Source organism: Acinonyx jubatus, chromosome C1 (genome assembly GCF_027475565.1).
Source record: "Acinonyx jubatus isolate Ajub_Pintada_27869175 chromosome C1, VMU_Ajub_asm_v1.0, whole genome shotgun sequence".
NCBI classification, from domain to species: domain Eukaryota; kingdom Metazoa; phylum Chordata; class Mammalia; order Carnivora; family Felidae; genus Acinonyx; species Acinonyx jubatus.
In genome coordinates, this window is record NC_069381.1 from 17,369,018 (window position 1) to 17,439,028 (window position 70,011).

Consider the following 70,011-nt stretch of genomic DNA (forward strand, 5'->3'; position numbering starts at 1 on the left):
CATTTGCTCATTCAACAAACATTTTATGAAGTATTTTTCTGTGTGTGTGTGTGTCTCTCTCTCTGCCCCTCCCCCACTCTGTCTCTGTTAAAAATAAGTAAATATTAAAAAAATTTTTTTAAAAGGGGTGGGCACCTGGGTGGCTAAGTCGGTTAAGCTCCGACTTCGGCTCAGGTCATGATCTCATGGTTTGTGGGTTCAAGCCCCACGTCAGGCTCTGTGCTGACAGCTCAGAGCCTAGAGTCTGCTTTGGATTCTGTGTCTCCCTCCCTCTCTCTCTCTCTCTCTGCCCACCCCCAACTTGTGAGCAGGCGCTCTCTCTCTCTCAAAAATAAGCAAACATTAAAAAAAAAAAAAAAAGCTCATCTCTGGAGAGAGACAGAGATGAAAAAAAAAATAACTGAAATACACATTTGCCCTAAGGGTCAAAGTATTGGTGAGGATGTGGTCACTGGAGAGTCTCATGCATTATCAGTGGGAGGTATAAGTTGGCACAACCTTTCTGGAAGATTTGTCCTTTTGCTCCTGAATCTTCAGATTAGGAATTTACCCCCCAGGAGATTATCACCCAAAGGCAAAAAGCCACAGGGATACTCGCTGAACTTTTTTTTCTTTCATGATAGTGAAAGATTAGAAACCCCAATGGCCAACCAGAGGAGATTGGTTATGAAAAGTATAATAGATCCACATAACTGATACTAAGGGGCCATTAAACATGATGTTGTGCAAGAATATTTAGTGGAACTTGAAAAGATATTTGCAATATATTATTAAAAATGAAAAACTTTTTAAAAAACCAGATGGCAGAACAATGTGGCAAGTGTAATGAGATTCTTATATTAGACACATTTATATGTGTTGAGATCCAGAAAGATGTTCGGAAATAGGGCCCCAACATGTTTAAAGTGGGGTGGTGGTTTTGATTGCTGAATTGAGGTGATGGGCGTCTGGGTGTTTACTATGCTACTCTTTCAACCTTTCTGTATGTTTGAAAAAAATCTTACTATATAAAGTTGAAAGAAAATGTGGTTATTTTGAGTAGAGTGATTTGGGGAATTTTTCCCCCTCCTTTGTATATCATGTATTTAATTTAATTGCTTATAATGAACCCCTACCACTTTTACAAAAATAATTAAGTGACTTCAAAATAAAATATAGCTCTTTGTACACAAAATGTTTAAGTAAGTTGTTGTTGTTGTAGTAATCTTTCTCCCCAACGTGGGGCTTGCACTCACAATCCTGATGTCAAGAGTGGCACACTCTTTGGACAGAGCCACCCAGGTGTCCCTAAATAACTTAAAAAAAAAAAGAAGAAGAATAGTGGCTCTGATAGATTAAAAAAAAAGGACAAGGAGAGACTGCAGGCACCTGGGAATAGAGAATTGGGCATATTAATTATAGTAGTCATACAAATACTGTGCTGTTTAAAAAGGTGTTATAGAAAAGATGTTTGTAGTACTTTGATAAGTAAAAATAAAATAAAAAACAGGCCATAAAACAGTTTGTACAACATTAGCCCCTTTTTGAAAAAAAAAAAAAACAAAACCAAACAATATATATAATGCCCGCCCATAGGAAAAACTGGAAATATCCACGCCAAAATGTTAGCAGTCGTTTTCTTTGGGAAATGGAATTGCAGGTGTTTCCCCCCTTCCTTTTGCTTATTTGTATGTCATAAATCAGTTTTGTCCAATAGAACATTCTGCAGTGATGGAAATGCTCTGGATCTATACTGTCCAGTATAGTAGCCATGAGCCCCATAAGGCTATTGAGCACTTTAAATGTGGCTAGTGAGGGGCGCCTGGGTGGCTCAGTGTCCGACTTCTTTGGCTCAGGTCTGGTCTCACTGTTCCTGAGTTGGAGCCCCACGTCGGGCTCTGTGCTGATGACTCAGAGCCTGGACCTGGTTCGGATTCTGTGTCTCCCTCGTTCTCTGCCCCTCCCCCACTCCCACTCTGCCTGTGTGTGTGTGTCAAAAATAAATAAACATTAATAAAATTAAAAAAATAAAATCAATGTGGCTAGTGAGCCTGAGGAATCGAATTTTACATTTTACTTGATTGTATTTAATATAGATTTGAATGGCCATATGTACCGAGTGGTTACTTACTGCATTGGGCAGTGCAGTTCTAAATTATTTACAGAGAACACACGCTGGCTTTGCAAAAAGGAAAAAAACAACAACGAGCTTTTCTTTCTCTTTTTCTTGTTTGTTTATTTGTCCTGCTACTTGCACAGCTCCTTTGAGATCTCAGTAAGAAGCAGCGAGTGTGAGGGCTTTTTGCAAGTGCTGTACTCAGGAGGTGCTGCTGTATGTGACTCTTCTTCCTCTTATCCAGGCCCTTTTTCACCCTTCCCTCCTGGGTTCTGAGCTAGAGCTCCGACTGGAGGAAGCATCCCTGGGTGGCCTCTGGAAGTGGGGAGGGTGTCCTGGGGTCTGGCCCCGGTAGCTAAGGAAGCATTCGTTTCTCATTCATTCATTCATTCATTCAAAAGCCATTGCGAGCCCTCCCCCCTCCACTAGCACCGGGGACAGTGGGACAAGGACTCGTGTATCTGCCCTCCTGGAGATGGGGTTGGGACAGGCTGGGGAGTTACTGAGTGGAAATTAACAGGGCTGGAACATGGAGGCCTGGGTTTGAGCCCCAGCTCAGCCTCCTCTGGGCACGCCGTTTAATCTCCCTAAACCTCCACTTTCTCTTCTAAACGCCAGAAGAGAGTGACGCTGCCCTGCGGAAGCGCAGGGTTGACCAGGGCTGGGAAAGCTCACGACACAAAGGCCTGCGGAGATGCTCACGGTCAGAGAATGTGCTCCCCCGGGGGGGAATAATTGGGTAGTGACAGCCAGTTCCGATACGCACTGTAGATATTATTATTAATATTTTATTGCAACGCATCATAGCCTTTTTAAGCGTAGTTAAAATACCAACCTTAGGAAGACCAGAAGAAGGTGTAATCATTCACCCATGTGATGCCAAGGGGGAGTGAGGGGTCTGCCTGGAAATACAGACCTGGATGACCGTCCTCCCCCTCGGGAACCTGACAAGGGAGCAGAGGGGACGCATAAAGAAACAGGCAAACTCCATTCAGCCGTCCCCCTGGTACTTACGGGGCCACTAGGGACGCGATGGAACAAGACAGCCTCTCTCAGGAAGCTTCCAAAGGAAGCGGGGAGGCAGATGTTCATCCAACAGGCACTCAAATATGTAATTATAAACTGTGGTAAGGGTTAAGAGGAGGAAGCAGAGTGCTATGGAGGCATGTCGTGGGAGATCTTGATTTAATGGTGGTGGGAGGGTCAGGGATGATGTCTCTGAGGCGGGCAAGATCTGAAGCGGTTTAATAAGGGGTGATGGGGTGGGGACAGAGGGCCCGAGGAGCGGAGGGGGAAGAGTGCTCCTAAGGCAGTGTGGCTGGAACCCAGTGGGCAGAAGGGTTGGGGTCCCTTACTGGCTGGGGGAGGGGCAGAGCCCTCTGGGTCTGCCTGACGGTGGAAACAGGGACCGGTTGCAGGGAAGGGGCAGTGAGAACGGCTGTTCATTCTGGAATGAATGCCGAAGGGGCAGAGTGGAAGAAGGGTGGGCATAATGTGGCCGATGGAAGGGGCTGGCAGGGAGATGCGGAGATGGGGGGAGATTTGGGAGCTCTTTGGAGACCTGGCGTTGCATTCGCCCAAACTGAGGTGGCTTCAGAAGGGGTTCTTGTGTGATAAGCTCTGTGAGGGAGGAAGGTCTGACCAAAACTGACTTGAGGGGCTTTGGGGCAGTCCTCCCAGAGGGACCCCATCTCTCCGGGGCTGTGGAATGGGTTGCAGCACCCCCTGGTGGAGACGAAGGGGAAAGAGTCTCGGCCGCTGAACTCTGGGAGTTTCTGTGTGCTTGCGGAGCCCTCAGAGAAATGAAACTAAGGTATGTTGAGTCCTGGCCTGTGCCAGGCCCTATTCCAAGTGCTTTACCTTCAGCGCCTCCTTTAATCCCCACAACAACCCTAGGACGTCGGTGCGATTACAACGCCCATTTTACAGAGGAGAAAACTGAGGCTCAAAGAGGCATCGCCCCTGGCCTGTGAACTCCAGCCAGGCTGACTCCAGTCCCACCTTCTCACCACAGTGTCATTACTGCTCTTGTGGTTTGCGGTGACTAGAGCCTGGGAGAGTCAGAGAAGGGGGAGGGATGAGACCGAGGCTAGAGAGTTGGGCTCACCAAACACTGACACGCTTCCCCGTGACAGGTTAGGGGATCTGGACTGTGGCGGAAGGGGTAGCATGTTCTTAGGGAAGAGGTGATGAGGTCAGATGTGCTTTTTGGAGAAATCTCTCTGTGTGACCACATAGGGGGAACTGATGGGGGGGAGGATTCCAGAGGGGGAGACACTTGGAGCAGAAGGGCGCTGGGCAGCAGGAGTGGACTCCAGACAGACAGTTCCAAGATAGAGTCAACAGGGTGGTTGGCAGGTGGGGTGTGAGGGGTGAGCAATCAAACTTGGGTAACAGGATGATGCTGTTTATTTTATTCATGCGCAGAGCAAACTTTTACTGAGCACCTACTAAGTGCCAGGTTCTGAGCAAAGTGCTGAGAACACAGAGAGAAAAAAATGAAACTGGTAACCGAGGAAGCCAAGGAGGGAGGTGGGAAAGGCAGGGAGAGGAAGGGAGAGGAGACACTGATGAGTTTGGTCTGGGATGTATTGAGTGAGTGAGGTGGGGGATAGCTTTGTGGCAATGTCCAAGGGGCATCGGATAAAGGGCCTGGGACTCGGGAGAGAGGCACATTTGAGATATAGGATTTTGAAAATCGAGTCTTGAGCACAACTTCGTAAATTTGCTGAAAATCATTGAACTGTACGCTTAACCTGAGTAAATTTTTATGACATAAATTAGATCTCAATAAAGTTCAAAAATGCAATTAGAAAAAAAAAAGTCTCAAAAAGTCATGAAACAGGGAGGGGGCGAACATCCCAGAGGGAAGGCAGAGGACAGGAGGGAAGGTCTGGTAACAGGACTGGATGGTGGGTGTGGAGGGGGGGTAACATGGTGTGGCTGAATTTGGGCAACTTGTGAGGGAACAGAAGGACATCTGCCTTGCTCACAGGTCAGTTGCACGAATAACCAGGCTATTGAGCACTGACCCCCTGCATCCTAGGTTGAATCAATCCTCCTGACAACCCCAGAAGTGAGATGCCATCCATATTTTCTATTTGGGGAAACTGAGGTTCCGAGAGGTTAAGCAAGTTACCCAAAGAGACATTGCCTTTATTAAAGAAGTAGAATAAGTTGGTCTCAAAATTTTGTTTTTTAATTAACACTCTGGACCAAGTTTGGCCACATACAACAAATGTCCCCATCCAAGAAGAGGCAGGAAGTGGGGCTGGAAAGTGGAACCAATGAAGGGAGACCTGGGGCTGAGACCCTGGCGCTACAATGGCGCCATCTGCTGGCCCAGATGGGCAGGTGCTCATTCCCCAACTTGGCGCGATTGTCTCAACACAGTTTCCTTCCACCAGCCCTGAGAGGCTAGTAGGCAGGGATTATTGTCTGGCCTCAGTTTACCAGTGAGGAGACCAGGGCTTAGAGAGGAGAAAGTGACTGAGTAGCAGAGGACCCAGGATTCAAATCCATCCATGTTCATGAGAAGCTTTCCACATCCTGTCTGCCCCCAGGGTGGACTGAGGGCATCCAGGGACCTCAAGGTCAATCCCCTCCCTTGCGGCCTTACTTATGGGAAAACAGCTTCAGGTCCTGGCCTGACCTACCAAGGTGCGTCTTTGTGTGGGCGGGCATTTCCGCTGACAGAGTTACTCCAGGATCTGCCGGAATGATGCTGGGTTCTCAGGCTGGGCAGAGGAAGTCCCATCCCCTCTCCACTAGGGAACCTAAGCCAGGCAGCGTTTCCCTTTGGAGAAATGACTGCCCTTTCTCCTTCCTGAACCCATCAGATATTGAGTCTCAGGTTCAGAAAGGAGGGAGGGGAAGAAAAGAAAGGAGGTCCAGGTAGCAGGGGGGACAAGGAGCTGGGAGAGAGGCAAGGCACCTGCAGAGGGCAGAGGATGGGGCCAGAGAAAGGCCAAGATGGTGGATAATGACAGCCAAGATCCTAAGCTGAGCTGCCACTATTCAGGGACAGGCACTGAGGTAGGTGCTTTATGGGGAGATGACCCTTAACCCCCTCAATGACCCCGACAGACAGGAAGGATTATTACCCTCATGTACAATTGAGGGACAATATCAGGGAGTTTGAATAATGTGCTCAAGGTCACACGCAAGCAGATATGAAGCTGGAGTCTAAACCCAGGAAGCAAGACTCCCAGGAGAAAGGGAATGACGGAAAGTGGAGAGAAAGGGGCAAAACAAGTTATTGGGACAGAGATCAGGCTGGGTGTGGGGAGGAAGCAAAGGGGTCCTGCTGCTGGGGGGTCTTGTCACCGAGTGTATGGATGTGTATGTGTCACGGGGAGGGAGAGGGTCTGAGAGTCTCTTGCCATGTCTTGGCGACAGCCATGAGGAGCCTGACAGGTTTCTTGTCCCCCACATTTCTGGGTTGACTCCTAGTCACCCTTCTCGACTCAGCTGAGGAGTCACCTGCCCTGGGAAGCTGACCCCGGAGAGGCTGATCGAGGTGGCTTCTCCCCCAGCTGCTCTGGCCCAGCCAGAAATCAGGTAAGTCTGGTTCTCTGGCCCCTTCTCCTGGTTGTCCTGGGAGGTGGGCACTGAGGCCAGGCCTAGGGGACAGGAAGGAAGGAGGACAAGGCTGGAGAAGACAGGCAGCGTGTCCCCTGCCCTCCCCAACCACTGCCCCAGGTGGTTGGGTTCCTCTTTGCCCACACCCTCCTTCTCCAGGAATCAAGGGGGCTAAGTAAACCATCCTGGGGCAGCTGAGCCCGACCACCCCACCAGGCACCTGGCCAGGTACCACCCCCCCCCCCCCGAGACTGTTCCCTCAGCATCCCTGGGAACAGCGGTAACGGTAATGGAAATAGGAAACTCCTCTGCGTTTGCAAGCCTCATCCAGAAGCAGGGCTTGGAATAGTGACAGTGGGGGAAGAGGGCGTGAGAGGGTGTTAGACAGACCCTGCTGTTTACCTCTAAGAGGCACGTGAGCCTCAACCTCCTCATACGGAAAGGGGGTAATAACAGTACCGATTTCAGAGTTTGCTGTGAAGATTACATAAAGTTCTGGAACATCGTTAGGTGTCCAATAAACACTAGATACCGCCCCTACTGACACTAAATAGGGAAGCATCATCCTTCGTATTTCATCCCTCGCTGACATTAACATCTCACATTCACTGAGCACTTACTATAAGCCAGATACCATTGTTAAGCACCTTACCTGTACCCAGTCACCTAATCCTCCCCGTGTCCTTGCATTTGTTTTACAACAAAGACGGGGAGTCTGAGGCACGGCAGGGTGCCCAGCGAGTAAGGGGTGGAGCTGGGATTCGAGCTGGACGTCCCTAACCGCTCTGCCACGAACTTGTATGGTCGAGTTGTAAGCAGTTTCTGTGTCACTCTGTCATTGGGAAGGGTCACCATATTTGCCTCGCTGCAGTTTGTGCCATTCAGCATTTTCTGATCACTCGTTGCTGCCAGGCCCTGTGCTGGGATAGAAAAGGGGGCAACAAAGGGCTCCCAGTCTGGTTGGGGATAGACGCCTTAAGAAAATCCACACTGAAAAAAAAAAAAAGAGAGAGAAGAAATCCACACTAGCAGGCCATAGGTTCCATGGCAGTGCTTCTGCCAGGCACAGAGGAGGGAAAAACAAACCTTGGAATAGATGACCAAAAGCAGAATGTTTGGCTGAAAGAGAATGAATACTTGTCAGCCGAGCAGGGTCTTGAAGGATGAATAGGAGTTTGAGAGTTTGACAGGCAAAGAGGGAGAAAGAAGATTCCAGAGAGAAGGAGCAGCAGGTTCAAAGGCAAGGTGCCACAGTAGGTTCAGGGAAGCGATCATTTGATCAAACTGGAGGGTAAAGACGAGGAGGCGGTGTGGCTGTTTCCGGGAATCAGGGTTTTTTCACGGGGGAGCTAATGGTGGCACTCCAGGGCAATGTTTTTTGGTTTTGCTCCTGTTTCTCTGGTTTGGTGACCTGCACTTTCTTTTTTGCACAGTTCTGTATCCCCCAAATTCTTGTGTTATAATTTCTTTAATCATAAAAATGTAGATAAATGTGGTTTGTACTTTTTTCAAATTACATCTTTATGGACATATAGCCGACACACAATGTTACATAGTTTCAAGTGCACAACAGACACACAATGTTACATAGTTTCAAGTGCACAACACAGTGATTCCACGAGTCTATAGCTTATGCTACGCTCACCACAAATGTAGCTACCGTCTGTCACCATACGACACTATTGCAATTCCGCTGACTATATTCCCCAGGCTGTACCTTTTATCCCCACGACTCCTTCATTCTACAGGGCAATGGTTTAAAAACTGGCTGTGTGGACTTAGGTAAATTCCTTAACCTCTCTGAACCGCTACTTTCTTTTCTGTAAACTGGAGTATAATTAATATAAACTACCTCAGAGGACTCTAGTGAGGGTTAGACGAAATAATTTCTGTTAAGTGGCTGAAGCAAAGTGTTTGCTAAATGCTAGCTGCTGTTACTGTTACTGCTGTCACTATTATGAATATGTATAAAGCGGTTACTTTAATTTTTTTTTAACGTTTATTTATTTTTGAGACAGAGAGAGACAGAGCATGAACGGGGGAGGATCAGAGAGAGAGGGAGACACAGAATCTGAAACAGGCTCCAGGCTCTGAGCGGTCAGCACAGAGCCCGACGCGGGGCTCAAGCTCATGGACTGCAAGATGGTGACCTGAGCCGAAGTCGGCCGCTTAACCGACTGAGCCACCCAGGCACCCCAAGCGGTGACTTTAAAAATAAAAGCAACAAGCCAATTTCCCTCTTTCAGATGGACTCCCAGAAGTGGACAAGGAATTTAATGGATTAGCCAGCACATACTGAATTAATTACGTTGAATTCTTTGTACAGATTCTCCCTCCTTCAGACTTAAAGGCAAAGTTCACAGTTTTATATTAACCCCCAGGAGCATCCAGAAGCAGGAAACATGGGAAGAGACCCAATGTCTCCAATAACCCTGGGTTTTGTTTCAAAGTGTTTCAAAGCACTTATTACAAGCTATCATTATGTATCTGTGCACTTTATCTTTTTAACCTTTTCTCGAGATAGAACACACATAAAAGCACACAAAGCGCCTGGGTGGCTCAGTTGGCGTCGGACTCTTGATTTTGGCTCAGGTCATGATCTCACCGTTGGAGGGGGATTCTCTCTCTCTCCCCCTCTCTCTGCCCCTTCTGTGTGCTCTCTCTCTCTCTCTCTCTCAAAATAATTTTTTTTTTTAATGGGGAAAAACCCGACAAATCCTAAGCGTACAGCTCAATACGTTGTCACAAAGTGAACACGTCTGCATAACCTGATCGAGAAACGAACATGACCAGTCCCCGGAAGCCCCCTTCTCTGGCCTCCCAGTCATCTCTTCCCCCAGAGGTAGCTGCTGTTTGAGAATTCTCTGTTTATCAATGTCCTAGCACCTGTATCCTCTATGTGTTACTTTCTTTGGGCTGCAGTAACAAATTGCTACAAACTTGCTGGCTTTAAAACAACAGAAATGTATATTCTTACAGTTCTGGAGGCCGGAATTCTGAAATCAAAATGCCCGCATGGGTTGGTTCCTTCTGAAGGCTCAAAGGGAGAATCCATTCCATGCCTTTCTCCTTTCTTCTGGTGGCCACGGGCAAAATCCTTGGCGTTCTTGGAGTGTGACAGCCCTCCAGTCTCTTCTGCCTCCACAAGGCTGTTCCCTCGATGTCCCTCTGTGTCCTGTCTCCTATAAGGACATTCTCTTTGGATTTAGGGCCCACCGTCACCCAGTATGATCTCATCTCCATCCTTAATTACAACTGCAAAGACCCAAATAAGGTCATATTCTGAGTGGGTATGAATTTCGGGGAGGACCCTACGCAACCCACCACAGCCTGTATGACCACAAGCCCCAGAAAGGCAAGCAGTGTCACTTATCTGTGGGTCCCTGGAACCTGGCCCAGGGCCTGGCCCAGATGAGCTGCTCACGACACGTTGGCTGAATAGGTGAATGGCAGTCTATCTTTATCAGGGCCACCAACGCTGGGCACCTGACACGCGCTGGGTGTCAGTGATTGCCTGGTGGGTGACCGAGATTCAGACATGGGTTGAGGGTGAATGCAGAGGGTATTCATGGCAATAGGTGCTGTCCCCCGAGCACTTCCTTTGTGCCCCCTGCTTTCTGTGTGTGGTTCCACTTAATCCGACTTTATGGATAAGTCGGGGAGCTGTATGTCCCGATTTACCAGGGACGGTCTCAGTTTGTGCCCACTGTCCCAGTATAATGAGTGTGTATGTCATGCTCACGCTCGCCTTTATTTCTTAGAAGGGTTAATGAAGAATGTGGTCACCCCACAGATAAGGCAGCTGAGGCCTTAAAAAGTCCTGAAGGGAATACATTCAGCACCTGATCTGTACCCACCTGAGGATCTAAAGCCCTTGCCCTCAACTGCTGCTTTGGTGGTTGTGAAATAGGAAAGGTTTCTTGGCAGGGATCAGCTGGTGTCACCCAGCCATCTCCAGAGAGACGGTACAGGCTGGACATCCTCCTGGGACCACCAGAGGCCAGCTCCTCCCTGCTCTGGCCCAGGGATCTTGGAGAAGCGGGGGTTCGTGAGGAAGAATGGAGAGCCTGGAGGACCCTGGATCGGAGGGTAACAGGCCTCAGAGATGGAGGGTGAGAAGAAGGGCCCCTCCTGGTCAGGCAACCCCTCAGGAGAAAGGTCTCTAAGGGAGAAAGCCCCTCGGGGGATGTGGCCCCTTTTCCCTGCTGCCCAAGAAAAAGAGGCCTGTAGAAAAGACCGGAAAGCTTCTGAACGTTGGCACAACAGGGGGCTCGCTCTGAACTCTGCATCTTTCTCTTCAAGCTTCTGCCTTCTCCAGATTCCCCTTCTTGATCCATGAACTCCCAACCACACGGACAGGCTACCTAATTCCCAGGGCCCGGTGCAAAATGGAAATGCAGGGCTCGGAGCTTCTTTAAAAATTATTAATAACTTCAGGACAGTGACAGCAGGGCCTGAAACAAGAACTGGGCCCTTCTGAGTGTGGGATGGTCACACGCCTCTGAAGCCAGCCTTGCAATCACCCAACACCCAAGCTGGAGACCTGGCTGCCATTTTGCACCTCTCCCTCCCCCCAGTCGCCTACATCGAGTCCTGTGAATTCGAACTCGTACACAGCTGCCCTTTCTCTGCCCCTTCTCTGCCCCGAACGCCATGCCTCTGGTTTAGACAGCATTTCTCACCCCTGGACAACAGCAGCCATTCAAACAGCTTCCGGTCTTGCCTGCTCCGGCCCATCCTTCCCTTTGCAGCCAGAGAGAGAGCTCCCTACAGGCCACGTCGACAGTCCCAGTCACCTCCCAATGGCACCTGCAATGGAATGAACTGTGTTCCCCCCCAAATTCGTGTGGTAATGCCCTAAGCCCCGATGTGACTGTATTAGGAAATAGGGCCTCTAAGAGGTAATGCAGATGAAATGAGGTCATAGGGTGGGGCCCTGATCTGATTGGACGGGTGTCCTTATGAGAAGAGACACCAGTGAGTTTGCCCCCACCCCCTGCCCAGCTAGGGCATAGAGGAAATAATGCCACCTGAGGACCCAGGAAGAAGGTGGCCATCCGCAAGCCAGGAAGAGGCCATCACCAGAAACGGAATCTGTTGCCACCTTGATCTTGGTCTTGGGCTGCTGGCCTCCAGAACTATAAGAAAATAGACTTCTGTTGTGTAAGCCGTGGAGCCTGTGGTGCTGCCATGGCAGGCCTGTGCTGACGAACACAGCTCCCCACTGCTGAGGTTCCGTTCATGGGCTTTGTGGCCCTGTGTGGTTGGGACATACCTTCTTCAGCTACTGGAGAACATCTTTCCTGTCCCTCGCTTCCCGTTCCTGGCCGCCCTTCCAGGAGGCTGGAGGCCAAAGAGCAGGGCCAAGGGTGCAAGGAGAGGTTAACTTTGCACTACCTCCTTCCCAGGGAGAATTTCAACGGTGTCTTCTGGGAATGGGTCATTCATTTACTCAGTCAACAAACATCCGTTGCTCTCCCAGTGAGGGTGGGGCCCTAGGCCAGGTGCTAGGACACTCACAGCAGGTGCCTGCGTCCCCACCAGGAGACACACAGACACCAGCCATCACACTGTATTGAAAGAGAGTGTCTCCCTGGCAAGTAGTGGGAAAGGGAGGACTCAGATCAGACGAGCCTGGATGCAAATCCAGCCTCACTCCTCATTAGTGGAAGATCCTGGGCAATCCACACGCCCCACTTTTTTTTTTTTTTATCTTGAAAATGGTCCTGATGTCTGTCTGTTTGGATTAGCAGTTCTCAAACTTTTTGGTCTCAGGAAACCTGTACACTCTTTTTCCCTTCCTTCCTTCCTTCCTTTCAAATTGATTTCGTTATTTTTAGAGACAGAGAGAGAAAAAGCAAGGGAGGGGTAGAGAGAGAGGAAAAGAGAGAATCCCAAGGAGGCTCCGCACCATCACCACAGAGCCCAATGCGGGCCTGAAACTCATGAACCGTGAGATCATGACCTGCGTGGAAATCAAGTCAGATGTTCAACCGACTGAGCCACCCAGGCGCTCCTAGGACCCTGTACGCTCTTTGTCATTCTTGAAGACCCTACGGATCTTTTTTTAATGTGAGTTATTTCTTTCAGTATTTACCGTGTTGGAAACTGAAACTGAGAAATCCTTAACACCCAAGAACACATGTATATTCCATTTCCCATTAGAGTAATGACATAAACCTGCCCCAAGACCCGTGCTCAACCAGAAAAGTGAGAAACAAAATCCCAGCTCCCAGCTCCAACTTTATGAGGAAGCAGAAGCCACCTTTAAACATTTAACCTAAAAACCAATTTTTTAGGTTAACAACTCAGGCAACAACAGATGTTGGCAAGGATGAGGAGAAAGAGGATCTCTTTTGCATTGTTGGTGGGAATGCAAGCTGGTGCAGCCACTCTGGAAAACAGTATGGAGGTTCCTCAAAAAACTAAGAATAGAACTACCCTACGACCCAGCAATTGCACTACTAGGCATTGATCCACGGGATACGGGTGTGCTGTTTCGAAGGGACACGTGCACCCCCATGTTTACAGCAGCACTATCAACAATAGCCGAAGTATGGAAAGAGCCCAAATGTCCGTCAATGGATGAATGGATAAAGAAGATGTGGTATATATAGACAATGGAGTATTACTCGGCAATCAAAAAGAATGAAATCTTGCCATTTGCAACTTCATGGATGGAACTAGAGGGTATTATGCTAAGCGAAATTAGTCAGAGAAAGACAAATGACTTCACTCATATGAGGACTTTAAGAGAAAAAAACAGATGAGCATAAGGGAAGGGGAGCAAAAATAATACAAAAACAGGGAGGGGGACAAAACATAAGAGACTCTCAAATAAAGAGAACAAACAGAGGGCTGCTGGAGGGGTTGTGGGAGGGGAGATGGGCTAAATGGGTAAGGGGCTTAAGGAATCTACTCCTGAAATCATTGTTACAGTATATGCTAACTAATTTGGATGGAAATTATTAAAAAATAATAAATTATTAGATTAAAAAAAACCCACACAATATTTTAGGGGCACCCGGCTGGCTCAGTCTGTAGACCATGTGACTCTTGATCTTGGGGTCATGACCTCAAGCCTCATGGTGGGCACAGAGATTACTTGAATTTTTGTGCATGTGTGTGCTTAAAACCAGCAGTACAGATATGCAGAATGGTGATACCAGCTGCTAATCTGTGGAACTATTTCTCCTTCAGTTGAACAGCAGCAGCTGCCCTAAACCCTGTGAGGGTCCTCAGCACTGTGGCAGCCTCAGCCCACCCCAGAGGCCCTCACTGTCATAAATAATTCTAGAAAGAATGCTCCCAAAATTGTACCTCCTTTTGATAAATCCCTAGAATCAAATCGAGCCAAAAGGATACACATTTCAACGCTTTAGATTCAGACTTCCAAAATGCCCTGGAGAAAGTTTATATTGACTGAAACGCCCACCAACAAAGTATGAAAAGTGCCCATTTTGGGGCACCTGGCTGGCTTAGCTGGGGGAGCACGTGACTCTTGATCTCAGGGCCATGAGTTCATGCCCCACGTTGGGGGTAGAGATTTTAAAATTTTTTAAAATTAAAACATTTTTTTTAAATTTAAAATTTATTAAAATTATTTAAAATATAAAACTTAAAAAAAAAAGAAAGTGCCCATTTTCCCACATCTCCCCAACGTTTTTTATAGTTTTTCCATACTTGAAAACCTCGAAGGTAAAAAACGGTACGTTACTTGGATTTGATTTTCTTTGATTCCTCAAAATGTTTAATATTTTTTCTTGGTTTATTGGCAATTTGCCTATATGCGTGTTGGTAGGGCCTCTTCTTATGGATCTGTAACAAATCTTTGTATATGAATGTGATGGAATTGCAAAGTAAACTCTTAATTCCAGAACGGGTTTGGGGATTGATTCTCCCTCTCCTACCCCCTCTAACGTTTTCCACAGAATTAAGAATAATTTTTACCCAATCTGGAAAGGCTTTTTATAAAAGAAATCTTAACAAGATGGAAAATAAGAGATACTGAGACTACAAGTGCTTTTTGTTTGGGAGGATTTTGCTCTCCGATCTACCCTTCCCTACTTCCAACTGTGGAAAGGTTGCTGTGTTCTTTGTAGCCAGAAAAACTGAGTCATACCTCGTGTGATCTTTCTGGCTTGCTTTACTCTCTGGGCCAAGTGGGTCCCCACCCAGGAAACGTCCTCACTCACAAGCTGTGCTTATGCAGGTAAGACACAACCCACTGTCATTTCGCCAAGCTCTGTTGCTCCGTGTCTCTGCCATTGACCGGCTGTGTGTCCTTGCATGAGTCCCTTAACCTCGCTGTGTCTCAACTCCCTTTGAAATGGGGAAAGTGTTACCTCTCAAGGATTTTTGTGAAGATTAGATAAAGTATATAAGGCGTTGGACACAGCATAGGCGCTCAAGAAACACCTGTCAAACTAACAACTGATGAGTGTTTTCCTTTCAGTTTGTTCTTGGCCTGTGTGTGGGTGTATTTTTGTTTAGCTTTCCCTTTTTTTCAGCTGAAAACTCTTTCAACTTTTCGGAACAATAATATACCAAACCCGTTTGCCTTCAACTCCATGGGATAGGAACCTTTGGTGACAAGCAATAGAAATTAACTGGAGCTTAATTAGCAAAGAAGGAAGTGGGGGAAATTTATGACAAAGACTCAGGAGTGTTTCAAAGATTCTAAGAGCTTGAGGGCGCCTGGGTGGCTCAGTCGGTTGGGCGTCCGGCTTCAGCTCAGGTCATGATCTCGCGGTCTGTGGGTTCGAGCCCCGTGTCGGGCTCTGTGCTGACAGCTCAGAGCCTGGAGTCTGCTTCAGATTCTGTGTCTCCCTCTCTCTCTGCCCCACCCCCACTCATGCTCTGTCTCTCTCTGTCTCAAAAATAAAAATAAAAATAAACATTAAAAAAAAAAAGATTCTAAGAGCTTGAAATGGGGATTCTTCTCCCTGTTTCTCCCTGAAGGTGTGCTGTGTTTCTCTCTCTCATTCTGTCTCCCTGATTCCCTGTCTCTCTCTCTCTCTCTAGACTGGCTTTCTCCACCATTGTAGCCACCACCAACTGCCTCTCCCAGTTACAGTCTTTACCATGTGCAGAGACTCACTAAGTGACCCTAAATCCCCAAGGCAGGATCAGGATAGAGAGATTTTGATTGGCCCAGATTTGGCCACATCCAAGCAGATGCTGTCCCTTCAGAAATACACAGTAAGTAACTGCCAGAGGGCCAATGAGTTCATCAAAGTTCTTCGGTTGCAGGGAAAGACTGGGCCAACTGAGAAGCCTGAGTTCTCAAAGGGATTAGTGTAGAGATGACCAGAAATTGAATCCAGAGCTCCCAGAATTGAGCCCAGAAGGTCAGAGCTTAAAAGACATTCATGCAGGGATACCTGGGGGGCTCAGTCAGTTGAGCATCCAGCTCTTGATTTCGACCAGGTCATGATCCCAGGGTCATGGGATCGAGCCCCATGTCAGGCTCCATGCTGAATGTGGAGCCTGCTTAGGATTCTCTCTCCTTCTCTCTCTCTCTCTCTCTCTCTCTCTCCCCCCGCCCCTATCCCCCACTAGTGTTTTCTCTCTCTCTCTCTCTCTCAAAAAAAAAGACATTCATATATTACTTAGTCTAACCTCTTCCCACATTTTATAGGGAAGGAATGGGGTCCAGAGGTATGTGTTTTTCTGAGAGGCACTCCAGCCAATCAGTGACTGCCCTGGAACCAGAGCTCCTGGCTTCATGGTTCAATCTCAAGGTTTCAGAAGGCCAGACTTGATTTCTCTGAGAGCAGTGCTCTCCGATAGAACTTTTTGTGATGACGGAAATGTTTCACATCCATGCTGTTCAATATGGAGGCTCTTAAGCACTTCACATATGGCCATTATAGTTGAGAAACTGAATTTTAAATTTTACTTAATTTTAATTAATCTAAATTTAAGTCACCACATATGGATAGTGACTACCATATTGAACAGGACAGTCCTACAGCTTGAAGCCTTCTGATCACTCAGGAAAGGAGTAGACAACAAATCCCCACTAGATGAAGAATCAGAAGATAAAAATAGATAATCCATGCCAGCAAATATATAGAGAAGACCGTTACTTTGTAAAAGTATTTGGTAATTATGGAAATGTAAAACAAAATTGCTTTAAGCTCTCTCCTTTTTGCCTATAAAATTGGTGAAAATAATTAACAAATGTAAATTATACCATTTAATCCCCCAATAACCTTGTGAAATAATAACTTCCAGTGTTCTCAGAATGCCTGGGCCAATCATGTCTCCGCCCTTTGTGACTTCATCCCCTGATCCGTTATTAATATTACTACCTACCTCAGAGGGTGTTTTCTAGGGGCAAGTGGAAAAATGCATGTAAAGGGCTCAGCACAGACCTGGATGTGATAGGTGCTCAATATGTGTGAGCTGGGATTATTATCTGCATTTCACACGAGGCTCAGAGAGGCAACCAACTTGCTCCACGTTGCCCACCGAGTAAGGGCTGGAGCCAGGACTCCCGCTCAGGTCTCTCTGGCTCCAAAGCCTTCTTGTAAGTTGTCTCTATATGGCTCAGGGTCCCTTAGAACCCTCCCTTCTCCCCCGACTCATTCCTTCCCTATACCTTTGCCTCTAGAACCCTGGTGACTCTGTGGGCTGTCTGGACCCGACAGTCCTCAGACCTGGCTCCCGAGCGCCCCTCCACGCACTGAGAGCTGCCTGGGCTGTGCGCTGGTGGGGCTGCTGAGGGAGCTGCCGGTCTCCTGGCAAGTCCTGCTGCCGCCCATGGGGAGGAAGCTCCCCTCCGTCCTGCAAGAAGAGAGGGAGAGCAAGGTCGGCCCCGCCCCGGTGAAAATGAAGAGGAGGTGGAGGAAGGGTGAGCAAGCCACCAAGTGGCAGAGCTGAGACTTGCCCGGTCTTTGGATTCCAAAGCCAGTTTCCTTCCCAATGCTCCACAGATCCTCAGAAGCAGGAACTGAGAGTCCCGGAAGGGGTGATACACACAACCATCCCACGGGCTTCACTTTGCCTTTTACGAACTCATGGGACTTACAGCTAGGAAACTGCTAACACACCAAGATGCCACATAACTAGCGGAAAGCCAGGCTTAGATGGAGGCGAAATTAGCTACACGATCCAACCGCTCGCAAATCATTTCTCTACCACCACCTGTATCCAAAGATGAGGGGCCAGTAAGAATACCCTCCAGCTGTCCCCAGGCTCCCAGCTGCCCTGGTTGTAAGAACAGGTTAATCTGTGGCGTGTGGTTACAGCGTCCCCATGTGTTTTTACTTTGTCATAAGTTTTTTTTAAAGGACCAGTCATCAGCATCATCAGGATTTATGAGTGTGGGAGCTGATCTTGAAAGACCACAACACTCAGAGGTAAGTGGACACCCAGGCTCAGAGGGACTCAGGGACCACTGGGGGAGAGGGGCAGAGCCAAGACTCTAATCCTATTAGGTTGGCCTTCTCGGGAGCCTGTTCTTTCCGCCACGTTTCCCTGCATCTAACTGGTCTCCAGGCACAGAGCCTACTCCTCAGGAACTGATGTACGGGTGGCTCCGGAAGTTCTGGAGGATGCCAGCACTGTCCCGGCCTCAGACTACAGTCTGGTAGCTTGATCTTCAATGCTGGGGTCAGCCCTTCTGTGTGGGAGACTGGCCCCTCTCGCTCATCTTCTTCCCATGTCCTACCCTAAATATTCATTCAACGACCCAGTGCTGGGACCACAGAAATGAGCAGGGAGTGATTCAGGCACGAGTTCACTGAGAGGCAGTGCTGGACTCTGGCTGAGATTCTGGGGTCAATTTGAGTTCTGCTACTTTCTCCCAAGGGATCCGGCTCCTGAGCCTCATTTTCCTCATGTCCCAGGTAGAAATAGCAGTAGCATAAGAGTGATGGTGCGTACAGGGCTCAGGGCCTAAAGGTAGTGGCCATTCTGCGTTTGTTCACCACACTCAGGGGTTGCCACAAGTCAGGCTGTGTGCAGGCTGCCGGAGGCAGGGATAAATCCATGTGGTTTGTCCTAAGAGGGGCACCTGGCTGGCTCAGTTGGTCGGACATGTGACTCTTTTTAAAAATGTTTTTAAGTTTATTTATTTGAGAGAGAGAGAGAGAATGTGAAAGTGGGGGGAACGGCAGAGAGAGACAGAGAGGGAGATGGAGAATCCCAAGCAGGCTCCACACCATCAGCGCAGAGCCTGACACGGGGCTCAAACTCACAAACCTTGAGATCATGACCTGAGCCAAAGTCGGATGCTTAACCCACTGAGCCACCCAGGTGCCCTGAACATACGACTCTTAATCTCAGGGTCATGAGTTCAAGCCCCACATTGGGTGCGGAGCCTACTTAAAATTAAAAAAAAAATTTTTTTTTTTTAATCCATGTGGTTCTTGAGGCCCAAGAAGATCCAGGAGGCAGATAGGTAAAACATTAGAGCTCCAGCCACTTGATCCTTCTCTTCCCCACCCTTTCCTATGCACGCTCCCCGGCCCCCCAAACACACAGGCCTGATTACCCAGGGACCACCTCCCACCCCAGGCCTGCCTTTGACCCTTGGCCTACTTTTAGCGTCCTAGAGGTGGTGGGAAGGGGGTATCAATCAACATCTCAAAGCCCAGAGGAGCTTCCTTTGGGTGCGCAGCAGGCTCATCCTCCTCCCAACCTGGAGAGGAAGAGCCCACCCCCTGTGAGATGGGTGTGTGTTTTTCCCACACATCCCGGCCAGCCAATAGGGACACGGGATTTCAGGGGCGGGCCGGAGAAGTCCTCCGTAAAAGGAGGTGGGGCCCAGTGCCCGTTGGTCTGTTCTAGGTGTGAGGAGGTACCAGGGGCTCCTCCAGGCTCTGGAGGTAGGCATGTCCTCCTTGGGGCTGGGGGAGAGACCAGAGCATCCTCAGGTGTGAGGTGTGGGAAAGGCCCCTTCTCTGCCCCCTCGGCGAACTGATTTCCTTTTCTACCTCACCCTCGGCCGGCTGAGCTGGCCCGGTCCCAAGGAAGTTGAGTTTGGGGCAGGAGGCAGTCAGTTCATGCACTGAGCACACCTCTCCTCTCTCTGAGCAGCTCCCAGCATGGGCAAAGAGAAGACCCACATCAACATTGTGGTCATCGGCCACGTGGATTCGGGCAAGTCCACCACAACGGGGCATCTCATCTACAAATGTGGGGGCATCGACAAGAGGACCATCGACAGGTTTGAGAAGGAGGCCGCGGAGGTGAGGCTGCTCTATCTGAGCCTCCCTGCCCTCCTTTCCAGCCTTGGTTTCCCTGGGAGGGATGCCTCTTGTGGGCTGGTAGGCGCTTTCCTGCTCAATCATGCCAGGCAGGTGGTGTGGCTGCCATTTTCCAGGTGAGACAAATGAGGCTCCAAAGGGTGACAGCGCTTGCCTGGGGATGGCACCAACGTTTAAATCTCAGTGTGACACAGATGCCATGCTGTCTCTCAGAAGGTAAAGCTGCCATTTAAGAGGGGAAAGGATTTATTTGCCATGCTTCTGCCATGGACCTTAGGGCCCTGGATACAATGCTGAACTTGGCAAGCACTGCCCCCTAGAAACTCCTGGTCACACACCCTCCTGTTACACGATAAGCTCTGCAACAGTGTGGGTGCTGTAGGAAGCCCAGTCAGGAACAATGAACGAGTCCTGAGAGGCCCTGAAGGCTTCCCCGAGGAAGAAACCTCCTCTGAGCCTTGAGGAAATGGGGCAGGTGTCCGTGAGCCACCAGGAGATTGGAACAGCAGGTGTAGTACACCTCAGGTGGAGAGTCATTGCCTGGTAGGACAGGGGATGCAGGCCTTGAGTGCCCTGGTAAAGAGCCTGGCCACTTTCCCTGCAGCCACTAAAGGGTTTCAAGCACGCGAGTGACAAGAATCAGACAGTATCTTTTCAGAAAAAGCACACTGGCTGCAACACGGGGACAACAGGCCCAAGGGCCCAACGGTGGGGGCTGGGAAGCCAGTTGGGAGGTTGTTGCTCCTGACCCACAGGAGCAAAGATGGTGGCCTGGGCTCAGGCGGCAGCAGTGGCCATGGCATGGAGAGTAATGGATGGAGTCCAGGGACTTGGAGTTGGGGAATCCACAGAACTTAGGAGTTAGCTGTAGGGAAGGGGGTAAGGGAGGAAGAAGAGCTCAGGGTGAGCCCCAAGTTTCTCACTTTGGAAACTGGAAGATCGGTGAATATCAGGAGCAGAGCTGGTCTGGAGTCTGCTCTAGATGTGTGAAATTTGAGGTGTCCACAGGGCTTTCTGTGCTGATGTCCAGGAGGGCAGCTGAGTATTGGAGTCCAGAGCTCAAGACAGAAACCAAGGTTGGAGACCAAACCACGGGAGTGAGCTGGGTACACGCTGTGGGAAAGGATGTGGGACAGAGTCCTGGGATGGGTGGAGAAAGAGCCCATGCAGGGGAATGAGAAGGGAGACCCAGGGAGGTGGGTGGAAAACCTTAGAGTTGAAAAAGCATCAAACAAGATGGGAATAGTTTGTAGAACCAGCTGCTGTAAAGGTATAAACAGATGGAAAAGAGAAAGCAATCTGTCCTAAATCAGTGCCATCAGCTATTTTCCTAATCGTGGCTTCCTTGGGTATAGTTGGAATTGTGGGAGCGCTTATGTGCCAGGGGCTGCTAAGGAAAGTTTTAGAACTTTGAGAAAGAGACTGGTCCACAGTCAATATGACAGAAGCATAACCAGGGTTATAGAAAAAAACAAATGGTCTGATGCAGTGGTTCTCAAACTTTCTGGTCTCAAGAACTCTTGACATTCTTAAAGCCACCCAAAGGAGTTTATGTGAATTATATATTTATGATATTCAAATTTGAAAGTGAGGTTTTAAAAATGCTTAATTCATTGGGGTGCCCGGGGTGGCTCAGTCGGTTGAGTGTCTGACTCTTAATTTCCACTCAGGTTGTGATCCCAGGGTTGTGGGATCGAGTCCTGTGTAGGGCTGCAAGCTGAGTGTGGAGCCTGCTTGGGATTCTCTCTCCCTCTGCTCCTCTCCCCCATTTGTGTGCATGTGCGCTCTCTCAAAAAATGCTTAATTCACTTAAAAATAATAGTAATAAACTCTTAATATGTTAACATATTTTTCATACAGAGTAAGTGTGATACTTAACTATTTTCCAAAACTAAAAAATGTTGGGAGGGTGGCACTGTTTTACATTTTTGCTGATAGCTTTAACGCCTGGCTTAATAGAAGACAGCTGGATTCTCACCTTCTGCAATCAGTCTGTTGTGATTTCACATGTCATGTAACCTCTAGAAAAGACTACACGATGGTGAGAGAGTGAGGGCGGGGGAGGCAAATAATGTCTTCATATTATAAATAACAGTTTTGACCTTGCAAACTCTAAAAGGTATCAGGGTCTCCGGACCACTCTTTGATAGCTGCTTATCTAATAAATATTCTAAACTACAATGGATTTTATAGACGTTCCTACAGTGACAAAAGTTAGGACACCTGGGTTCTAATTCTATCTTTTAATAACCTAATTAGTGTTCTTGGGGGGTGCCACCTGGTCTCTGGTCTTTCTTGTTCTCCACTCTGCCCTCTAATTAGAGCTAAAATGAACAGATGCCCAGGTCCCGTCAGCTGGCAAGTGGTAGAGTATTCCCTGAACAAGCATGCTAACTTGAATATGCTACCACCTTTAGGTAGTCTCATTTTCACCAGTGCTGAAAGAAGCTCAACTTTTCCAGGGTGTCACGAGTAATTATCAGCCATAGATACTGGTTTAACCTTTAACATAAGGTAGTGGTTGAGAGTTTGAACTGGAGTCTGATGCTTTGGGTTCAAATCCTGACTCTGCTGTTTATTAATTATATGATCTTGGGCCAGTCAGTTAATTTCTCTGTTACTTTATCTGCAAGATGAAGATAATAAAACTTCACTGAGTTGTTGGGAAATTAAATGAGATAACCCATGTTAAATGCTTAAAACAGCACTGAGCCCATGGTCAGAATTACTTATGTGTTTGCTACTACTGATTGAGGGCTTGCTGACCATGTGCCAGTGGTCCACATGCCTGCCTAGGCGCTCTGTCATTTGGCCCTGCGTCACTCTGACTTTAAAACATGCTCTGAAAGAAAAAATTAATTATATAAGGAATAAAATCTATTGTTTGAAAGATTCAAAGGCATCTCCATACACTGACTGCCCTGTTACCATCCCTCTCACTCTCAACTCGTTTGGGAACTTCTTTCTTGGTTCATGGGCAGCTTTGGATACAGGGGTGACCCTGGGGTCTTCCCTCCTATTCCTGGACCAGGTGGGCAAAGGTTCCTTCAAGTACGCCTGGGTACTGGACAAGCTGAAGGCAGAGCGGGAACGTGGCATCACCATTGACATCTCCCTGTGGAAGTTTGAGACCAAAAAATACTACATCACCATCATCGATGCCCCAGGTCACCGTGACTTCATCAAGAACATGATCACAGGCACCTCACAGGTACCACTAGAGTTGTCTTGGCTCTGCTTTGGGGGTGGGCAGTGGGTGTCCCAGGCCAAATTTGAGCTGGGCCTTCTTGCCCCTGTCACTTGGGCCAGGCAGACTGCGCTGTGCTGATTGTGGCAAGTGGTGTAGGTGAGTTTGAGTCTGGCATCTCTAAGAATGGGCAGACCCGTGAGCATGTACTGCTGGCCTATACGCTGGGTGTGAAGCAGCTCATCGTGGCAGTCAATAAGATGGACATCACGGAGCCTCCTTACAGTAGTGCACGCTTTGAGGAGATCAGCAAGGAGGTGAAGGCCTATATCAAGAAGATCGGTTACAACTCTGAAGCTGTTGCCTTTGTGCCCATCTCCGGCTGGCATGGAGACAACATGATAGAACCCAGCAACAAGGTGAGAGCTGACTGGGACAGGGCCAATTCAATGCAACATTCCCACTCAAATCTTTGAGCTTCTCCTAGAATTACCAGCATTTTTAGCACGCTTATGGGCCAATCACTGTGCAGGGTCTCCTTCCCCAAGGGTTACATAATTTGATCCCCATTTTACAGATAAACAGAGATTACTCAAAACTATACAACTAGTAAGCACAGAGTTGCATTGTACAATGTAGTAGTTACATGTGGCTATTAAATTATTAAAGTTAAGCCAAATGAAATCATTTCAGTTCCTTAGTTGTATTAGCTACATTTCAAGTGCCCAACAAACATATGGGGCTACCATATTGGACAGGGAAGTTACAGAATTTTCCACCTTTGCAGAAAGTTCTGTTAAGCAGTGCCAGCAGAGTCTAGAATTCTAGTCCATGCCTATAGCATCTAAGCTACCTCTCAAGGCAGATTAGGAAGTGTGGGGGCGATATAAATGTGTCTAAGATATGGTCACTGTGTTCATGGATCCTGGCACCTAACAGGGTTTAAAATCCTTAAATGAGTGTCTCCCTACAAAAGAAGTCTAGCTCTGGCATCAGACCTGGGTTCAAGCCCCAGCTTTCTCCCTCACCCAGAGTAAAGGGGTAAGAGAGGAATTAATACTCTCTGCCTAAGGACTCCTTTCATGGCACTGTGAGAATTAAGTGAGAGACTCCACATGGGTTCATGCATACAGTTGGTGCTCAAATGCTAACTCAAATGCTAACTGCTATCTATCACTAATACTGCCTAAAGCCTACCTTTTCTATAACTGACTTGATTCTTAGCCGTTTCCTCCACATGTACATATCAGAACCTTTTTCTGATTGTAAAAATGTTAGACATTACTTTTATAATGAGCCTTTCATGTAGATATGAAGCATAAACTGCAATCCCATAGCTTATAGATAACCTGGTTTTCATGCAATTCTTTCTAGATATTCACAGCTGGACTTAAACTGTATGTGATTTTTCTAGAAACTGTTTAGAATCTTCTTTGCCATTTAAACCTGTTTAATACTTAATGGGTGTTTTATATTGCAGATCAGAGGTACAGTTTAGCCATATCCTTATGAAATGAAAATGGTATTTGAGAAATTACCATGTGCCAGACACCAGACTAAACACTTTACATGGACACAACCCCATGAAGAGCGCATTTTATTCCCATGTAAAATAAGAAAACTGGGACACAGTGTAGTTAAATAATAGCCCAAGGTCACCAGCTTCCAAGAATATGGTTTCTTGTTTTGTTAAAAACCACCATAATCATCTTGGTAAATAAATCTTTGCATGTGTCCTCGATAATTTAATTAGAATAAATTCCTACTGAAACAAAGGGTAGGCATTATTTCAGAGTCTTCTGACACATATTGCCCAACCGTCCTTAGGAAAGATTAGAACTACCATTGGCAGTGTGTTCACTTGGATGGTACTTCAACATTTGCATGCTGGGCACTGTCCTTGGTGCTGAGGGTGTGGTGGGGAATGAGACCCAGCCCCGCTCGTGGCACTGCAGTCTTGGGTCTTGGGTGGGACAGACAGGGGGGTGGTGATATAGTGGATGATGACAAATGCTAAGAAAAACTTAAGGATGAGGGGGGCATGGTATGAGAGAGTTCTTCTATATTGGGTGGTGAAGGCGGGCTCTTCTAAAATGACCATAGAACAGAAACCTAAAGCTTTGATGCCCATTCCCCAAGTATCAGCACATAGTTCAGCTAGTGAAATAAGGGGATTTTATCTTCTTGTCCCTTCGGGCATTTATTGGACATCTAGTATGTTCTAGATGCTAAAAGAACAAAACATGCAGTCAGTGGACTAGACAGTAGATCTAGGATTTAGCCTCCACTCTCAAGAAATACCTGTGACATTGGAGACATCAGTTTCCCCATTTTTAAGATGGGGGGTGATGCTGACCTCCTAGGCTTATTATGCAGGCCTCTGAGTTGGCATAGAGCCAAGTTAGTGTCCAAGTTCATCAAACTAATAGAAGAGATTATCCTCACAATGAGGTTCTGTTTGAGTGGGGCGTTGGCCTTCTTATCAACTTCTTGTTTGGGCATTGGGCAACCTACTTTTGATCCTCAATTATTCCTCTGTAAAAAGAGGAAATGTTCTTTTTTTTTTTTACGTTTGAATTATTTATATAAAAATGCTTATTACAGTTCTTCAAAGCCTCCTGCTTCCCTTCCACCCCACGCCCCCTGCTTACTAGAGTTGAGTATTAATAGAAATTATAGCTTTATTCCTTGAGTCACCCATTTTTTAGTCCATTAGGCCAGACGTGTTCTGTGTGGCTTCTGTGCTGCATAGCTCTGCTTCTCCCTCACAGAAGAGGGCTTACCTGACTGGAGCCTTCTTCCCTACCCACCAAAGCCATCCCTGATCCCCCTTACCGACCCTTTCACCCCCGGCAGTCCCTGCTCCTCTCTCTTCTGAGAGTCTCACTAAGGACTGAGAGATTGTTGTGTGTGATTCCAAGGCCAGGGCACCTCTCCCATGTCCTGCCTTTAATCAATAGGTAAGGGCTGCTATTGCTTTGACACTGATGGTAGACTGAGATTCCAAAGCCTAGGGATTTTCTCAAGGGTCTATGACTGGAAAGGAGAAATGTGACTGGGATTCCACCAGTTTGCCTTCGGCCTGAGCTAAGGCCACATGCTGATCAGCTCTGCCGCTTGATGGCTGGCTGCTCACTTGGCCTTTCACATCAACCTCCTTGGCTCTTTCTGTACCTCCTCTGTCCTGGATTTCCAGTTAACTGATACATCTCTGAAGGCAAAGATGACGTTTCTGATGAGCTTTGGCGAGGGTTTTTAGAGAAGTAAATAGTGTCTGCTTAAAAGGCATGCATACGATGTACTGTCATACTTAGTTATCCTTTTAGAAGGCCTCACACTCAATAACGCTCTCCTGGCCTAAGATGTTGGGGAATATCTAGTGTTCAGAAGGTGTAAGTGTTAGAGTATTTGAGTTGTATCTTCATTCTCGCTCCTGATGCTTACTTAACTCTGCTGTATGTTTTTTCTGCTCCTTTGTTTCCCCATCTGTGGAATGACAAGATAGAATGAGACCAAGAGCTAATCAGACTCTAGGAATCTCTGCTTCCTAAAAATATTGGCTCAAGTTGGGCAACAACTACAAGATTTAGAGGAATGGCCACCACTTAGTGGGTGTTTAGTACATGTCGAACATTGTGCTTGGTGGATTGCATGTGGCCTTTTGTGTTTTACTTGAGCCTGCATGGTAGGTGGGGATACGTTTCATAGATGAGGAAGCTGAGGCTCAAAATGCATTAAAAAATTGCTTGAAGTCTCATGTTAAAACCAGTTTGGCACCTGGGACAGGCTCCCTCAAGCCTAAGTGAGCTGCACATTTGGTGGCTTTTCCAGATGTCCTGGTTCAGAGGCTGGAAGATCACCAGGAAGGAAGGAAACATGGTGGGCATGACCCTGCTAGAAGCGCTAGACTCCATCATGCCCCCTGCCCGCCCTGTGAACAAGCCCCTGCGGCTGCCTCTGCAGGACGTATATAAGATTGGGGGTGAGTACATGCTGTGTTAGGGGTGCTTGGGGTTGGGGGCTCGTGGAGGTCTGGCTGCTGACAGCTGTGGTTGCTCTGTCCCCCAGGCATCGGCACTGTGCCCGTGGGCCGGGTAGAAACAGGCTTCCTCAGGCCCGGCATGGTGGTGACCTTTGCCCCCTGCAATATCACCACGGAGGTCAAGTCTGTAGAGATGCACCACGAGGCCCTGGCTGAGGCCCTGCCCGGTGACAATGTGGGCTTCAATGTGAAGAACGTGTCGGTGAAGGACATCAGGCGGGGCTATGTGGCAGGAGACAGCAAGAATGACCCGCCCTCAGAGGTGGGGAGCTTCGTCTCCCAGGTGAGGAGGACCATTTAAGGGGTGTCCTCCTGAGACAGCCACACTGTCCTGGGAGAAGAATGGCCCACTGGGTCATTCAGGAAGTGGGCCCTGAGCATATGCTCCATGCTAGGCTCTTGGTCTGCAGTGTAGGTACAGTCCAACTGTCCGGGTTAGGATCCTGATTGCAGCTTATTTGCTACTTTGCCCTTTAACTAAACAATGTACTCTGCTGATCTTAGCTTCCACAGTATGGTCTTGATGTCTTAAAGCAGTTTTCAAACCAGGTGGATTAGAATCACCTGGGGAGTGTTACAAAAATGCTGACTCCTGGGGCGCTTGGGTGGCTGGGACTTAGCGCCTGGTGCTTAGGACTTGAGCTCAAGTCATGATCTCCATCGGCTCGCTATCAGTGCCCGCTTCAGATCCTCTGTCCTCTCTCTCTGCTCTTCTCCTGCTTGCGTTTGCACGCGCACTTGGCGCACACTCTCTCTCAAAAATAAACATTAAAAAAATTCAGATTCCAGGCGTGCCTGGGTGGCTCAGTCAGTTGAGTGCCCAACTTTGGCTCAGGTCATGATCTCATGGTTCATGAGTTTGAGCCTCGCCTCCGGCTCTGTGCTGACAGCTCAGAGCCTGGAGCCTGCTTCAGATTCTGTGTCTCCCTCTCTCTGCCCCTCCCCAACTCACTCTCGGTCTGTCTCTCAAAAATAAACATTAAAAATTTTTTTTAATTTATTTTTGAGAGACAGAGCACAAGTGAGGGAGGGGCAAACAGAATCTGAAGCAGGCTACAGGCCCCAAGCTACCAGCACCGAGCCCGACGTAGGGCTCAAACTCACGAACCCACGAACCGTGAGATCATGACCTGAGCCAAAGTCAGAAGCTTAACTGACTGAACCATCAGGCGCCTCCCCCACCCTCATAATTTTTTAATGCAGATTCCTAACACTCTTCTCAGTGGTTCTGGGAAGTGATGCAGTAGACATGGGTGGAACCTGGGAATCTGTATGTTAGAGCTCTCAGGTGTTTCCTTGGCCCAGAGTTAGAATGTGAAGGCTGTTCTAGATGCAAAGTCTGGCACATTCTTACTTGTGCATGTGGAGCCTGGTGCTACCTTGTAGTGAGCTTGGGAACATTAAATGAGGCAGTGATATGTAAAACAGCTGACCTGGGGCCAACAGGTCACCTAACAAGTTAGCTAGCTGCTATTATAATCCATCTTCTGAATGGTGGGGAAAAGTAGTATGTAAATAACATACAAGTGTGTTGGTTTTAGTGTCACTCACCCCCAGCTCTGCCACTTGCCTGCTGTTCCATCATGGGTAAGTTACTCAGGCTCTCTGCTGTGAAAATTAAATCGGAATGCATGAGATCTACTTAGCACAGAACTTGGTATACTCAATAAACGTTCAAATGCTCACTATGACTTAAAATGTGTCCAAGGGGCCTGACCCCTTGGCTGGTCAGGGCTGCCTCCTTTGGAGGATGCTTGGCTAATCCCCTTCCCGGCTCCCATCCCACCCTGGGTTCCAGGTGATCATTCTCAACCACCCTGGCAGTATTGCGGCTGGCTACTCGCCAGTTCTGGACTGCCACACGGCCCACATCGCCTGTAAGTTTGCAGAGCTCAGGGAGAAGATCGACCGGCGCTCAGGCAAGAAGCTGGAAGATAATCCCAAAGCCCTAAAGTCTGGGGACTCAGCCATTGTTCAGATGATCCCACGAAAGCCCATGTGTGTAGAAAGCTTCTCAGAGTACCCACCCCTTGGTAAGTCCTGACAGCACCTGGCCCACTAGGGGCTGCCCCATCCTCCTCCTGGCTCCAGGGAGCCAGTTAGCCAATGTGTCACATCCAAGCCAGGTTGCAGAACCTGGTTAGAAGGACCTGAGTTCCAGGTTAGAGGGGCTCAACAACAACAACAACAACAAAAGGAAAATGGTTTTTGTCTAGTGTCATACAGCAAGGCAGGGGCCACTTTAGAGCCCTTGTTACTCAAAGCAGGGTCCGTGGACTAGCAGCATGGGCATCCCCTGGGAGGTGGTTAGACATGCAGAGCTTCAGGCCCCACCCAGACCTGCTGAACTCAAGTCTGCGGTTTAACAATATCCCCAGGTAATCGGGATGCATATCGATTTAAGACACTCTGATCCAGAGGAGGTGAATAAAGCAGAGATTATTAGGGATCTTCTTTTTCCATCTTCTCTAGTGCAGTGGTTTTCAAACCTGGCGGATAATCAGAACCACCGACGGACCCTATTAAACCCAGGGGCTCAGACCCTGATAGATTCACCTGGTCAGGGCTGCAGCCTAGGAGTCTGTTTCTTAGATTCCCCAAGTATATTATACATGGCTAGGTTTGAACAATTAACCTAGAATGTTCTGAACTCTAACGTATAGGGGGTAGGCACTTTTGTACAGTGCCTATTCTGTGCTAGATGATACAGATTTTTTTAAATTTTTTTAAACGTTTATGTATTTTTGAGAGAGGGAGACAGAATGTAAGCGGGGGGTGGGGCAGAGAGAGGGAGACACAGAATCGGAAGCAGGCTCCAGGCTCTGAGCTGTCAGCACAGAGCCCGATGCAGGGCTCGAACTCACGAGCTGTGAGATCATGATCTGAGCCGAAGTCAGACGCTCAACCGACTGAGCCACCCAGGCACCCCACAGATGATAGAGATTTATAAACAGACAAGTCCCAGCCTTCAGGGTCTCCCAGGGTGTGAATTTCAAAAGGCTAATTTTAGAGGCGGGCCACAGAGGCTGCCACATGAATCTTACAAAGCTGGTTTAGTACTTCCTATCTCTGCCAAAAATACTATGAGGTTGAAGCCAGATGCCATAAGCCTTTCCCTCTACCACTTGAAGTCAGAGAGCATTCAAGAACTCCCCTCCCCTAAGAGAAGCATCTGCCAGATTCACAGTTGAATGTAAATGAGATCCGTCCTGTGGGTTGTTGTGGTGGACACAGAGAAAGAGCTAGCTGGTTGGCAGCTGGAGCATCGGTATGGTAGGTTGGTGAATTGCACCAAAAGCAAAGTTTTTCCCTGTGACCTTTACTTATGGAAATGGGTGACAGTCCAGTGGCTAAGAATGTAAGTGTTGGTTTGAGACTTTCTGGGTTTTCAACCATCACAGCTGAGTGACCTCCTTCTTTCCCCCAGCTTTCCCAACTATAAAGTAGATAGGAGATCTATGAGACATGAAAATTAAATGCACTCACATGTATAATTTAGGGTATTACTTACTTGGCCTCCCGTACAAGTGTCCTAGCTCGTGCCTTGGTAGCATTCTCCATTTGTTTCTTCATGTCCTGTGTCCTAGGTCGCTTCGCTGTCCGTGACATGAGGCAGACGGTGGCAGTTGGGGTCATCAAGGCTGTGGAGAAAAAAGCAGCAACTGGTGGCAAAGTCACCAAATCTGCCATGAAAGCGGCCAGGAAGTGAGTGGTGACAGCTACTTCAGGCCCTTCCAGGCCAGGAGCAGCCCAGGAGGAGCCACAGCTGGAAAAGAATGGGCTCAAGGAGAAGCCTTGGACTTACTCTTCTCTTGCCTTAACTGTCTTAAACCTGCCCCCTGCTAATGCAGTTTTCTTTTTGCTGAGGAGCTCGAGGCATGGGAATAAAGCACACCAAGACTTTTTGCCCCTGCCTCTATTGGCCTTGATGTTGCGAGCAAGGAGGAAGCAGGTGGGGTGCTCAGTCTAATTCTACCCCTTGCTTTCCTTCTGGTGCCTGACTGGTGCAAGAACCAGAGAGCTGGGGTCACAGGGGGGAAAAGGTGTAAAGAGAAAAGTCCAGGGCAGCTGTTGGCCCCGGCCAAGTTCATCAGTTCCTAGAACAGGACTCTAGTGTTAAACAGCCTGACTTTAGTGTCTATAAAAGTTACTAAACTTCTGTGTGCCTTGCTCATCTGTAAAATGGGAAAACAATGTCGGCCTCCACAGGGATGTTGAAGTTTGAGCAAGCTGGTACTTGCTGGGCATGGTAATTAGCTACTCTCATTAACATGGTGTGGGCACTGGAGGCAAGTGAGCACTATCCTGGGATAGCACTATCCAGAACTGGAGAAGTTCTGTTGGAAAAAAGTTGGCAGGGGGAGAGTGAGCCCTGAGATTTGTAGGGCAAGCTCTGTTTTAGATCTGCAGGGTACATGTCTCCCTCAGGTTATTTTAACTTCAGCTTGACAATTTTAGAGTTAAGAAGCTGCAAGAAACCCCACGTTTCTTTCACCCAGAATCCCCAAATCCTATTTACCACATTTTTTCCCTGAATTATTTGAGAGTGATCTGCAGACATGATGGCCATTTACAGCAAATGCTGCAGGTGTATTTCTTAAATCCAAAAGAATATTCTGATATAACCAAGGTAAAGTGATCAGAATGAGGGTGTTAAATTAACATGGGTCCACTTCTGAAATCTGCAGGTCTAACTCAGATTTCACCAGTTACTCCAAAAACATGCTTCATGCAAAAGAAAATCCCAGATCATGTGTTGCATTAAGCTATCTTGTCTCTTTATTCCAAGTTTTGGAGCCGCCCCTCCCTTGGTTTGGTTTCTGAGAGGTTTGATTGAGGCCTCAGCTCTGAGCTAGCTAGTGGGTGCTTGGAGGAAGCTCAAGGGTGCAGGGGTGACTGATGGGGGGGAGGGGGACGAGGGGTCTTTTTACCCTCCTCCCTCAACCCAGCTTCCCAGAAGTCCCCTTTGACCCTACTGGATGAAACAAGGAGAGCCTGGGGGATTTTACCTCCCCTGTAGCAGTGGCAGAAGGGAATTATGGCAGCAGAGATAGGCTTGTCTCTTTTGCCACCAAAGCCTTCTGTCCATTTATTCCTGTTAAAGAAACTGACTGATTCGAGATTCTACCTCCGTTGTGGATCCTGGCAGCCCCTTGAGTCCCAATGTTGAGGATTTAGTGTAAACCAGGAAGCTCTATTACTGTTTGCGATCGGAGCCTTCGTCAGAGACAGATCTTGCAAGCCCTTTTTGTGACTGCAGGTTGCCTCTTGACTATACACCGTGTCTAACACATTTTGGGGGGGGCGGGGTGTGTAAGTTTGCTTGGCTATAGTGGGTTTATATTAAGAGCAACCTCTCATTGCAAGCTTACTGCGTGCCCTACGCAATTACCTTTGATTTTCCTAACAACCGCATACGATCTAGGTACCCATTTTATCTTTTAATTTTTTTTTAACGTTTGTTTTTGAAGGAGAGAGAGAGGAAGTGGGGGGGGGGGAGGGAGGAGTAGAGCGAGGGAGACACAGAACCGGAAGCAGGCTCCAGGCTCTGAGCTGTCAGCCCAGAGCCCGACGCGGGGCTCGAACCCACGAACCTCGAGATCATGATCTGAGCTGAAGTCGGACGCTCAACCGACTGAGCCACCCAGGCGCCCCTAGGTACCCATTTTAAAGCCGAGGGAAACTGAGGCTGAAAGAGGTCTAATTGGTAACCTGCCCTGGGTCGCATAGCGATGAGCTAGCCAAGATACGAGCACAGCTGCCTGTCTCCACAGCTCAGGACTCTTAAGCCACCACTGTTCTAATTGTATACATTCCATTTGTTTACATTTTCACCGAATAAAATAAAATTTTTACTTCACAGTTTGCATAATTGATTTCATGTAGTTCTGGAAGTCTCATCAGGCAAGAACCACCAGGTCCGGAGACTGGGGGGAGGGAAGAGCTTCACCGGAGACCGGAAGCTCAATGAAAGTCCGTTCGGGAGTTTTAAAAACCACTTTTGGAAAACCCAGGTCCCGGGGGTCTGCCGGCGTCGCCCGCGGCTGCCGGCAGCGCCCACCAGGCCTCGCAGGACGCTGCGTCGCGTCGCTCGGGCCCCTCCTGCTCCTCCTCAGCTCTCCCTTTAGCCTGGGAAAAGAGCCCGCCTCCTGACCCATAAGGCCCTGGGCCGGAAGCTCCACTTTCTCTTCCTGTCCTTCACCATGGCGGTGAGTAGCTGAGCCCTCGGTTTGCTTCCCTTCATCCGCCTTCATCCACGGCCGGCCGAGCCCGCGGGAGCTGCCTGGTCCGCGGCCGGAGGAGAAGGGAGCCCGCAGTGCTAGCCGTGCCGAAACTGGCAGAGCCATGCGGGCGCAGGGCGCGGAGCTGAACCCTGTCGCCTCCCCTGCGCTCTCTCAGGAGCAGGCGCCGGGAGGGCTCAGAAGCATAGCCCGTAGGCTGCAGGGAGGGCGAGCGGAGCGAACGGAGGGGCTGGCACGCGGTGTCAGGACCTGTTGCCCGTTCTGAGGACTTGAGACCTCCCCGGCGCTGGGGAACCTCAGCCTGTTTGTCCGCTTGGGGAAGGCACTCGCCTTCTGCCGCAGCCGCTGGGCTGCTTCGGAACGGAACGGGGACGTCGCACAACCACGTGTTTCCCGTTTCCCCAGCTTTTCAATTCAGTTTTCTCCCCCATTAGCTTTGTAATGGGGACGCGCTCCGACACCTTACACGTTGAGTCCCTTGGGCTTCATCCACTGCCTGTAATTTTAACTCCCGATACCCGTCCTGAGTTTCCATTCACCCATTCCGTGCGTCGAGGAAGAGACCAGATCCCGAGCTGCCTGCCTTGGTGCCTCCCAGACTTTTTTGAACCCTTAGGGCCTTCGTTAGGAATGGGGATGAGCAGAGATCGGTAATGCTGTGTATCCAAATGCTGGACTCGCAGCTGTGGCGGGGTTGTGTGTTGACTGCTGCGCTTCCCGTGTTGCAGCAGGATCAAGGTGAAAAGGAGAACCCCATGCGGGAACTTCGCATCCGCAAGCTCTGCCTCAACATCTGTGTGGGGGAGAGTGGAGACAGACTGACCAGGGCAGCCAAGGTGCTGGAGCAGCTCACAGGCCAGACCCCTGTGTTCTCCAAAGGTGAGCAGTGGCAGTCAGGGGAGAGGGCCGGTGGCCGAGTATGCCTGGGTGTTTCCTAATTTACCTGGTTTCCAGCCTGTTGAGGGCCCCGTTTTGCAAGTGACAGTTGGTATCCCTCAAAAGCATTAGCTTCCTACAGTACCCCAGACATATCCTCGTTTCAAAATTGGTTTTGGTGTTGGGATACCAGGTTTTTAAGTTAGGAGGGATGAAGCTAGGACTGGTCCAGGGAGAGATTTTACAGGCAGAGTGGAAATGTTGGGAATACAGTAAATGGTATTTGGCTTGATTCACATTTAGAATTTAGGGGCTACATTAAGAACAGAGTTGTGTGGGGCACTTGGGTGGCTCAGTGAGTTAAGTGGTGGACTCTTGATTTCTGCTCAGGTCATGATCTCGTGAAATCGAGCCCTGCGTCGTGCTCCATGTGCTGCTTGGGATTCTCTCCCTCTCTCTGCCCCGCCCCTGCTATGCTCGTGCTCACTGGCACTGTCTCTCAAAATAATAAGCTTTGTTTGTTTTTAATGTTTATTTTTGAGAGAGAGAGAGTGCAAGCGGGATTGGGGCAGAGAGAGAGGGAGACACAGAATCTGAAGCAGGCTCCAGGCTCTGAGCTGTCGGCACAGCCCGACACTGGGCTAGAACCAACAGACCGTGAGATGACCTGAGCTGAAGTCAGACGCTTAACCGACTGAGCCACCCAGGCGCCCCTCAAAATAAATAAACTTTTAAAAAAATAATGTAAAACACAGAGTTGTGTACCTAGACTAATGGGGTTCAGCTCGTAGCTCCATCACTTGCTGGTCTGACTTTGGCCTTTTTGGGTCTCAGTTTCCTCATTGGCCTGAAGGGGATGTTAATAAGCTTGTGATAGTGTGAATGAATTGTGTGAAATGCCTGCTGCCTGCCACGCCCAGTGTAGATACTATCATTGTGTTGATTTTTTTTGTTTTTGAAGTTTCATTGCTTTAGGATGCTGGAATATGGCAAGTTCATGGGTTCAGAGCCTGCCTCTTATTTGGGGCACATTAACCTCCCAGAACTTCATCTGTGATAGGAGGATATTACAGTAAGACTTTAGAGAATGTTAGCTACCATCAATAATGTTTAGAACACAATGGTCATACTCCTTTCTAGTGGCCTATTCTGGCCGTGTACTTGGCCCCTCCTGAGACTTCGACATTATGACTTGGAAGCTCTTAGTTGCTGAAGTTACGACTGAGTGACTTGGAATTGGAAAATCTATTTTTTTGTGTTAAGGATGAAACAGGTGTGGGTGACACCGGTTAGAATGCCACCACTTAGGATGTGGATGGATGCTTCATGTCTCTTAGACCTGGAGATGATGTTCTGGGGAAGAGGTGAGTGGGGTGGACGTGTGATACCTGACTCCTTGTTTCTCCCTACCTGCAGCTAGATACACCGTTAGATCCTTTGGTATCAGGAGAAATGAAAAGATTGCTGTCCACTGCACGGTCCGTGGGGCCAAGGCAGAAGAAATCCTGGAGAAAGGTCTAAAGGTGAGGCTGATCTCTGTGAATGATTTCTCTGGGTTTTCCTGTGCCCTTTACATGTTGGGAAAGTTCTACGAAATCTACAGTTGTGACGTGATTTGTGTTGTGGGAAAATAAGATTTTATCCATGATCAAGTTAATCGAATCGTATCTCTGGGGTGCTGAGTGTTGTGGACTAAGCTAGTAATTTTGGGAGAATTTGAGTTGACGCGGGGTGTAATTGCATTTTTCTCCTTAGGTGCGAGAGTATGAGTTAAGAAAAAATAACTTCTCCGATACTGGAAACTTTGGTTTTGGGATCCAGGAGCACATCGATCTGGGGATCAAATATGACCCAAGCATTGGTATCTATGGCCTGGACTTCTATGTGGTATGGATATTTAATCTTTTCCACTCCTGGTCTGTGAGGAGAGTAGACTCTGCCTACTCCTTTATTTCGTATGTGCTATCTTGATGTTACGATGTTGGATTGAAGCTTTGAGTGTTGTCTGCTTTGTGTTGTCCCCCTTGGGAAGATGTGCCTCATTTGTGGCAGGTGTAGGAATACAACACTGAGCTAGATAGACAGGATGCTGCTATTGTGAAGATTATAGTCTAGGATCTAACAAGCACCATTACGACTTAGAGGCTGGTGAAGGAACTATTCCACCCACTGAATTGAAAATTTGAGTGAGTTCTGGTGCTGTATTTGGTGTGTGGGTTGGCTGTGCTAACTAAGGCCGCTCTTTCCCAGCTCCTTCCTTCCATTTCCAAGGTAGGGTGGCTTCCATCCAGAGGACGTAGATACATGTTTGGTGATGTGGCTGTTTGCTCAGTCAGGATAGGGATTTCAATGTACAAATGACCATTTGTGTGTTTGTCCAACCATGAAACTAAATAGCAAAAACCAGAAGTCCTGACTAGTGTGGAACCTGAGTAATGGCAGCACCCGCATTAGATTTGAATATCCAAATGCTAAGGAGAATCAGGTGATCACAGGAAGTTTGGGAGAAGCAAGACTTTAAGAAGCACTTTTGAACTGAAGCAGAAAAAACGAATAACTATTTCTTTGTGCTTCTCAGAATCTGAAATTTTCTATAATGTATATATTATAGTAAGATTTTTTTTTTAATTTAATGTTCTTTTAAAAATGTGCTTTGGAGACTGGGGAGCGATGGTGGAGAATCCTTAGCTACCATTGGAAGTCAGGCAGGGAGGGTGGGAGGTGCTTGCAAGTTCCAGCCTCCAAAGCAGATTTAAAGTGTGGTATGTTGTCCTGGATGCTGCTAACAGTTTTATCAGACCCTGAGATCGTGGGTCTCTTGCTCCAGAATTCGCTGGGGCCACCAAATGACTCTTGATGATCAGTCTCAAATGTGTGAGTCTTGTCCGTGTACTCTTGACTCTGAGCTGGCTAGGTGACTGTTGGTTATTCCTGGGACAGGTGCTGGGTAGGCCAGGTTTCAGCATCGCAGACAAGAAGCGCAGGACAGGCTGCATTGGGGCCAAACACAGAATCAGCAAAGAGGAGGCCATGCGCTGGTTCCAACAGAAGGTAAAGCTGATTTATCTCAGGTGAAGTGGTGGAATGTGGTGTTGGAGTTGGGATTTGGGGGTGCAAAATCCAGCACCATCTGGTGGGTAGTTTCTTTAAAGGTAGTATATTTGGGCAACTTGGCAAACGTGGGCTTCCAGGGTTGGTGGTTTGAACACCCAGAATCAGGCTTTCTCCCCACCCCCATAAATGCAGGTCGTTGGAAGGGGAGGAATATGGCTTTAATAGGAGCCCCCTTTTCTCAGGGTCAAGCACAGTTTGAGCACAATGTAGTAGTTGTTAAAACTGGCCAGCTTCCTGTTCAGTCTAGAAGGGATGTGGGATTCAGAGCTGAATTCATGTGTCAGATTTGGAGTCTCAAACGTTAGCCATTGCTGCAATCTTTGCTGTTGCCTCCTGTTGTGAAAAAATAAAATCTCTTCTCTTTCAGTATGATGGGATCATCCTTCCTGGCAAATAAATTCCCGTTTCTATCCAAAAGGCCAATAAAAACTTTTCAGTGAAATGTATATATTACTGTTGTGTGTTCTGTGAAAGGAGCCTGGCCATATTCAAGTCCCTGGACCTCAAGCCACTTAAAGCTTCAATGGGAATAGCTGGTAACAACCCTGTCGTCCTCTGGATGCCAGTGTTTCCTGGCAGATCGAAGCCTGAGTTTCGCAGCATTGCCTGTGCTCACCATACCCTTGTTATTAGGCTGTGGTGGTGGTACGGTAGTCACGTGGAAACTGATGTTAGAGGGGAGGGTATGATTGGGGCTGGGGTTTGAATATAGAGCCTTGGTTAAAGGTGGGATGCAGGGCTCCCATGTTTCGGGAAGCTCCCTCTATGCAGTAATTCTGCTCTTCAGTAGAGATTATACCAGCACTTATATCTGTTGAAGGAAATCACAGGTTTTGGTGTGTGATGCTTGGGATTAAATTTTGGTTTAACTGTTCAGATTCAGTTTTCCTTTAAAACGAGAATGTATAGGGTTGTTAAGGCAATATAAGCAGAGAAGAGAACGGTCTTTGAGCCAAATTGGATATGATTCCCTGTCCTCCCTTTTATCCACTATGTTACCTTAAACTAGTTAATCTCTGCCTCAGTTTCTCAATTGTATCATGGTGGCAAGTGATAGCCCTCAGAGGTTAAAGATTAAAGTTTAATATGTCTAGAATACTTAGACTTGTACCAGGCACACAGTGCTCAAAAAGGGTTAATTTTGTGTTTTGGTATATGAGAAATGTTACCTTTTATCAAAGTTTGCTCTTCTTTGGTGTGCAAGTAGAATTTCCTTATCTTTTCCGTGTCACTGAAGCAGTGGCATTCAAAAGCCACCATTTCTCTGACCATTAGACACAGTACTTGGTTGATGGTTCATAATTTTCAATTTAGGGTTTACATTTTGAGCATGTTAATTTAGTTCAATAACTTGTGACTATTGAGTTCAGTTGTTCTCAGGCCACCTTTTCGCTACCATTAAATGGTTCTAATTTGTTAGCTGCGTTTGTAGTTATTTTAAAACCCAGAGATTATTTGGTGTTTTTAAGTTGTTATGAAAACACAATTATTTTTGTATTCCTGATAATAAAATCTTAGATCAGATACAGTTGCTTAAAGTGGAGAATCATGAAACGTGTTACCATATACTTTTTGTTTCACTTAAAATTTATCAGTATGCTTTCACTTTTCAGTCTGACTCTAGGGCTAGGGCTATCACCTTGTAAACAGTGAAACTTGTGTAGGAGTGATTCTTGTGGTTCAGCTTCATTTTTATAGGGGAGGACTTGATTTGTCCTAACTTCTATAATTAGAATAATAACTACAACTGGAATACACATGTGAGAACAAACTGTTGGTGAATATGTAGCTAACTAGTGTTCGTGGGTGCTAGCTGCCATGGGAAGTCAGTAATATGGTACAGAGATGGAGAGCATAACGCTTGTTTCATTTAAATAAAGCAATTCAGAGGGGCACCTGGCTGGCTCAGTCATAGAGCAACCAAGCCTTGATCTCGGGGTTGTGAGTTCAAGCCCCATGTCGGGCATGGAGCTTACTTTAAAAAGATATATTGTTCCAGAAATACAGAATGTAGAAAATGAAAGGCCCTCTAATGCCACCACCGTCCTTGTGCACTTTACTGTTAGCCATTTGCGGTGTATCTGTATGTTTTTATGTTTATGTTCCTGTTCAGCAGTAAAACCTGCCTATCCTTGATTTGGTCCTGCCATGTTGTGTATTCAGTTGAGTTGAGTCCCCATTTTATTTTGTTGTTATTATTATTTTTTTTTTTTTTTACTTTTTGAGAGAGAGAATCCTGCGAGGGGCGGTCAGAGAGTGCAGAGCCTGATCTCACTGTGAGATCATGACCTGAGCCAAAGTTAGATGCTTAACCAACTGAGCGACCCACGTGCCCCATGACTTCCCGTTTTAAAATGAAACTGCCTGGGCTCCTGGCCTAGTAGAAAAAGGACTCTTGGGAGTTTAGTGATCTGACCGGATTTTAGTCCCAGCTCTCAGTGGTATTCTGGGTGAGTCCTGGAACATGTGCCCTGGGGCAAGTAGGGAGATTTTACTAACCAGTTTAGAGCTTTGGTGTTCAGAAAGCTTGCCCCCTGTCCTGGTTAGAAGCTTGGCTTCCAAACAGATGTCAGACTGTTGTCAAATTCACAACAGTTTGAGTTGGCATCTGTTCACTTGTTGTTAAGTGGTACTGTTCCCTTGGGGTTTGTTAAAACTCTTGGGCCTCACCTCAGACCTACTGATTTAGAATCTGCTTTTTAACAAGATCTGTAGGTGATTTGTATGTGCACACTAAAGCCTAGGAACTACCCACATGATAATGCCAAAACAGGGAGGGAGGACATAATACCTAAGGAAATGTCTTTAATAAATTTAGTTTTGTGAAGTTCTTGCTGTGTGGTTGTTTTTCTGATTTCTTCAGCTGCTGTCCATGAAAACATGGACTGACATTAGGTTGCCCTCTGCCCCATGTTACATTGTGGTTGTCTTCAGAATAAGTTTGTGTTCTAGCAGGCATCTGTTTGTATCCCAGTACCAGGCCAAGAAATACTGGATGCTACTTTGCCGAGTGAATGTTCTCTTCCTGCAGCTATTGTTTACGACAGAGTTCTCAATCCAGGACAGTAATCTGTCCCCATCCTGGGGTATTTGAAAATTTATGAGGGAGGCCTTTCAGTTATCCCTGTAAATAGGGCTGCTCTTGGTATTAGTGCCTAGGTGTCCAACATTCTACCATTCAGGATAATTGTACAGGTAGCTGTGTGGATGGATACAGGGTGGTCCCTGATACCTGAGCAGGTGATGGGGCCAGCCAGCTGTGCAAAGGCTTGAAGGTACGAGTGTGGTTGAGAAGCAGCAAGGAGACTAATTAGAGAGCAAAAGTGGCAGTGAGTAGTAAGTAGATGAGATCAGGCTAGTGAAGGGCCAGATCACAGCCTACCATTGAAGATTATAATTGCCGCAGCAAGACAGATTTTTAAAAGGAATCGGGGCAGAAACGGGGAAACTGCTTAAGTTGTACCCGAGTGCTTGGCATTTTCTTCCACATAGGATGACCAAAGGGGAGAGATCAAAATCCAGATAAGAGTAGTCTAGGGTTCTTTTTAAAGATGTGACCAACATTTTTCAGAATGGTGTATGTATATGGATATGTTACGGTTTTTGAGCCGGTTGGTAGAAAATACCAATCCCCACAGGACTGTGTTTCTGCCAGATAACTTAAAAACACGTGATAATCACAGGACTAAGGGCAGTAGGTTTTCTTCCCCCATTGGAAACTAGCACACATAGCTAATGTTAACTTTTAACATAATTGAGAGGAAATGAGGTACAATTTTAATTTGTGCTTTTTTTTCTCAAGTGTATTCTCATGATTATGCTGGCTTTGTAATATGCTGTCTTTATTTTTTTATCAAAAAAAGTTTTCATGTTTATTTTTGAGTGTCCGATGGGCAGAGAGCGAGGGAGACAATCCGAAGCAGGCCTCAGTCTCCAGGCTGTCAGCACAGAGCCTGATGTGGGGCTCAAACCCACAAATCGCAAGATCAAGACCTGAGCCAAACTCGAATGTTTAACCAGTATACTGAGCTACCCAGGTGCCCCCCCTTTTAAATTTTATTTTAATGTAATATGCCATCTTTTAGAGGTCTAGGATATGTTGCCTTATCTGTACAGCCAATGCTAAATAATTGGAATGTTAGTTCCGTAAGACTGCTCCATGCCCCAGTACAGGCGCTCCCTTGTTTTGGCTGACTGTGTGGTATCTGTAAGGTCCTTGCATATTATCTGATGCAGGTTATCTGATGGTGTGGTATAGTTGAGAAATGTGATCTGTTTTCTGCTCTGCTTCCCCTGCTAGCATCGTGACCATAGGCAGGTGACACAAGGCAAATTGCAAGCTCTCTGGCCCTCTAGAACAGAATGGCCTGCTAGATTTTGTGTATGACCCCTTATCTTCTCATTTTGGGCTTTTGCCTTTTTGTGCAGTTTAACCACCTGCTAGTCCCAGTCTGTTCAACTTCACATGTAGGTTGTGCTCCGGACAACTGGTCGGTAAAGACCATAGTGAGTAGGCTGCTAGTGGCTGAGTCCGGGCTTTCTAGGGGAGTGGCAAGTTCAGGGCCTTGGAACCACCACAGGTAGTTTAAGCTGCCAGTCACTAGGGACCTCACTGGTGCCTGGGGGTACAGAACCACTTGCAGAGCAGCTTGTTATGGAAACGGCAGCGTGTGGTTGTCAGAGGGGAATCCAGCTTAAGGCACCCGGGGGGCACCAGGACCGAGCTTCACTCTGCTCAAGGTGCAGGAAGGCTAATGTTTTCACAAACCTGAACAAAAGTGATCAGTTGCGATTGTAGCAGTTGAGGACCTTATATAATATGAGTTTCAGGTGTTATGTAATTCTATTTACCGTTACTGATTTAATTTGCTTTTGGATTAATATGTCAGTAGTTACTTAGAGTTTGAAGTAGCTTGGAAGGCAAAGGCATTCAACAACTTAAAGAAGAAATGCTGTTCTAGACTTCCCTCAGTTACCCTGCTGAATGTACTGCTCTGATAACAAGAATTCTAACCCTTTTAATGCCATGGTAACTGCCCCTGAAAGTGTTTTCCTACAACAAATTTCTATTTTTTGCTTTTAAAGATTGGTTCTGTTCAAACATTACATGGTATATCATAGTGGATAAGAGCACAGAATTTGGGGGCGTGGGGAGATGCCTGAGTGGCTCAGTCAGTTAAGCATCTGACTTGATTTTGGCTCAGGTCATGATCTCACTGTTCATGAGGGCGACACATCAGGCTCTGTGCGCACAGCAAGGAGCCTACCTGGGATTCGTTCTCTCTTTCTCTCTGTCCTTCCTCCTGCTCTTTCTCAAATAAACATTAAAAACACACACACACGCAATTTAGAATTTAAGCATCTCAAGTATGTTGCAGGTCCCTGGCAGATAGCATAGGCTCAATTCCATGGAGAGTCCCACTAACTGCCAAAGCAGATAGTCATACGATGGTGGTTGCTCTGGGAGTGGTCATCCAAGCAGACTCCAGGGGAGAGGCATGCTTTCATGGAAGTTGGTCAGGATTCTCTGACAATCACCTATTAGTGCATTTCATTTTCACAATTCTGTGAGTTGTTACAATGATTAAGACAGAGAAGCACAGGGAAGTGAATCACAGTAGTGGTGATGGAGCCAGTCTTCAGACAAGAGGGTCCAGATTCTAGCTCCTCCAGACATAGCTTTTTGTACAGTTTAGCTCTTAAGTAATAAGGCTAAACCACACATCTGCCCCTTGAAATACACTTCCATCAGTTTTTCCCTGAAATTCAGGTGACCGACTACAAAATGCTGTTCATCATTCTAGCTTGTGTCCCCCAAGTCCCCCAAGGAGGGTCAGCACTCAGAATTGGAGTTGGTCTTTACTTGTCAGCAGTTGAGTCTATAGGGACAAACACCCAGGTGCCCCCGAGTTACAATTAAAGGAAGACAGTTCCTCAAAATGGGGAGTGTGGACATGTTGTAACTGATGTTCTGTAATCTCTCAGGAGACTGTGTCTCACTGTTTGTGGTGTCTAACCTTCCAGACCAGCTGGTTGCTCGGATTGGGCACAGATAGCAACACGGCCACTTACTACCTGGGTGAGACCTTAGGCCAGTCAGCCAGCCTTTCTGGGCCTTGGGTCTTGTGTAAAATAAGTCAATACCTGCCTCGTAGGGTTATTGTCAAGAGTTAAGGTAGTATGTATAAATCAGTTGGCATATAGCAGAAGCTGTTGTGAGTATGTAAATGTCCTGCATAGAGCCATTTGTGTGCTATGGTAGGCTTAAATGTAAGTTTTACTCTGGGGTTTGAGTGCTACTCTTTCCTGGTACAAAAAAAAAAAAGAAAAAAGAAAAAGATGAGGATGGGGGTATTTCCTCCAAAGTTACTGAGTAAGCTTGGGTTCAGGGGATTTTTTGCTGGACTCCCCTTCTTTCAAGAAGTCCCTAAAATCTGAAGAACCGGGCTTTGAGGGGATGCCTGGCTGGCCCAGTCAGTGGAGCAGGCGACTCTTGATCTCAGTTGTGGGTTTGAGCCCCACGTTGGATGCAGAGATTACTTTAAAAAGTAAAATCTTAAAAAAAAAAAAAAAAAAAAAAGAACCAGGCTTTGGAAGTGACAGCAACTTGGAGAGGGACCACTTACAGCTTCCTGTCTGTTCAGGATTTTTCTCTCTCGTCATTCATTCAACGTGCCTGAGTGCTTACCTAGGTAGAGCACAACCTTGAACCAAACAGATACTGTCTTTGCTGCTAAGTGAGCAAAAAGTACGTGTTCCTTCTCCTTCCCCCACTTTGCAGGTAGAAAAAAATCCAGTGCCCTCTCTAATGTTATAAATAGGAAAATAGATTTCTGCCCAATATGACAGTAGAGTGATATTAACTGTGCTTTTCCAAATCATCCCTTATGGCCACTACAAAAATGAGAGGCCGAGATTTGTTCCCCCTGAGGAAATTCTACCCCCTGACCCCACTCCCCAGTATTGAAGAGCACTGGATAAGTTCACAGAGCACAGTGCTCTATGTGTGGGCTAGGGCCTTCTGCATTCGTTACCTGTTAAAAATGCAGATTCCTAAGCTCCACTCACACTTGAACTTAGAGGAGCTCAGAAATTTGCATTCTTACACAGGGAAGGTTAAGGTTCATTGTTCTCAACAGCAGTGGCTTTCAAAGTTTTTTTAAACCACAGTCCACATAAAAACTAAATATGTTACCATTATGCACATACTCACTATTGAAAAATGGTTCATGAAACAATATCCTTACCATAGGCCGTGCATTTGCATTTTATAGTCTTTTGTGTGTATATATTTTTTCCTAATGCTGGTTCTAACTCATTAAATATGCAGTTTAAAAAATGTTGCTCTACAGTGTAGTCAGTCATGTCTCAATAATAAAAGCAGAACTTCTTAGCTAGAAGAGCCCTCAGTGATCATCTGAGTCAGCAGTCCCTGAGACCTAATCCTTGCCGAGTGCTGGACTGTTAACAGGAAAATCACGTGAAATATTTATTTAAAATACAGAGTCCGGGCCCCAACCCCAGAAACCTTAGAAAAGAACACAGGAATATATTTTCAGTCAGCTTCCTAGATGATTTGTACGCACAGCCAGATTTTAAGATTGTAGGATACAACCCCTGCTCTGTGAAGTCCCTTTAGAGTGGCAAAGGATTTGAATTTGTCTGTGCTGTATAGAGGGCAGAGTTTCTCAATTTGTATATCACCTTCAGATTACTTATGAAATACTATTATTCACCAGATGTTTTCCTTAAAAGTCCTAAAAGAACCTGTCACTGCTGAACTTACAGACTTGACATGTTTATTATATTAACATTTTTTAATGTGCTAAAATAAACCTGTGAACTGTCTAAAAACATGTGTCCTGCTAAAATCATTTATTCAATAACTTTTTTGAGTGCCCACTAGATGCTTAGCACTGTTAAGGTACTTAAGGTATATCAGTGAACAAAGACCAAGACCGCTGCCCTCATGGAGCTTCCCTTCTAATGGAGGGAGATGGACAGTGAACAATCATGAGTCAATCATATGCCATAAGATGATGTGTGCTGTGGGAGAAAAGAAGGAGTAGGGTAAGGGGTAGGGAGGGCTCATTGTGATAGGCTCCACTGAAAAAGTAAGGTTTGAGAAGACTTGAAGGAGCTGAGTTGGCCAAAGGGATCCTTGAGGAAGAGCTTCCCAGAGAGGGATCAGCCGGAGGAGGTTGCAGCACAGCAACCAGTATGGCTATGGCAGAGCGAGAGAGGGTGAGGTCAGAGAGCTAAGGGGGCCATGGGGGGCAGTTTGTGTAGGGCTTTGTAGGCCATTAGAAAGACCCTGGCCTTTACTGGGAATGAAACGAATCACTCTTCCCAGAGTTGTGAACAGAGGCATCACGTGATCTGACTTCCACTTAAAACTAACTGCTGGGGAGCACCTGGGTGGCTCGTCAGTTAAGCATCGATTTCCGGCCCAGGTTGTGATCTCACAGTTCGTGAGTTTGAGCTCCACATCAGGCTCTGTGCCTGGAGCCTGCTTCAAATTCTGTCTCCTCCTCTCTGCCCCTCCCCTGCTCATTCTCTCTGTCTCTCTCTCTCTCTCCCTCCCCCCCCCCCCCAAAATAAGCATTAAAAACAACAACAGCAACAACAAAAACAACTCTGCTACATTGAGACTGGAATTTGGGGGGCCTGGGCAGAAGCAGGAAAATTTAGTAACTTAATCCAGGCAGTCAGGTTGGCTCTGATAGGGTGGGAGCATTAGAAGTGGTGAGAAATGGTTGAGTAATGGATACTTTTTAAAGGAAAACCATTAGGACTTTGTTTTGTTTTTACATTAAGATTTCTTTGAATGTTTGAGGGCTATGAAAGAAAGAAAAGAATGACTAAAATTTCTGGCCTAAGCATTAGGAAATATGAAGCCGCTGTTAATTCAGATGAGACAGTATGTAAAGTAGATTTGACAGAAAACTAGGAGTTCCATTTTGGACGTGTTTAATCAAGGTGGCTATTAATCATCTAAGGGAGATGTTGAGTAGGCAGCCTGGAGGCTGGAGTTCGGGCTGCAGATACGTGGGGTGTTCAGTGTAGAGATACTCGAATTTACAGTCTGAAGACCGGGTGAAATCATAAGAGAGTGAGTGTGAAGAGGCCCGGGACCGAACCTCAGGGTATTTCAGCATGAGGATGGCTGAGAAAAGAAAAGGAATTGATTGGCCAAGGAGACCAAAGAGGAGGGACCGGGCAAGTTGGAGAAAAGGCAAGTGTTTGGTATCCTGGGAGTCAGGTGAGAGTGTGGTGGTGGAGGGCCGGATGTGCTGCTGACGCATCAGGTAAAACAAGAAACTTGGGTTGCCCTAGTGACCGGGACTGGGGCGGTGCTGGAGGGGGATAGGAGAGTGGGCTGAAAGAGAGCAGGAGGACAGTGACTGGAGACAGCTCATAGAAACAACCCTGACAAGTTTTGCTGCCCAAGGGGACAAAGGCGGGAGAAACAAGTTTTTTTCCAGTGATTGAGAAAATCCAGTAGAGAGAAAAATTGCTGTGGGTGAGGGGGACACTTGCTGTAGCAACAGCCTTGACTAAGTGGGAGGGTGTCGATTTGGACGGCAGTGTGGCTGGGGCACGGTAGTAAGCCGGGAGGCTGCATATGTGGGTGCAGATGTGTATGTGGGCGATGGAGATGTATGGAAGTTCTCTTCCGTGTGAAGGGGGAGAAAAAGAAGAGGGGAAGAGGAGTGGGAGGGTTTCCGCACCAGGTATGGGGAGCACCACTGAAGGACAGGGGCCCTGCAACAGCGCCCACAGGCGAAGAAGCAGGTTTGAGAGGTAAAGAGCTGTGTTTGAGATCACACAGCTGGTTAATGGCAGAGCCAAGCCTAACCCAAATTGCCTAGTCTCCTGGCCTGGTACTTGATAGATCCACGTGGAACTGATCTTTTCCAAGATAGGATTCTCTTGGCTCTCCTGGTAGCATGTCAACCTGCAGGACTATTCCGAAAATAGAGAGCTACCCTCTCTCTCTCTCTCTCTCTCTCATCTCTGCTCTTGGTGTCTCCATTCTGTCTTGGCGGTCTTCTAGCCCTGCTCTGTATTTTTGTCCTCTGGATCAGTGATGATCAAACTGAAGAGTGCATCAGAGTCTCCTATAAGATTTGTAAAACCTAGATTTCTGAGACCTCATCCTCAGAGTCTCTGATTCAGTAGATCTGGCCTAAGAATTTGCATTAAAAAAATTTTTTTTTCATGTTTATTTCTGAGACAGAGACAGAGCATGAGTGGGGGTGGGGCAGAGAGAGAGAGGGAGACACAGAATCGGAAGCAGGCTCCAGTCTCTGAGCTGTCAGCACAGAGCCCGATGCGGGACTCAAACTCACAAAACTGAGATCATGACCTGAGCCGAAGTCGGTCACTCAACCGACTGAGCCACCCAGGCGCCCCTAGAATTTGCGTTTTTAACACATTCCCAGGTGACGCTGAAGCTACTGATTGAAGAACTATGCTTTGAGAACCACAGAGCTAGACTACACATTTCTCCATTGAGTTGAAGTTTGTGAGCTTGGAAAGCATCTGTCCTCTGTTGTGTCTTAGGAAAACCTCCCACTGACTGTGTTCTAAGAATGTTTGCTGAACTCGTTCATCCATCCAATTTATATTGAATACCGGGTGGCTATATGTTGGGATCTGGGAGATAACAGCAATGGAAGACTGTCTCTGTCCCCAAGGAACTAGCGTTTTAGTGAGGGAGACAAATGAATAAGTCCAACAATATGCTTCAGTTATTCCCCCCAGCTTTCCTGATGTATAATTGACAAATAACTGTCTATAATTAAAGTATGCAGGGTGATGATCTGATCTGTGTACATATTCTGAAATGATTCCTACGGTCAAGTTAACAGCCGTTACATTAATCCAGTGAATTAACAGCCATTACCTCACATAGATATGTATTTATTTATTTTTGGTGAGAACACTTGAGTGTACTTCTCTACTTTTATTCATTCCAGTACTGCTTTTAGTGTTTGTATTTTTGCCATATCTGGGTATGACCTGTATTATTACCTAATGTTTACTTTACATGGACCTTGTTAACTTTACATCTCTACATTCTACTGTAAATGGAACATGAGCATCACTAGCTGCTTGCTGAAGGCTCTGGGCCTGAGGCTTGCTCTGCTCAAGGGTAAGAGGCGGTGGCTAGAGAGCTGCTAAAGAGAACTGTGATGGCTTCCTGCCCCTGAGCATTTACACGCACAGGCAAGCTGTTCGCAGCTCCCGTGATCCTTTGCATGACCCCATTTATACTATTTCTCTGTATAGTGCAGGTGGAGAAGCTGAGGCACAGAGAAGTCAGTCGGCCACTATGTGGCAGAGCAGGGGTTGAACCTGGGCAGTCTAGCTCCAGAGGCCATGCTCTTAAGCACCACCTACCTAATCACCACCCCTCGCCCCCCCCCCCCATCTGAAACTTACTCCTTGCAATCGGAGATTGAAAGAGAACTAGAATGACGCCCTTGCCTTGTGATTCAGTAGTAATTAGGATTGTGTCTGTGTGTCAGCAGAGATCCTGTGTGCCACCGTAGTACGCACCCAACACTTTCAGATCCAGTGGGTTAGAAGACTGGTGTGTGGCGGGCCAGAGGTTTGCTTAGCCTGTTCTGTGAACACTGCATGTAGGAGGGTGGGCGGGAGGGGTGATGACAAAAAGCTCAGTGGAAGTAACTCTCAGTATCATGAGTGAACCAGGCAAAGAAGAGGGTTGAGGAAGGTCTTTTCAGGCAAGACAATAGTGATCCCTAAGAATGCAAGACAAAGCTGAGAGAGGTGCTGGGGGCTTGACAGGAAAGCTTTGGGAAGACAGTCGGTTGGAATGGGGAGGACGAGGGCTCTGGGGCCACAGAGATCTGGGATGAAATCCCAGTCTTGGCTATTAATAATCTCGTAATCTTGGTGCGTTTCTTCATTTCTCTGAATTCCGTGTCATCTTTGTCTGGTAAACAGGGATAACTATTTCTATCTGATCTGGTTACTGTGAGGAACAGAAATAATGTAAGTATTATGACATGAGTGGTCATTATTATTCGTTACCTCTGTGTTTAGAGAGCTCACGCTCTCGGCGGTGTACAGGGGGCATCGAGACGGGACAAAAGCAGAATATCTTGTCATACTGCTTCCTGATGGAAGATGAGGAAGCCTGAATTGAGGCAGTTGGAGAGGGGAAGACAGGTAGGGATAGCCGAGCCATATCTGATGTTGGCAGATTTTAGCCAAAATTACTGCTGTTTGCAAGTGACCCTGAAAGTCCATAACAGATTTTACTCTATAACTTTGCTGAGACACCCTAAGAGCTATTTTTCATGAAAGTCGCTTGCGGGTGAGGGTGATGGAAGTGAAGAGAAAATAATGCAGCCTAAGGAAAATGGTTTCTGAGACAGAGACCCACCGAGGATGAAGAGTAAGGGTCAGACTGAGCAGACTTGGATCCGTGGTGTGGCCTCTGTGTAAGCAGAATGCTGTGCAGGGTACCTGCAGCAAAGAGGAAAAGCCATTTGTTTTCATCCAATGTAAAAATTCCACATCTGAGGAGATGGGACAGGTCAGGTAAAAGTTAGAAAGAGTTTAACAGCTTGACAAAGTGCTGTAGTCCTGGGGATGCCTGCTTGGCTCAGTGGGTTAAGCGTGAGACTCTGGATTTCAGCTCAGGTCATGATCTTGCGTTTCATGAGTTCAGTGCTGACAGTGCAGAGCCTGCTTGGGATTCTTTCTCTCCCTCTCTCTGCTCCTACCCTGCTTTCTTTCTCTCTTTCTCTCTCTGTCTCTCAAAAATAAATAAACATAAAAAAAAAAAAAAAGACACTATAGCCCTGGGTTTATATGACCAGGGTTATCTGAGGGTCCTTTTTCCCGGTTACACTTTATTTCATATTTTGGGGGCAATTATTTGGAAGTATAAATTTAGAGAATTCTCAGAAGTCACCTATATCTCCAGAATATCAAGTGTTCTATATAGAATTGATAGGCTTTGTCTGTAATTTTTAAGGCTGTCCTTTTCTCATGTTTTCAAAGATATCCACAAGTGAAATCGAGCATAGATCTGAAAAGCAATTACAGGCCAAGGAGCTTAGCCTGAGACACATCAGTCTAGTGCCCTGGTCCAGTCTTTCAAAATATTTGCCACTGATTAGAGAATATCTAGAGGACTGGTCAGTTGGAAAGTGTTTGTTTATTTATTTGTTTATTTATTTATTTATTTATGAAAGAGAGCACACGAGCTGGAGAGAGAGAGAGAGAGAGAGAGGGAGAGAGAGAGAGAATCTTAAGCAGGATCCATGCCCCAGCACGGAGCCCAACATGGGCTGTATCTCAAAACTCTGAGATTATGACCTGAGCTGAAATCAAGAGTCAGATGCTTAACTGAGTGAGATACCCAGACGCCCTGAAGATTTATATTTTAAGAGAGAACTTGACATGTTAAAGTAAGGTCAAAGGAAGGCCTCCAGGTATACAGTATAAAAGATGTCTGGACTGTCTGAAATATTTTTTTTTTAATATTTTATATTTATTTTTGAGACAGAGACAGAGCATGAGCAGAGGAGGGGCACAGAGAGAGGGAAACACAGAATCGGAAGCAGGCTCCAGGCTCTGAGCTGTCAGCACAGACCTCGACGCGTGGCTTGAACTCACGAACTGTGAGATCATGACCTGAGCCAAAGTCGGACGCTCAACTGACTGAGCCACTCAGGCGCCCCAGGACTGTGAAATCTTAAATACACCTCATCCATCTAAACTAGAAGCATATGATTATACAGACTGGTGGGTTCACCCTAGATTTCCCATTGGGAAAGGCTGCAAAAGGAGCAGGTGAAAGAAACCAAGAGTTTGATAGTCTGATTTTAGACACATTATATTTGAGATGTCTAAATGATCTGGTCTTTCAAACATATTTTGAGTATCACTTCACGGCCTTTTGGCTAAGATCAAGCTCAAACATACTTTGAGTAGAACTTGATGCTGGCCTTTTCCCCTGTGTATTCAGTTTTTCCTTCCTGTCTCTCAAAAAAAAAAAAAAAAAAAAGTAAAATACCATACTTTGGAGGACAAATGACTGAAAGTCATATGTCTCAGTAATAATTACTTCTGACCTGAGTCTCATTTACTTCATCTTGCCTGAAATCACAACATGAATCAATGGCAGAGTCAGAATTTGAACCCAGGTCTCTTGAATGCTTTGCGTTATACCCGACTGCCATATGCAGGCTGTGTATCCTTAGACAAATCCTCAAGCTCTCCATCTGTTTCCTGCCAGGCCCCAAAGAGATAACATATGTGAAAGTGCTGTGTGAACCTCAGCACCGTGTATCCTTGAGAGGTGTTCTCATCCTCGTCATTTAGATGTCTTCCGTGTTAATGTGCTTAAGGTTTCTGATCTGGGAATAGTAAGGTTTCTTTCTGTTCTAATTGTGGACTGAGCCTCCTTGGAGAGAAAGCGTGCTGTACAATGAATTCCTCTGTACTCCAGAACATGTTCCTTTGGTCTCTGTTTTAGAAATTGCCCCATGGTGATCAAAACTATAAAGGCTTTCAAAGACGGCTTATCACGCCCATCAGCTGAGCACACATGGTGTGTGTGGCAGCACTTAGAGAGGGAGTTAAGGGAGAACCAACATTTCATTGACATCACCTCCTTTGTTCCAGGCCCTTTACATATTTGAGATAATCTTTACAGTTGCCCTAGGGATTATATAATATTCCCATTTTATAAATGAGGAAAGACAGGCTGAGTCACCACCAGGAAGTGAGGGAGCTTGAATTCTAACCCTGTTCCTTCCGACTCAGAGCAGCTTTCACATCGTGCCCTGTTGCCTCAAGAAGAAAAGAGAAGGAAGGATACTTGGGCTCCCTTGTATATGATTCCTCCTAATAGCTTCAAGTATAAGACCAGAGGAAGGGTGAGCCCTACAAAAAGGCATGAAAACGTTAAAAAACTGGGGCAAACAAGATGCCCATGTGGGCACCCTCCTTGGGACTTCTGGGACGGAAAACCTGTCGGGGACTGCTGCCACTTTTTTTCTGTTTCCATCTGCTTGGGGCTTCCCCTTCACCCAAATCGTTGCCGTTTGTTCATTCGCTTAACAAACATTGACTGCAGCACCAGCTCGTACTGAATGAAGACAGAATTAAGACACACATGGTTCCTCCCCTGATGGGGCTAAAGGCTGTAGTGGAGGAAGGGAGCAGGCAGAGTGTAAAAGGATGGATAAAAAGCAATATATGTTAATCATAGAATTGCCATTTGATTCAGTAGTTCCGCTTCCAGGCATATACACGAAAGAAGTGAAAGCGGGAGAACAGATACTTGGACACACGCGTTCCCAGCAGCGCTGTCCACCATAGGCAGAGGGTAGAAACTGACCCAAGTGTCCGTGGATGGATGCGTATATACACAAAACGTGGTACGTCCCTAATGATACAATGTTATTCAGCCTTAAAAAGGAGTGAAGTTCTGGCACATGTTACAAGTTGGAGGAACCTTGAGGACATTACTCTAAGTGAAATAAACAGTCACGGAAGGACCAATTTTGTCCGATTCCACTCACGTGAGGTTCCTGAAGTGGCCAGATTCATAGAGACAGAAAGTAGAACAGTGGTTCCCAGGAACCGAGGGGAGGGGAGAATGGGGAGTTAGTTACTCTTTAAGGGGTACTGTCAGTTTGGGATGATGAAAACGTTCTGGAGACTAGTGGTGCTGGTTGCATGACAATGAGCACACTTAACACCACTGAAGGGGGCACTTAACGGTTACAATGAGGCCGCCTGGGTGGCTCAGTCAGTTAATCAGCTGACCCTTGGTTTTGGCTCAGGTCACAATTTCACAGTTTGGGAGTCTGAGCCCCACACTGGGCTCTGTGCTGGCAGCACGGAGCCTACTTGGGATTCTCTCTCTCTCCCTCTCTCTCTACCCCTTCCCTGCTCACTCTCTGTTTCTCAAAATAAATAAACGTTTTTTAAAAATGGTTGAAATGGTAAATTTTATGTTGTGTCTATTTTGCCACAATAAAAAAAGTAATATATTTGGGGCTCCGTCTTGGAAAAAGTGAAATGAAAAGTTAACAACATATTCATCTTCTATTTAACCAAAAAAAGGAACCTGTGTCGTCATATGATAGCCGTCATGGTAAGGGCCACAGAGAGTGCCCCCTGGAGCGGGAAGAGAAAATAGCTCTGGTTAGTGGTGGGAGGTGGGGGTGGGGAGACGGGAGGACTTCCTCAAGAGAATGGCATTTAAACTAAGTCCTGAAAGGGGTGCCTGGATGGTTCAGTTGGTTGAGTGTCCCAACTTCCAGCTCAGGTCCGTTCAAGCCCTGAGTCGGGCTTTGTGCTGACAGCTCAGAGCCTGGATCCTGTTTCAGATTCTGTGTCTCCCTCTCCCTCTCTCTGTCTCTTCCCCTCCCCTGCTCGCGCCTCGTGTCTCTCTCTCTCTCTCTCTCTCTCTCTCTCTCAAAAAATAAACATTAAAAAAAAAAAAAGTAACATCAGCCCTGAAAAGAGTTAGCTTGGTGAAAGTGGGGTGGGTAAGTGTGGAGGACACAACACTGCAGAAGGCCAGGAGCAGGAAAAGCCCTTGGGGCAGTTGAGGCTCCACAGGGCCTGTGCAGAAGAGCACAGGAGGAGACAGAGTGGGGGCGGCGGGCAGGTTGGGTTTGCAGGGCCTTGCAAAGGATTTTAGGTTCCTCCCAGAAGCAAATGGAGTCCACCAAAAAATCCGAGCAAGGGATTTTTATTTCTAATTGGCAAGCCCATGGACTCCATTGAGATTAAGTAGGAAGGAAGGAAATTAATGTTACTGAGGGATTACTCTGTATCAGCTAGCTGCTTTACCTACTGTTCAGCTTTCACTACAAGTAACACTTGGCCTGGTGGAGATGATCCAAGTGGTTGACTTTACAGATGAGGCTTGGGGAAGTAAAGTCATTTGACCCATGACAGTCAGTGCTGCGTGTGGGATCCTGGGCTCTGTGCATTAAAAGGTCCTTCCCTGGACCTCCTCTAGGAGCTGTGCACCTCCTCACAGGGTGAGAAGGCCATGGGGTCCAGAAATTGTGCCAACCCAGAGCCTGTACCTCTTCCAGACCATACAGTAAGTGCCCAAACGCCACATTTCCCTGCTCAGATAGCCCCTACTCTCTTCCAGAGCCTCTTCCATGGGTCCCTCCTGCTAAGAACACTGGTATGTGTGTACCTTCAGGCCCAAGGGGTGGCAAAGGGACAGTTGTTTGTGGGAGTGTGACTTTGGATTTGTGGCTGATCTGGCCCCACAGGTGAACCAGAGGCCCTTGTGGTGCAGGGCAGAGCCTAGGGCAGTGCACTCGTTTCCTAATGCTATTATAAAAAATTATCACAAACGTATTCTCTTACATTTCTGGAGGTCAGAAGTCTGAAATGGGTCTCAGTGGGCTATAATCCAGGTGTTGGCCAGGCTGAGCTCCTTTCTGGAGGCTTTACAGGAGATTCCATTTACTTGCCTTTTCCAGGGTCTAGAGGCCACCTGTGTTTCTTGGCTTGTGGCCCCTTTCCTCAAAGCAGTAATCATATGACTCAAACCTCTGCCTGTGTGTCACATCTTTGATTCTTCTGCCTCCCTCTTTCGCTTGTTAGGATCTTTGAGATTGTATTGGGCCCACCCGGATAATCCAGGATAATCTCCCTATTTCAAGGTCAGGTGATTAGCAATCTTAATTCCCCTTTGCTGTGTGAAATAATATATTCACAGGCTGCAGGGATTTGGCTGTGGATGTCTTGAGCGAAGGGGGCATTATCCTGCCTACCACGGGTGGGAAGAGAAGTGGGTTCGTTCAGGGGCTGATTTTCCTTGTGCTGCCATAATCCCAACAACTCCAGAATTCCAAATTCACACCTAGCCTTCCAGGTCATTATGAAGGTGTGTTTATTGAAGTGGGAGAGTGGGATAGAAACTATAGGTAATGGTTTGTTAGTTTATAACTTTCAGCCCTTCAGACGTACCATGTGTGGGCCTCCGTTTGCACTCCTGACACCAGCCCTGCATAGATTAGGGGGAGACCTGACCCCAAATCACGTCGCGAGTGTTGGAGTTAGAACACAGATCCTCAGTTATTTTGCACAAAGAGTAGGAAGACAGCGGCCCCCCCACCACCATTTCACTCAGTTTTGATACTGTGTTTACCTCTCTGCCCACCTGGTGGTGACAGGGCTGCCTGGTTTTCATCTCCCATCCAGAACTTGGCTTCATGAAGCTTCCAAAGCTGTGGTTCTCCTCTAACGGGTGTCCAGCCTGCTCATACCTTGCTCATACCATTTATCACCCTATGTGAATATCTCTTATACAGACTCTCCTCTGGGTCATTCACATTCATTCATTTATGGATTCCCCAAACAACTGGCACCTTCGCTGGGGATACGGAGATGGTTTAGGCACCAGCCCTGCCCTCAAGGGGCTCCCGGTCCAGTGAGGGCGCCAGACAATGAAATGCACAGTGACAATAGCTGCAGGGGCAGTGGTGATGACCGTCAGGGCAGATCCAGGGCTGGGGTTAGGTCGAGCCTTTTCAGAGAAAGTGGTTCACAAGCTGAGTCTTAACTAGGCCAGAAGGCTGAGGGCTGGAATTTGGGTTGAGAGAGTGGCATGTTCGTAAGCCACAAAGGGGCAAGTTTCGGGTGGTGCTAATAGAACAGAGTGGGAGGTAGGAGGAGGCAGAAATAAGGCTTAAAATACTAAGAGCTGGATTGACCCTGATCGGCCATAGGCTTCATGAAGGGCTTAAGCGCTATTCTTCGCTTAACCTCCAGGCCAGCAAGGTGTCTGGTATATGGCAGGTAGTTAATAAAGATTTACCGAAAGATCGAGTGACCTGGAGTTCCCCCAACGCCATACAGAGGAACCTGCACCCTATATCCTGGAGCCCAGTGGTTCTCCACCCTGGCTGCATGTTAGCATCACCTGGGGGAGGTTTTAAAAACTAACCATCTGGGCCCACCCCAAACCAGGTTAGTGTGAATCTCAGCGTAATGGGGACTTGGTTTCTTGGGATCACCTTAAAAACTCCCTAGGTGATTCTAAAGTGCAGCCAGGGCTGAGAATCGGGGCCGCAGACCACAGGAAGCCATGGAAGGGTTTTACCCAAAATCAGATTTGCATGCTAGAAATGCTCTGAAGTGACAGCTCTACAGGAAATGAATGGGGCTGAGTGCCTATGTGCTGGTCGTTTAAAGGTTATTTTGATGACCCGGGTGTGAGAGGATGAGAGAGCCTCAACTCAAGGAAATGGAAAAGCAAGCGGATTTGGAGAGAGTTGAGGAAGATAGAGTCAGGAGGTTCTGGTGGCTGGGGGTGGATGCATAAGAATCTAGGATGGGCCCCCTCACCTCAGGCTTGGGCAATTTAGTGAATGTTAAGTGTGACTTAACATTAGTTGAGTGGCTGTTAAGCCCCGGGCTCTCCCTAATCTCCTTCACCTTGCCTCAGGCCCTGAGTATAGCTCCAGCTAAATTCTTTTCTTCTGCACCGGTCTTCACTACCCATTCTGTCCCATTGGGGCAGGGTGGGGGCGGGGCAGGGGGTGGGGGGAGTGACTTCTTCCACAGAATCTGACTCACTGGTAGCGGTCTGTAGCTCCACTTCTGCATGCTGTCCCCAAAACACACTCTGAGCCTGTTTTCTTAAAAAAAAAAAAAAAAAAAAAAAAGTAATAAAAGGGGTACAGGAATAAGGGGCGTCAAGGAGAAGTTTTCCTCTACTGTTATCTAAGCAACACTCATGTAAGAACATTTGGAAAATGCTGAACAAGTTTAATCGATTCGTGCCCACATGCACCCAGTCGCCACCATCATTCTGGTGTGTTTCCTGCCCTCCTTCCCCATTTCACTAGAGATAGGTGATTCTGTTTTGTTCCTTTTATAGCTGTAATCATATTAGTGAAACTGCACTGATTATAAAAATGAGAGGGCACCTTCGGGGAGGCAGCTTTTGAGGGTGGTGCAGAGAAAGCACCAGGAAACTATACCCAGTGCAGATCAGGGTGTGCAGCGTGGGCTCTCATACAGCGTTGGTGGGAATGAACATACGTTGGTACATTCTGGGTACACTCAGCCTTTCTGGGGGGCAATGTGACAACATCTACCAAAAACTTACGTATACATGACCTTTACCCCATAATTCTACTTAGAATTATCCTACAGAAATAGGGGCGCCTGGGTGGCTCAGTTGGTTGAGCGTCCGACTTTGGCTCAGGTCATGATCTCACGGTTCGTGAGTTCCAGCCCCACATCAGGCTCTGCGCTGGCCGCTCAGAGCCTGGAGCCTGCTTCGGATTCTGTGTCTTCCTCTGTCTCTCTGCCTCTCCGCCGCTTGTGCGCGCTCTCTCTCTCTCTCTCTCCCTCAAAAATAAATAAACGTTAAAAAAAATTGCTTAATAAAAGAATTATCCTACAGAAATACATATTCAAGTGCACACATTTAGGTGAACAAGGTGCTTAATACGTTCGTTTTTAATAAAACAAGGAGAAACTGGAGACAACCAAAATGTCTGTAAGGAGCTAAGTTAAATAAATTACAGTTAAGTCCACAGAAATGGACCACCACACTGATAAGGAAAGTGCTCCATGGTGAGTTGTTAGAAGGCAGACAGCGCGTTGCAGGATGGCACGTGTGTTCCCTTTTCGTATTAAAGGCAAACACAAAATGTTTGTGTTTTGAGAGGGAGCCGCTAACCTGTGAACAGTGGTGGCCACAAAGAGTAAACTGGTGAGATTTGGGAGGTAGGGACTTGACCCCTGGAAGCTCCACAGGCCTGCCGGCATCTCCCCGAGGTTCAGGCTCCCCGAGGTTCATGGCTCTCCGCGAGGCCATGGGGTTCAGTCCCAGTGCTACTTCTATAACCAGCAGTGTGACCTTTGACAAGTCGTTGCCTTTCTGTGCCTTCCTTTTGTCGCAAGTAAAGGTGAGCTCATGACTGTTCCTGTCTCACGGGGCTGAAGTGAAAATGATTGAATTCACGCACAGCGCTTCACAGGGCTTCAGACTGTGAATGTGCTTGCCCGATATTAGCTACATCAGATCCTGAGTTCGCGTTCCAGCTTTGCCATTCATTGAGCAGATTTCTTCACTCCTCTGAGCCTGGGTTCCCTGCAAGGGTGTCAGGATTTGGGATCATAATATGTCAATATCTCGCTGAAGACCTGGTCTCTGGTTCCAGTTCCTGGCCCCATGGCAGAGTTGGTAAACCAGTCTCCGGAGTCTGTCCCTGAGAGTGGGTCCCATTAAATCTCCAACTGAGGGGGAGCATACTTCAGTGCTTTCGGAGCCAGAGGTCATTGAAGTGGGTAGAGCAGCCCCAGTGCCAGAGGGCGGGAGAGCGGATGTGGCCAGAGGCAGGGTTCTGCTGCTACTCAGCCCCAGCACCTGGTATCCGGTGGAGACCCGGCCAAGAGCTGCCGGATCCTACCATTTTTCAAGAGAAGTTGTGAAATCTCCTGATTTTTACTCTTGGCAGAGTTCAATTTTGTAAACACCGTGATTGCAATCAAAACATGGAAGCCAGTTATATGTAGCCCACCGGCTGCCAGTTTGCTATCTCCACTCCAGCTTTTCTGTGTACGGCTTAGCAAATATTTACCGAGTGCCTGCTGTACCCGTGCTCCTTCAGTGCCTGGTCATGTTTACTGTCCCGTCACCTCGGGTCTGCTGGCCCGGTATTGCCAGCAGGTACTAATTCAGTCAGCTGGGCCTAAATTGGTATTTCATTGCGGCTTCAATTTGCATTTCCCGGATTACTACCAAGATTGATCATCTTTTTGTGTATCTGTAGACGTTTCCTCTTCCTCAACAGAGCTTTTGTTTCGAGCCTTTGGATCATCCTCTGGTTGTTGATAGATTTAAGGCTTCCCTAATGGAATTTTTCTTTTGGATAACCTCACACCCACTAGACTGACCTTCTTGTTCGGGCTTGGGACTGTCTGCACATCTCAGGAGGCCCAGCACCAAACACGGTGCCGTGCTGCAAAGCAGGGGCTCAGTGAGGAGTTGAATGAATCAAGTGTTACTGCAAAGGCATGATATTCCTTGATTTATTTTGCAGTTCTTGGCGCAAGTACTATCGATTTAGTTATCCACTTATCCAACAAGCAGAGCTCCCCCACTTTGCTGAGAAAACAGACCGAGGGAGACTTTCTGTGTCTTGCCTGCTAAAACCAGAGAGTAAAAAGAGGAACTAGCTGGCCTTCAGGGACCTGTGATTCTTTTAGGTGATTAGGGAAGTGTCTTTTGAATGGAGCATTGAAGCTTGAGAGAGGGCAAGATTGGAACGCTGATAATCATCGGCATAGAAATTATCCTAACTCGAGGCTGAGGATAAAAAGCCTCGAGAGGAGAGGTGCGTGCTCCCTTGGTAGTTGGTGCATCCCATTAATCCCTGTAATTAATTGAATGTGCCTTTTTCCCCATGACATAGAGGGTCCTCCCTCCTTGACTGCTGGATCCCAAAGTGCAGCCTCTTCCTTGGTGAAGTAGAAAGAACATTGTTTTCACAGCCAGAGACCTGGGTTCCACTGCCAGTGGTTTCTGTTAACCCACCAAGCCTCAGTTTCTTTTTCTGTAAAATGGGGACAGTAGTAACCCGACTCATAAGGCTGTTCTTTGAATGAGAAAACATGGAAAGCACCCACTTCTGTTAATAATACCAAGTCTCCTGTTTAAGCTTTGCTCTTACTATTTCCGTAACTAGCATTCCTTCATGCCAGGTCAGAGGGGCGGGCCTCTTCTCTGGCGGGGAGGATGTAACGCGCTATTTGACTTAGAATCGATCTGCCTGTCTCAGGCCACTCTGCTCCCATCAGTGGTCTTCAGTGGATTTGCTGACCAAGCCTGGTCTTGGTCTTTGTCTGTGGCGGCAGTTTCTCGGATTCTTGGTTTCACAGCAACTTCTCTAGAGAGTAAGTTCCTTGAGGGCTGCAGGGAGGTCACAGTGGTTTGAACACGGTGGTTCTGTATGGCTGATTTTGCACCTGCGCTCAGATGACCAGCTTTTTGTTTTCAAGGTAGAAGAGGCCAGTCTCACGACCCTTGTAATCTACCCACTGGAAGCATTTGTGGATATGTTTATCAGTTTCAGGGTGTCTTGACCAAGATTGGGGGGAAGGGGGAACACACTGTGAGCACTGCCTTTTCCCTCGGCTCTCTTTCATTTACCCTCCGCTCAAGGCACACTTCCGTTTCCTCCAGTCCTGCAGATTGTCAGACCTCTAGTCCCTTTACACCTGCTGTCGTCTCACCCTGGAGTGTTCTGCCGCTCACTTACTTCATCCCGGGCAAATTCCTTCCTTCTCATCCTTCAAGAGCTGGATCAAATGATCCCTCACTGAAGCCTCCTCGGGCCCTCCAGGAAGTTAGGCCTCTCTTCTTGGTACATATCCATTCACTCACTCACTTGGTCAGCTACAGCTTAATTCAAGGCCTGTTGTGTACCAGGCAGAGGCTATTGGGGTCGTGAAAAAAAAGCAAAAGGCCTAGGGGCTCCTGGGTGGCTCAGCCGGTGGTTAGGCATCCGACTTTGGCTTCGTGAGTTCAAGCCCCGCATCGGGCTCTGTGCTGACAGCTCAGAGCCTGGAGCCTGCTTCGGATTCTGGGTCTCCTTCGGTCTCTGCCCCTCCCCCACTTGCTCTCTCTCTCTCTCTATCTCTGTCTCTCAAAAATAAATAAACATTAAAAAAATTCTTTAATAAAAAATTTTTTTTAAAGAAGTCCTTGCCACAATGAAGTTCACAGGCAAACATGCAGACGGACAAGCTGACTGTGTTAGGGAAGCACTGAATGGGGAGCACCATACTAGCCTCGGGGGACAGATGATGGGGAAGTTTCCCGAAGGTGGTGACCCGAGTCTCAAGAGTGTGTGAATGTCCAAGTGGAGGGACAGGCTCAGGCAAAGGCACAGAGGAAAGAAATAATGTGGTGTGTGCAGCACAAAGGCAAGCAGTTGGTTTTGCTGGAACATAGTCAGGGGCCAGAAAATGCAGGACTTTCTAGAACCATATGAAATTGTCATTTCTGTAGGTCAAAACAAAAATAGTCAGATATCATCAATTTCATATGGTTCAAGTAAATATGTTACCCTAAGGGTCTTGAATCTTAGTGTTTCTCACCCTTCTTCTTCTTCTTCTTCTTCTTCTTCCTCTTCTTCTTTTGAGAGAGAGAGGGCACAAGTGAATGAAGCGTAGAGAGAGGGAGAGAGAATCCCACAAGGGGCAGAGAGGGAGAGAGAGAGAGAAGGGGGGCTCACCCGGGGCTCGTGTTTTGCCTGAAGTGGGGCTTAAGCTCACCTGAACCAGTACTCGAGCTCTCCCAAGGCGGGGCTCGTGCTCACCTGATGTGGAAGTCGAAGTCATGAACTGTGAGATCCTGACCTCAGTCAAAGTCAGATGCTTAACAGTCTGAGCCACCCAGACACCTTCAAACTTCTGTCATTCTTGAACCACCTTCATGATTTTAACCTTCCAGGAGTTCCTACCTAAGTATCCTATTTCTTTCTTTCTTTCTTTCTTTCTTTCTTTCTTTCTTTCTTTCTTTCTTTCTTTCTTTCTTTCTTTCTTTCTCTCTCTCTTCTTTCTCTCTCTCCCTACTCTTTCTTTCTTTCTCCCTACTCTTTCTTTCTTTCTTTCTTTCTTTCTTTCTTTCTTTCTTTCTTTCTTTTTCTCTCTCTCCCTACTCTTTCTTTCTTTCTTTCTTTTTCTCTCTCTCCCTACTCTTTCTTTTTCTTTCTTTCTTTCTTTCTTTCGTTCGTTCGTTCGTTCTTTCTTTCTTTCAAAAGAGCGTGTATGCTTGCCACATGAGCAGGAAAGGGGCAGAAAGAGGGAAAGAGAGAATCCCAAGCAGGCTCTGAGCTATCAGCACAGAGCCCTACACGGGGCTCGATCTCACAAACTGTGAGATCATGACCTGAGCCAAAACCAAGAGTTGGATGCTTAGCCGACTGAGCCACCCAGACATCCCTCCTATTGATTTTTTTATGAAGAGAATCACTTTTTTACTTAAATTTATTTATGTGAAAATGGGGGGAAAATCATTTGACATAAAAAGAAGTTCTGAAAACGAAACTAGATCTTCTTGCCCATCATGTTCTGCCTAAAAACTGTCCACAAATAAAAGGGGTCTCAGCAACTCTAAGAGAAGTTTGCAGCTGGAAAGTTTGACAGAGGGGACATCATTTAAGAGCCCAAGAATGTCCGTGGCAGTAGGGATTTCGAGAAGATGGAATCAGGAAATCTTGAGCTTTGGGGCATGGCTTTGACTGTGCTGCTGACACATTCTGTTAGGTCCAAATCCTTAGTTCCCTCATCTGTGAAATGGAGATTACATGAGATCTATATTGCAGGATTAAGGATAAAGTTGGTAGTTAATGCAAATTGCTTAGCATAATGCCTGGCATGTTGGAAGTGCCCAGAATTGGGATTATCACTATTATTTTGATCAGCCCTCCTCAGTTAACAGATGGGGAAACCGGGCTGGACAGAGTCAAGTAGTAAGTCAGGGATGGAGGAGAGGTGACCAGCACTAGGCATTTAGACATGTGCGCAGGCCAGTGTGGGCTTTGGAGCTGAGCAGAGCACATTTTGGGTTTGTCACATAACCACATTCGGGCTAGTTGCTCAACCTCTTTGAGCCTTGGGTTCTCCCTCCTTACAAAGCCTCATGAGATTGTTGAGGGTGGAGAGGTGACACATGTAAGAGTGGCAGAGCTGGGTCACCCACCTAGAAGGCAAGGAGCCTTTCTTCCAGCCCTGTGTGGTGCTGCCTTCTTAATCTCTGCTTAACCCAGTGGGTTTTATTTATTTATAATTTAATCAATCTGGGCTTAATCCAATCAGTGTATCTCTTATCCTCCCTCCTTCCTTTTCTCTCTCGTTACTGTCTAGTACTGTCAGTTCCAGGCTCACTGCCCTTGGCTCACAGGTTTTCAAACAACTTCCTTTGAAGGGCGTTCTCAGCGAAGACCACAACCACATTCTAAGTTTTGGGGGCTGGGGGCATAGGGTATCAATGTCCTCATCTTGTGAAATGTATAGTGAGGATTAATTAAGATAACATTATTGGTTGATAGCACTCTGCCAGGTGTGTTCACGCACAATCTCATTTAATCCACACAACGGTGTTGCCAGGCAGATCTTTCATTCAATTCTGTCGATATTTATTAAGTGCCTGCTACGTTCTAGATACTGTTTTATCCACAGTGGTGCCTCATGGAGCTTACATAATGGGAAGAGATTATAAAAACATGAACCACTAAATAAGGTCATTTCAGATTGTGATAAAAGCTACAGCAAAAATAAAATAAAGGGCTAAGAGAGGGCGTTTAGGTCACTACCTAGATACAATGTATACAAATTCATATAATGTAAACATACCAAAGTATAAACTTGTTACTTAGAAATTTTTATGGTAGCTTCTTTTCCTGGTAAATACAGATTCTCAGTGGGCTGCTGTCCACGGGCATTAGAGAATGCTGCAGTCAGCTCTCGTTAGACAAAGGGCCTCTGATTTTCTAGGCCCGGTATTCTTAAATTGTTAGTGGAGAGTTTAATCCACCTTCACGGCAGTCTATGAGAGGTGTGGATTTCGAATCTCAGACCATTCCCTGGATCTAGGAGTCTCTGCTTGCATTGCGATATTTGAGGAGGGTGAACCCAGCCTGCGAAACCAAGAAGATGCCATCCCTAAGTAAATAACCAACTGAGCATGTTTGAAGGATGTGAAACAAAGATGAATGTAGTCAATTCAGAAAAAATGAGCCCATTGGGAAGAGAACAGTGGCTACAGCTGTGCAGAACGAAACTGCCCAGATGGAGGGTTTTATATTCTCCTTTACAGCAGAACACAATATTCTCTTTACCAAGGCAATGAATTTTTCCTAATAATTGCTGCTAAAAAAAAAAAAAAAAGAAAAAAAAGCCCTACTTTATGTCCGTTGCTTAACATAACATATTAATAAGCTTCGCAAGAAATCTGTAAAGTAGGAGGAAACAATTTCAGCCAGTGTAAGTAACTGGGTCAGGAGCCTCCATTAGCATCAGGACAGCTGGGGTGGGACTCAGGTGGTCACTGAGTCTCAACCCTGCGTCCTTTATACCTGCCATCCAACCAACCTCAGATGCCACCTACTTAGTGAGATAGAGAAGTGACAGAGCACAGGCCAGGAGAGGTCCAAGACGGAGGCCCTCCATCCACCAGTATTCCTTCTCAGCACACTGTTCAGCCCGTGGAACCTCACCTGATCATTCCACGGAAGGCAAGGACTCCTTTCTGCTATTGAGGACAAGATGGTTGGTCGTTTTTTATTCTTTTGCTTGTTTTCCAGTGTGTTAAGTGACTGGAGTACCAATCAGCCTGAGATTGCCCCTTTCCAAAATTAAAATATCTTTAAGCTATTTTTGCAAGCGGGGCACCAGCCCGGCTCAGCCAGTAGAGTGTGCGGCTCTGGATCGCGGGGTTGTAAGTTCAAGCCCCACGTTGGGTGTAGAGGTTACTTAAAAACAATAAAATCTTTAAAATCGGAAGTTATTTTCATTATAAAAATAGACCATACTTGTTGTAAAAACTCAAAAGTGTGCCTAGCAGAAGACTCCCATCTTTCTCTCCCAGCAGAGCCTTAAAATTACCTTCTGACCAGAAGAAGATGGGTCTTTTAATTCCTTTCACAGGGGGCGCAGATAAGAGATAAGACAGCTAGGAACTCCCCCTCAAGTGTTCAGATGATAATCTGGGCTGGCCTGAAGTTTATTAATAAGTGGTCCAGTTTTCAACAGACCCTTTATGGGATGTCACCTGTGTGCTAGGTGTCGCTGATCCAAAATGGACAAAATAGCCTCTGACCTTAGGGAACTCCTTCTGGTGTTAAACACCCTGTTGTAAACCAAGGATTACAATGGTAATCCCTAGTGAACATACAGAGAATCCCATTTTTAGAGCTGGTTAAAAACTGTCTTTTAGATGCGAACGACACAGAATTGACTGGTCAGAGAAGTGTTCATTTAGCCAAGTGTGAGAGTTCTTTACTGTGCAGGTAAGCCTGACTCGGGCTGACATAGACACAGAGGGGGCAGAGAGTGGGATGCACCCTCTCCAGCAATCCTTAGCGGTGTGTCTTGTTTCTTTTCTGTCTGGTTGTTGAGATCTCCCTAGGTAACATGCGCAGTATGTTCCATGTGCCCCGAGTATATGCCAGGTCGGTTAGTCAGCAATTCTGCTTCAAGAATCGGCCTGTTTTCCATTACACCATTACATTCAAAATGGAAGGAATTTAAAATGTAAAAGCATTTGCTGTGGTGAGGAGGGAGACTCTAGGGCCAGGACCAGAATCCAAGTCTCCTCACCAGTTTAATGCCTTTTCTGTTACAATCCACGGTTGAGTCTTAGGGCACCAAGTGGGTGGTCATTAATCTTGTATGGACTTTTTTTTTTTCTTTTTATGTTTATTTATTTTTGAGAGAGACAGAGACAGAGCCTGAGTGGGGGAGGGGCAGAGAGAGAGGGAGACACAGAGTACAGAGCAGGCTCCAGGCTCCAAGCTTGTCAGCACAGAGCCCCACGCGGGGCTCAAACTCACGAACTGTGAGATCCTGACCTGAGCCGAAGTCAGACACTCAACCGACTGAGCCACCCAGGAGCCCCTTGTATGGACTTTTTATACAGTACTGATTATATCACCTGTATTGTGCTGGGCAGCAGAGATTTAAAGTTGGAAAGGTCGGTTACTGTGCTTGATAAATATCCCAGTGGCAAGACAGAAGAATAAATTGACAATCTATCTACACCCTGAAAAGGATCAGTTGTAGAGGGAGGGACACCAAGCTAAGTGGTGAGAACACAGTAGGGAAGGCTTCTCAGCATAGTGAGTGAATGAAAGCTCATTTTCAGAATTTAGAATGAAAAAAAATACACATATATATTTTTATATACATATTTTTATATTGTATTTTTATATGTATTTTTTATGTATTTTTTATATACATGTATATAATTTTACCCCTTTGTCCAGAGCTGAGAGATCTGGAAGAATCTCCAGGCTTTCCCACACTGGGTGAGAGGTCAGACTAAGTACATTGCCAAGTTACTATTGGAGATTGGATTAGGGACTAATCTGATCTAATTAAACAAGATGTAATCAATGCTGATATTTTTAGTTTTCAGCTGTTTCCTTGTTCTTTTTTTAAAAAAAATTTTAATGTTTATTCTTGAGAGAGAGACAGAGAGAGCACGAGTGGGGGAAGGGGAGAGAGAGAGAGAGGGAGACAGAATCCGAAGCAGGCTCCAGGCTCTGAGCTGTCAGCACAGAGCCCAACGGGGGGCTCCAGCCCACAAGCCACGAGATCAGGATCTAAGCTGAAGTCGGACGCTTAACCGACTGAGCCACCCAGGCGCCCGTCTTTGTTCTTTTGTTAGTGATTATAATTTAGTGCTTATAGGATGGTGTCTTGGGCGGGTCTGATTCAGGCCCCACTGCTTCAGAGGAAACAGCCTTTCATCCATTCATTCAGGATGTATTTACGTGGTGCCTATAGGACCTCTAGTAGCTGAGTTGTTTGACTTCACACATCCCTTTCTCCCTGTGGCCCTCAATTCCTCGATCTACTCAGAGACGTGCCCTCACGGTTGACCCAAACCATTCAGGTTACATTCCAGCTTCATCTCTTGCCTGTTGTGTGACCACATGCGGGTTAATTTGGTTTCCCTGAGCCTGTTCCCTCATCTGTAAAATGGGGTTGCGCTGAGGGTGAAATTAAGGTAGCCCGACGGAGCACTGGCGCCCAGCGCGCTCCCCCCGGAGTGGCTGCCCTTCGGCTCGGCGCACTCGCTGTGGGCCGGCCCGGAACCACTGACAGGTGTGAATCAGGGCGTGGCTCACGGCCCGGGGGCGTGGCGAGGGTGGCCCTTAAAGGCAGGGTCGGCGCGGGGGCTGCGTTCCGCGGTGCCCGGACGGCGGAGAGGTCGGTCGGCCGTGGGCTCCGCGCGCCGAGGACCCGAGCGGCGTTACTGGGCCCACGCGGCCCAGCTGCCCGCACGCGGCCGCCGAGCCGGAGCTGGGGACCCGGCCCCCGGCCCTGGGGGCGGGGCCTGCAGCCGGCCGGCCCCCCGCGCCCCGCGGCCCCCCCCACCCCCCGCCTCGCCACCGCCGCCGCCGCCGAGGCCCGGAAGGGGCCAGTCGCTTCCGTCTCCGCCGGGGATGCACGGAGGGCGGAGCTGCGGCCCGAGGACGCGACGCGAGCCCAGTTCCGGCGAGGAGGCCGCGCCAGTGACAGCGATGGCGGCGGAGTCGGCGCTCCAAGTTGTGGAGAAGCTGCAGGCGCGCCTGGCCGCGAACCCGGACCCGAAGAAGGTGAGCGAGCGGGCCGCGCGGAGCGGGGCGGGCGCTGGGCGCGGCGCGGCCCGGTAACGGTCGCGGGCCCGGGCGCGGCCCCTTCCCGATCGGCCGGGGCCGCGGGGGCTCGGACCCGGGGCCAGGCCCCGCCGGGGGCTGCGGCCTGGGTCGGGAAGTTCGCGGCCATTGGCCGCTGCCCACGCGGAGGGCGGGGGGCGCACGGAGGGCGCGGGGCCTCGGCCGGCCCGGGCTCCCTCCCCACCCCACCCCCGCTCCCCCCTCCCCACCCCCCCCACCCCCAGCTCCCGGCGTCCCCGCCTCCCGGGCCCGGGACGGGGGCGCCCGCGGGCTCCGGGCGGCAGGGGCGCGCTCCTGGCGGACGCGGCGAGCCGGCCGGGGCCCCCGGAGCCGCTCCGGAGGCGGCCCGGGCCAGCTTTCCCCGCGGGGCGAGCTCGCTGGAGCTGACCCTCTCGCTGCGAAATGTGTGCGATGGCTCGGTGTCTTCGGACGTTTGTCCGGAGGGAGAAGGAGCCGGTTCTGCCTGGGCTCCCGTGGCGTCTGGGCTCGGTGTGGGGTCCTGCGTCTCTCACAGACGTTCGTACGGCTCTCCGGCTTGATGCGAGAACGCGGACCTTTTCGCTTTCTCAGTAAATCCTTTCAGAACAAAACAAAATAAACCTCGCGTCCCCTAGCTGCAGGTACGCCTAAGAACTTGGTTGCAATTGGAACAAACCAAAAAAAAAAAAAAAAAAAAAAAGGTTAGGAGTTAGCAGCTCGTTTCCTTCTGGCCTTGATGGAAAGGTAAGAGCCACCTTTCCTCGTTGCTGTGCACGATGGGCAACCATTTTTAATTGCACTCAGCGAGTTTTCAGGGGTTTGTTTTGTTTTTTAGACAGTTTTCTTAAGTTAAATGCATTCCTCCCACTCTCTCGATTTTATCCCTCTTCTCAGAGTCTGGGACAGTGTCTGGATGTTAGAATTTTTTGAAAACTGAACTACACTGATGAAAACACTTAGGTGTCAGACGTTCCCCCTGAGCACTCTGGCTGGAGTGTGCAGGTCCTGAGTTGGATCTCTGAGCCCCAGAGTGCCTTTTGAAGACCGAGTAATGGAGGAAAGGAGTGGAGATGAAGTGGCCGTAACGTGCGGGTTCTAATCCATTTCCCAAGCCATGGACACTGGGGACTTCTTTGCTGAGTCTGTTTGCTCACCTGCTTCCTAGGACTCCACTCAGGGGGGGAAGGCCAGTCTTATAGGAAGTGCTCGGTAGATCTTAGTCACCACTCTACAGATTGTTTTTGAAGGACTCCTTTCTCTTCGCCTTCTTTCGAGCCTGGCGCCTGGCCGAGGTGGCTTTTTTTCAACACTTCTGAAAGCTGTATGCTGTAGCTCACCATCAGGCCACTCTTTAACTTCTTATGCATACCTGGCTCAAAGAGGTATGGCTCAGGAAGCCATCTTAGTTTTGAATCTGTGAAAACGTAAATGCTTTCAGTTTATGGTATATATTCTGTTGCAGCTTCAGTTCCTAGTGGCCAGACGTATTTACAAGTTTCTTTTTACAATAACCCTTTGTGGACATCTAATAAGTGGTCGTTATTTCCGAGCACTAGCTGGTTTTCCTGAACACTGTAGGTTTGTGACTGATGTTTAAAACCTTAAAGCAGTATTATGTTCTACTCCCTCCCTGCCAGTTTGGTCTTTATTACTATAAGGTTTAAAAAAAAAAAAAAAAAAGTGCCAGGTAGTATCCATAGTCCTTTTCCACTGGAATTTAAATTTTGAAGTAGCTCTTCTAGTAGTCGGTGTGCATGAAATTTCAAATTAGGAAAAGGTTTGTTGGTGTCTCATCCTACTTGAATTATTAGTGATTATCGTGAGTGTTTGGGCTTTCACTTCCCAGATCGCAGATCATCCAGAGCTCCTGGTTTTGCATTATGAAGATGAGAAAATGTTGGGAGATCCTTTTGCAAAGGACACAATAGTTGGCATTCAGAAATGAGCTAACTGCAGAGGGGAAAACTGGCCTTCTCAGCCTTCTGTTAACCCAACAAGCTCCCACAGGTTGTTCTTGAAATTGCAAGATGATTATATAGCAGTATCGACTTTGCAGCTAACTCGCATTTTCAAACCATTATTAGCCAAAGGGTTGATTCCAGGCCTGTGTTCATGGATTTACTCCTATTAAACGTAGGTGCTTAACTGTAACTTTGTTTTCTGCTTTAAGTCTATCAGCGATGTGGGCTTACTTGAGGAAAAGGTATCAGGTCAGGGTCGCTTGGCTCCTACCATTTAATTGGA

General features: G+C 47.3%; 3 protein-coding genes and 1 long non-coding RNA gene across 4 annotated transcripts in view; 3 read left to right on the top strand and 1 right to left on the bottom strand.

Annotated features, from left to right (window-relative positions):
• Positions 1-19,731: 19,731 nt before the first annotated feature.
• On the top strand, positions 19,732-30,934 carry LOC106977643 (elongation factor 1-alpha, somatic form-like). The gene is made up of 7 exons (XM_053208838.1): positions 19,732-19,875; positions 22,925-23,104; positions 23,203-23,499; positions 26,912-27,062; positions 27,149-27,404; positions 28,896-29,155; positions 30,710-30,934. Exons 1-7 carry the CDS (start codon positions 19,732-19,734, stop codon positions 30,829-30,831), a joined length of 1,410 nt encoding a protein of 469 aa, XP_053064813.1. The 3' UTR covers positions 30,832-30,934.
• On the bottom strand, positions 24,662-28,719 carry LOC128312945 (uncharacterized). Its single transcript, XR_008292931.1, has 2 exons — positions 28,674-28,719; positions 24,662-27,453 (listed from the first exon to the last, which is right to left on the bottom strand). It is a non-coding gene; the product is annotated as an uncharacterized LOC128312945 (long non-coding RNA).
• A 2,261-nt stretch (positions 30,935-33,195) lies between the features above and the next one.
• Positions 33,196-37,800, top strand: RPL11 (ribosomal protein L11). The gene is made up of 6 exons (XM_015075178.3): positions 33,196-33,331; positions 34,093-34,243; positions 35,657-35,763; positions 35,996-36,127; positions 37,181-37,291; positions 37,722-37,800. Exons 1-6 carry the CDS (start codon positions 33,326-33,328, stop codon positions 37,749-37,751), a joined length of 537 nt encoding a protein of 178 aa, XP_014930664.1. The 5' UTR covers positions 33,196-33,325; the 3' UTR covers positions 37,752-37,800.
• A 29,527-nt stretch (positions 37,801-67,327) lies between these two features.
• ELOA (elongin A) overlaps positions 67,328-70,011 on the top strand; it is a 16,699-nt gene continuing 14,015 nt past the window's right edge. Inside the window, exon 1 of the mRNA XM_027060105.2 lies at positions 67,328-67,728. Coding sequence (XP_026915906.1) covers positions 67,576-67,728 — 153 coding nt within the window. The 5' untranslated portion in view covers positions 67,328-67,575. The remainder of the gene's footprint in view (positions 67,729-70,011) is intronic.

What these genes read in the sequence shown, in the direction of transcription:
- LOC106977643 (XM_053208838.1), top strand. Translation starts at nt 19,732, where the DNA reads ATGGGCAAAGAGAAGACCCACATCAACATTGTGGTCATCGGCCACGTG. An exon ending in TTGAGAAGGAGGCCGCGGAG is followed by an intron (nt 19,876 to 22,924) that starts GTGAGGCTGCTC and finishes TTCCTGGACCAG; the next exon opens with GTGGGCAAAGGTTCCTTCAA. An exon ending in TGATAGAACCCAGCAACAAG is followed by an intron (nt 23,500 to 26,911) that starts GTGAGAGCTGAC and finishes TGGCTTTTCCAG; the next exon opens with ATGTCCTGGTTCAGAGGCTG.
- RPL11 (XM_015075178.3), top strand. An exon ending in GACCCCTGTGTTCTCCAAAG is followed by an intron (nt 34,244 to 35,656) that starts GTGAGCAGTGGC and finishes CCCTACCTGCAG; the next exon opens with CTAGATACACCGTTAGATCC. An exon ending in TGCGCTGGTTCCAACAGAAG is followed by an intron (nt 37,292 to 37,721) that starts GTAAAGCTGATT and finishes CTTCTCTTTCAG; the next exon opens with TATGATGGGATCATCCTTCC.